The sequence below is a fragment of the Eucalyptus grandis genome, chromosome 11 (assembly GCF_016545825.1).
Source record: "Eucalyptus grandis isolate ANBG69807.140 chromosome 11, ASM1654582v1, whole genome shotgun sequence".
Taxonomy (NCBI): Eukaryota; Viridiplantae; Streptophyta; class Magnoliopsida; order Myrtales; family Myrtaceae; genus Eucalyptus; species Eucalyptus grandis.
The window spans coordinates 46,601,815-46,662,762 of record NC_052622.1 but is presented as its reverse complement, the minus strand read 5'-3'; the positions used below and the strand labels follow the sequence as shown (position 1 = coordinate 46,662,762).

The 60,948-nt window shown below is 40.8% G+C and overlaps 5 protein-coding genes across 5 annotated transcripts; 1 reads left to right on the top strand and 4 right to left on the bottom strand.

Annotated features, from left to right (window-relative positions):
- Positions 1–8,191: 8,191 nt before the first annotated feature.
- LOC104426374 (protein ZW2) lies at positions 8,192–8,932 on the bottom strand. The gene has a single exon (XM_010039394.3). The coding sequence runs from the start codon at positions 8,930–8,932 to the stop codon at positions 8,192–8,194; it is 741 nt and encodes a 246-aa protein (XP_010037696.1).
- Positions 8,933–10,016: 1,084 nt separating this feature from the next.
- On the bottom strand, positions 10,017–17,280 carry LOC104426372 (phosphoinositide phosphatase SAC8). Its single transcript, XM_039305452.1, has 20 exons — positions 16,857–17,280; positions 16,525–16,599; positions 16,015–16,142; positions 15,843–15,934; positions 15,660–15,717; positions 15,033–15,089; positions 14,850–14,883; positions 14,516–14,596; positions 14,328–14,434; positions 13,583–13,669; positions 13,364–13,441; positions 12,986–13,050; positions 11,954–12,052; positions 11,742–11,841; positions 11,396–11,504; positions 11,231–11,303; positions 11,062–11,155; positions 10,852–10,938; positions 10,368–10,434; positions 10,017–10,261 (listed from the first exon to the last, which is right to left on the bottom strand). The coding sequence occupies exons 1-20, from the start codon at positions 17,032–17,034 to the stop codon at positions 10,134–10,136; spliced, it is 1,797 nt and encodes a 598-aa protein (XP_039161386.1). The 5' UTR covers positions 17,035–17,280; the 3' UTR covers positions 10,017–10,133.
- A 5,866-nt stretch (positions 17,281–23,146) lies between these two features.
- LOC104426371 (bifunctional monothiol glutaredoxin-S16, chloroplastic) lies at positions 23,147–25,725 on the bottom strand. Its single transcript, XM_010039392.3, has 2 exons — positions 25,242–25,725; positions 23,147–23,907 (listed from the first exon to the last, which is right to left on the bottom strand). Exons 1-2 carry the CDS (start codon positions 25,635–25,637, stop codon positions 23,404–23,406), a joined length of 900 nt encoding a protein of 299 aa, XP_010037694.2. The 5' UTR covers positions 25,638–25,725; the 3' UTR covers positions 23,147–23,403.
- A 12,102-nt stretch (positions 25,726–37,827) lies between these two features.
- Positions 37,828–40,584, top strand: LOC104426370 (protein trichome birefringence-like 3). The gene is made up of 6 exons (XM_010039391.3): positions 37,828–38,143; positions 38,233–38,470; positions 38,553–38,724; positions 39,234–39,433; positions 39,557–39,715; positions 39,808–40,584. Exons 1-6 carry the CDS (start codon positions 37,948–37,950, stop codon positions 40,139–40,141), a joined length of 1,299 nt encoding a protein of 432 aa, XP_010037693.2. The 5' UTR covers positions 37,828–37,947; the 3' UTR covers positions 40,142–40,584.
- Positions 40,585–46,884: 6,300 nt separating this feature from the next.
- On the bottom strand, positions 46,885–50,128 carry LOC120289522. The gene is made up of 2 exons (XM_039304568.1): positions 49,712–50,128; positions 46,885–47,117 (listed from the first exon to the last, which is right to left on the bottom strand). Exons 1-2 carry the CDS (start codon positions 50,089–50,091, stop codon positions 47,099–47,101), a joined length of 399 nt encoding a protein of 132 aa, XP_039160502.1. The 5' UTR covers positions 50,092–50,128; the 3' UTR covers positions 46,885–47,098.
- Between the last annotated feature and the right edge of the window lie 10,820 nt (positions 50,129–60,948).

Genomic DNA, 60,948 nt, shown 5'->3' with positions numbered 1-60,948 from the left:
GGCCCCTCTCCCTCGCCTGCACGTCGCAGAAATTCGCCAGAAAGCTATACGCCAAATGCACCAACCTCCTCCAGCGCAGCGCATACCTCCACTACGCATACAATGCCTCCAACTCCTCCCTCTCCATTGTCACCCTCGAGCCACTACCGCCTCTTGTTTGTCCCTTCGATGCACTGAGGAGTTGTCTAACTTTGACACCATGTTCTTCGGCATTAGCCTATGATCCCTCTTGCTCGAAAAACCCACCGACGCCATCGGTAGAGTCGCGGGCATTGACAGACCCACTAGGTCTAGCCAAGCGACACCGATGATGGCCATTGACAAAAGTCGGCGTCACTTGCGAGCCACTCATCCAAATCTGGCCTTGCTCATCTCAGTCTCCAAATGCCGACCAAATCTAGTTGCTTGCAAGCCTGGCTCGTCCCATGGCCGGTTGACGCTTCTGTCCATTGTCGCAATCCATTCTCGCTCATGACCTCAAAAAACAAAAAGAAAGCCGAAGAAAAGAGGGAATATAGTGAGTAACGAAGGAGAGAGAGAAAAAAAAATTGAGCACATGACGATTCATGAGTGGAAGTGATGCATTACTTCAATGACAAGATAGTTTTACCCAATATTTTTTCAAGATCCTGTGGATGTTCACAGTGAGTTAGGCTGTATTGCACAAATTTACATGGATGGCCTGTCCTTTACTAGATCTTGAATATTTTAATTCGACTATAATCTTTATGATATTGCACGTTCAATATACTTAACTGTGTTATGTTGTGATGTTTGTCATAGTCTTTTGAAGCTAAAAACTTGAGCTCGTTGGAATTTAAAAAGCTCATATTACTCCAAAGGAAGCCAAAAACCTAGATATTATTTTTTAATTCCGCCAATCAGTCGGTGCATTTTTCTATTTTATTTTTTTGGTCAAAGCCAGTGCATGTTGTTTACTTGCCTCATAGTAGCAGGACACATGGACTACATAAAAAATATGGATTTAGGATTACGTCTTTGCTTACGATGTTGCTCCAACTAACAATATGTTCAACCTCTGCATTTGCCTTTTAGGTAAAAGATTTAGAATTTTGGGTTGTGTTTTTGCAGCATTGTTCACATGTGAAGATGCTTTTAGAGAGGTTTTCTTGTTAGGTGAACTTGTAGTCTTAAAAATGGTAAAAGAAAATGACATCTAGAAAATTGCTCCCTTCTTTTGTTTGATTTGCTTTCTGAGTCAAACAAAGAAAATGTTAAAGAGATTCTCCACAAAATGCAAGAGATACGCCCTATTCAATACTCTGATATATCGATAAGTTCAGCTCGGATTAGGCCTGGCCTAATGCGCCCACAAAAGCTGAAGCCAAGATGACTGCATCCGAGCATATAAACACACGCAAATTATAGGGTAAGGTTGCTAATTATTCCAAATTTATTGTACGGTACATAACTTGGTCCTATGATTTTACAAGTGATAACTTAGATCTCTGACCATTTTAAAATAACTAATTTTAATTTCACAAGTGTCTCGACTCATCTAAGTCTTATATAGCGATTCAATAAATTATTTAAACCCGTCACTAGAAGAATTTTATTGATAAATATACAATACAAACTAATTATGACCATTAGTACCACATGAACATCCATACTAGTGGTGAAGGCATTTTTCTATGTGCAGTTTGATCGATTTTTTATTAGTTCGATTGTCAGTCCAATTGGTTGAAACGGCTTGTCTTATGTGGGTTTAAAAACACCGTTCCACCTAGTCCCTCTCCTGCAGTGTTGCCACCTCTAGAGCAAAGGCCAGCCACCGCCATCATCAAAATGGCCAATACCCAATGCCCCTGGCAACCACGACCTTAAGCGACTATCCTCTCTCTCTCTCTCTCTCTCTCTCTCAAGCTGCTTTTTTTTTTTGGGTACATTAGAGACATGTGAGTGAGATTGAGTGAGAAATCGACCAATGAAAAGGGGCAGTCAATTCAGCAGCTACCTTTGATTTTTGTGATTTATGTTTCGGAATGACTTCACTTACGATCCGAATCCACAAGGGATGCTACTCCTTTATAAAGGTTTGCACCTACTGATTTTCCAAATTAATCCCGCGGATACATATAATTCAGAAGAATATGTGAGTGATTCATATACAGCATCTCTTTCTTTTATCAAAGGTTCCGAACTCAAACACAGATTGATATTTTGTTCGAAAAATTATCGATAAGCACGAAGCTAAACATATGCATGAGTCAATGAGGTTAGAGTCGGTTCAAGGGTTTTGACGTTCTTTCGTGCTAACTTTTGTCATCATACGACGGAATATTCCTAGTGATCCAAAAACTAGGCAGCCAGAAAGTGGTGGTCGATCCTATTTAAACAATGAGAACTTTATCAGCATGAGACATAGATCCAAAGTCCCTATGAAACACGTGGATATAGCGATTGGCCGATCTTTGTTGACAAAAGCGGCCGTCCTTCTAAGTGGAACCACCCAACAAACGAGAAGACCCTAGAGCTATATGTTCATATCTATGTCATCTATGATGCATTAGTAATGTTTATCATCTATCTCTGTTCTTTCCGAAGCTGCTTGCTTTTCGTTGGCGCATTGTTTATTGAGTGGTCGGGAGCTCGTAGACAAGTAGTACAAGTAACTTCCCACGAGAGTGGAGCCCTAAATTCATTATTGTTTTCTAAGCTATTATATTCAGAATGGCATGGATATTTTGCCTTTGGAGGTAGGCAGTAGCTAGCTGCTGCTTTGGAGTAATCCATGATGGATAAGATACACCCGACAGGGGATAGAAAGTTTATCGTCTACATTTGTGATGTGGGACCAACTGATTTTCAAGAGCGTGATTCGATATATTTCTTTTGTTATTGAGGTTTCTAAAATTCTAGGTTGCAAAGTCACTTACTTTTCATCGATACTTGTCTAAGTTGGTTTTCTAATTTCACATCTCTAGCTTGACGTGGTGATGTTTTAAAGGTTTTTCATGCATGTACATCTCGTTCTCTTTGTAATATAACTTTTGTCTTGGTTAGTCGACATCGAGAAATTTCTATTTGCCCATTCAAGTTTGGTATGTCATAATCCCAATTAGTCTTACGAGAATAGTGGAGTCATTGATTTGAAAGTAGTTATAAAAAAAAAAAAAAAAAAAACCAGGAAAAAACAAAAAACAGCCGCTAACTCATTGTTCCTCTCAACAATTGATAGGGAATTGATGTTTGAAGATCTGGTCCACTAGTTTTACCGAAAGCTCCTATAGATTTGAGCCAATGGAGATGAGATCAAGAAGATATATTATAGGGGAAAATTGTCCAAAAAATTCTAAATCTATTGCACTTTTGCCAATTCAATCTTAAATCTTTTAACTTTGCCAATTGAGTCATAAACATTTTTACTTCTTGCCGATTAAGTCCATCCGGCCAATTTTGGCCGAAAAATGCTGACGTGGACGCCGACGATGCCACGTAGGATTGCTTGCTAACGTGGATAATTTTTAATAATATTTTAATATATATATTTTTGAATTTTTATTATTTTTCTATCTTTTCTATTTTTCTTTTTCTCTTTTTGGCTTTTTCTTGGCCTTTTCCGGTGGCTGGCTACTCGGCCGACCATCGGCCATAGCCAACCGATTGGCCTTGCTCGCTACAGGCAAGGCCCGACCGAGCGAGGGGAGCCCTCGCCCAGGCACGGCCCAACTAGGGTTGCTTGGGTGAGGCCGACCCTCCCCCAGGCTAGGGCGGCCTCGCGAAGCATCGGCTAGGCAGCGATGACGCTAGGTGAGGTTGCCCCGGCCTCGGCGAGGGCCGGCCTTGCCAAATCTAGCGAGGCTTGCCCTCACCCAAGCGAGCATCATCCTCGCCCAGACTAGATCTGGCAAGGCCGGCCCCCTTGCCCCTGGCCGAGTGAGCATCGACCACTGGCCACAAGCCCACCCAGCCAGGGGCGAGGGCTGGCCTCGCCATATCTAGTTTGGGCGAGGGCGAGCCTTGCCGGATCTAGTGAGGTCGGCCCTCGCCGAGGCCAAGGCGGCCTCGCCCGGCGTCGCCGTTGCCCGACCGACACTTGGCAAGGCCACCTTGGCCTGGGGGAGGGTCGGCCTCACCCGGGCGACCTTGGCCGGGCCGCGCTTGGCGAGGGCTCCCCTCGCCGGGCTCCTCCTCGTTCGGGCCGGGCCTCGCTTGTGGCGGGCGAGGCCAGCTAGCTAGGCGGGGCCGATGGCTAGTGGCCGGCCACCGGAAAAGGCCAAGAAAAAGCCAGAAAGAAACAAAAACAAAAAAAAAAAAAAGAAGGAAAAAGGGAAAAAAATTGAAAAAATAAAAAATTCAATAAAATATTAAAATATTATTAAAAATTATCCACGTCAACATTTTCAGGCTAAAATTGGCTGGATGGATTGAATTGGCAAGAAGTAAAAATGTTTATGACTCAATTTATAAAATTAAAAGTTTAGGATTGAATTGGCAAAAGTGCAACAGGTTTATGACTTGTTAGACAATTTTCTCTATATTATAGAAGTTGATTTTGATAGAATATTTAAATATTAAATTTCATCTTCATGTAATAACTTTTAAGTCACAATGATCCCACTAAATTTTTCAGATTTAACAACCGAGGAGCTTATATCTAGATTAATTTAATTGGAAGTGACGAACCTCTTGGAGCTGGAAAGCAATTCTGCTTGCATGTGTTTATGTAACAGAGATAATCATGAGGAAAGTGTGAAGAAACTAGAGATAAACCAAGTGAGACAGAAAGCGTGAATATTAATAATGGAGGACTGGGGTAGCCACTAAGCCCACGCCACATATCCTCATTACCCCACAGGATGAATTACTCCCACGCGGTAGGTTTGACTAAGAAAGAACGACTCTCAAATGATTTCAGATTGACCTACCCAATGAATGGTGCACTGATAAAGCCTCCACTTAAACCTGGTAGTGGCACTGACAAAAAAAAAAAAAAAACCTAGTAGTGGCGGTCCCACATGTCTTCGGATCGGTTCGACCATCACTTGTTGTGACCCACTGTCACTTGTTTAGATCATGCCGCGATCCGTCGACAATCAATGGATAAGGATAAATTTGTAAGATTTTTGTTATAAAAATTTAAACTATTAGATGATCACGCGATTTACTATTTTAACATTTACATGAGGCTCAAGCTATACATAGTAAGCTCGGGAGAATTACCAAAAAAGTCCTAAACCTATTGCAATTGTGCCAATTCAGTCCTAAACTTTTTTTTTTGGCCAATTTAGTCCTAAACCTTTTACAATTGTGCTAATTAAGTCCATCCGGCCAAAATTGGCCGGCCGGCGTTGACGTGGACGTCGATCGTCCGGTGAATGCTGACGTGGAATTTTTTAATTATTTTTTTCGAATTTTTTTAATTTTTTTCGAATTTTTAAATGTTTTTTCAATTTTTAATTCTTTTCTTTTTTTTTCATCATCTTCTTCGCCTCCTGGCCGGCCGACGCCGGCCGGAGGCTAGGGCCGGCGAGGTCGGCCTTGCCGAGATCCGGCGAGGGCGAGGCCCCGCCAGATCCGGCGAGGGCGAGGCCTCGCCGGCCACTGGCGAGGACGAGGCCCCGCCAGATCCGGTAGGGCCTCGCCCGCCGTCCACAATGCGGCGCCGATCGGAAGCCCCGAGCTCGCTCGCACTCCGGAGGCGCACCGCAAGTCACGGATTGAGGCGGAGAGAGAGAACGGTTACGAGCGGCGGCGAGGCGACCTCCTCAACCGGCGAATCTTCGGGTGACTATCCCTCTCTCTCTCTCGTTTGAAGTGACCGAGCGGCGGCGACGTAGCGGACGGCGACGGGTCACGCGGCGCGGTTGCAGTAAGCGCGGAGTACGCTCGGCCAATCATGACCGAGACGTGGCGGCCGATAGGGTTTCGGGGGAAGACAACGGCGACGACGCGTCGGGCGGCGGCTTGTCACTGTTCGTAGCAAGGGTGCGGCACGGCGGCGTTGCTGGTCGGCGAGATGGCGTCGCCGCTGCTGCGGCAATGACAGGCAGCGAGGATTTGTCTCGGGACAGCGTCGGGGCTACGGCCGGAGGCGAGATGCTGGCGGGCGGCAGCGACAATGACGGCGGAGATCCGGTGCGCGATGGCGTTGGGGGGTTCGGGCAGCGTCGACGGCGCCTCCTTCATGCTCGGATCTGGCCCCCTTCTCTGGTTTCTCTTCCTCTCTCCGGCCCCTCTTCGCAGATCTGGAACTCCCTTGCCCAGAACTCCTCCCCTCCGGCCAGATCTGAGATCTCCGGCGGGGCCTCGCCCTCCCGGTGGCGGCGAGGTTGGCCGCGGGCGACCTCACCGATCGCGGGGCCTCGCCCTCGCCAGTCTCGCCGGCCCTCGCCGGCCCTCGCCTCCGGCCGGCCAGGAGGCGAAGAAGACGATGGAAAAAAAAAAAGAATTCAAAAAATCGAAAAAAATTAAAAAAATCGAAAAAAAATTAAAAAATTCCACGTCAGCATTCACCGGACGACCGACGTCCACGTCAACGCCGGCCGGCCAATTTTGGCCGGATGGACTTAATTAGCACAATTGTAAAAGGTTTAGGACTAAATTGGCACAATTGCAATAGGTTTAGGACTTTTTTGGTAATTCTCCCTAGTAAGCTCCATATTTAGGATTTAACATCTCTTTTTTCTTTCAGAAATTTATATCGCACACTCTCCGCTATGTATTAACTTAGAGAGTCATTCTTGATCGAAATCTCGAATGGCCCAACCCGTGTTCATGTGCAGGTCCATTTCTTAATGTAAGCTTTGATGCATTCCGAAGGACTAGACTGTGCACGGACAAATATCAAGCAAGCAGAATTGGGAACACTGATGCTGTGAATTCGAGCAATTTGCTTGATTATTCTTGCAACAATTATGACTGCAATTTTTTCTCAATCGAACAAATATGAATTTGATCTCGGAGTCGTGGTGGCGAAGTTCATTATTGTAACGAGGACAAAAGCTGACATACGTAAATATTCAGCACTTTAATGCTCGACGGTGAGTTGTTTCCAACTATGGAGGAATCTTCTTGTTCACACACTCCTCACAATCGTGTGCATGATGTAAAGTTGTTGCACGCATGAACGTGAATGCACTCAAAGAAACATTAAACGAGCTTATTCAAACTTAAAACATGTCATGTGATCCGACAAACCTTAATTGGTTGTTGAAATAAGTGGGAATCATTTGTCGAATGATTAGCTCGTCTAAACAAACACATCACGTGGTAAACAAGTTCTAGTGACATTTCCTCCTCAAGCATTATACTCTCTGTAACTATCGTCTATACATAGGCGTTACGATTTTGTTAATTCCGCCCTTGACAAAGGTTATATACTAGGAGCAAAGCATTTCTCAGTTGGTTTCCTTCTGGCGTGATGGTACATTTTTTTTCCCTATTTACCCGAGCAACATAATTAGACACGTCCGATCAGAAACTAACATACAGGACTGTTTGTGTAAAAGGAAGACATCCACTACCATGGGGAAAGATTAGAACCCATGTAGTATTTAAGTTAGCAATAACGCATCCGGCCTAGAAATGCATTCCTATGTTCTTTCTATTCTTTTGTTGCTTTTTTTTTTTTTTTCTTTGGGTCAGACTTTTGTTGCTGTTGAAGCAACGCACGCCGAAACAGTAGTGCTTGGGCCAAGTCCAGCTCGATCCCCAGGGTGCCCTGAGGTGGGGATGGAAGAGATGGGCAAAAGCCCAGATTCCATTATGAAAGGATGCCCATTGAATTGGTTGATGGGCTGCAATCATTTCAGAGCATCTTTATCTTTTTCATCTCGAGACGGCGTCATCACTTATCCATCACTGGAGCTCTCGTTATCTTTTATCGACCTATACTTCCACAGCACGTAGAAGGTTTGCACAGATTCGCCTTTTCCTAATTGCTATATAGACTGATACCCTCTTCATTGCCTATGCAGATTGACCAACTAAACCCGCGCAATTATTATGTGTAATCAGCGATTAACCATTCCCATTTTCTTAGATTTTAGTTAAGAAGTACTCCAGATTATTCGTTACAAAAATCCTTGCTAAATTATTCGACGAGAACAAACACCCGAACCAAACCATCTTTGAGAACCAAACATCCCCAAATCAAGAATTAGGAAAAAACAAAAAAGAAGAGAACGGTGATGCACAGCCAATCTCGCTTCCCATGCTCACGACGTCAATTCCCACCATTTTGCCCTTTCTCAGCATCTCTCTGCAATCCCAAGCCCCTGACCTTGAGCTGGAGCTGCGCGACCGCCGCCAAAACTTTGACCATCTGAGGAGGGGTCAATACTAACGCCACCTTCTCCCCCGTGGTCGCCCTCAGCATGTCCGCATTCGCCACCACCTTCTCCAACGCCTTCCTCAACCCGCCGAGTGCCGAGTCGTCACCGCTGCCGTCCGCCGTCTCGCCGTCCTGAGCCGTCCTTCCGTACCGCCTGATCGCATTGGCCAGAGGAGGAGCGCCCACTCTCTCCTGGATCTTTGCCAGCTCGTCGTTGAGCGCTTTCTCTTCCATTCTCGTCTCCGCGACCAGCCTATCCATTCTCCGACTCTGGTCCTCGGTCATGTCATTGACGGAGGACGAGACGAGGCGGAACAAGAGGTTTGGCCTGAAGCCCGCGATCCACAAGAGGGCGCGCTCGAGGTTGGTGAGCCAGGGGGGAGAGAACACGAGGAACACGTCCCAGTTCGCAACCCTCGACTTCTCCTCGTAATACTGCTGATAATGGTAGAGGACCCGGTGGATCAGCTCGAGATGATCGTCTTGGCGCACTTCGCAGGAGCTGTGTTGAGCCGAGAGGAGCTCTTCCAGGTAGCGTTTTTGACGGACCAACCAAGCTTCAAGAAAGGACTCGAAGGATAGAGATTTGGGGTCTCCATTGGTGTGGTTCCTTCTTGACCCAGAGGGGTACATAAACACTGAGAGAGAGACACACACACAGATAGAAAGATATTGAGAGAGATCTTTTCTTCTTTCTAGGTCTTGCCTAGTTCTTGAGACGGCCAAAGGAATGGTGTCGATCTGAGAAGAGGGGCGATGGGAGGATTTATAGAAGCGAGGTGGAGAAGAGGCTGAAGGGATCTTTCTTTTTCTTAGCGGGAAAGGAAGAGCTGAAATAGAAACCTTGCAAAGGAAGGTAGGTTTATCGCGTTAGAGGCTGCTCTCGCTCTGATCTGTCAGGTCACAGCGGAAAAAGAACAGATATTATAGACGGGAACCACACGACGGCTCACTTGCGAGCGAATTCTGAGAAAGCGGGCGGCGCGAGGTGACCGGTGGTGGTCTGTGGTGTTATTCGCCAAGTGGAAAGAGAGAATATGTGGCGGAGGGAGAGAATTGAAGATGAGAGAGGCTTCGGTGCAATTTGTCTTTCTCAAACTGTCGGCGTCCGATAATCTTTGTAATTCGGAGTACCATTCATTACTGTGATTTCGAGCACGTTAGGTAGAGGAATCCCTGCGTGGAGGGTGGCCGTGGTTGAAACCAAAAAAGGACGAGCAAAGGCAAAGGCTAGGTCGGATACTTTCTAGTCAAGTCCTAGGGACCGACACGTGGCCCACATGCAACATGGACAGATTGATGAAGGGCATGTGTCCCTATCCTGATAAAACGCCAAACTGACCGTCGAGCTGGTGCGTTGCTTTGTGTGCAACAGCGAAACCGACACTTTAACAAGGCCGACAAAAGTTTGGGAGATACTTAAAGAGGCAATAAGTGCTCTGTGCTTTTTCAAATGCTATCTTACAGAGTCGATACTCGACGGGTTTCCGACGAACAACACAGCCCAAGTTGTTCCTAACGGAGACGAGCGTGTTGAAACAGATGCATACTTGTAACTCGGTAGGCAGGGATCTTACGAGGCAACCTCATCTAGAGACCTCAAACGATTCAGCAGATGAAAGCAAGCACACTTGGTTTCTAAGGCCGCGCTGTCGACCGTTGCCGTTGCCGTTGCCGCAGCCGTACGAGGTAAAATAATCGTTCTAAGACTTCGATCTATGGGATGGTGGAATTGTCAATTTATATTGAGATGCAAGTATGATGATAATGAGCAAGCAAATCCTAAGTTACGGCGCTGTACAATTTTTCTAATCCGTGTGAGACAGCGTAGGACTTACAATAGCCCGCACAAGCGAGGTCTAGAACAGAATTCTCTCCCGTTTACTTTGACCATTGCCATTACTCCAGCAGCCACTCCGGCGCAGACAACGGAAGTCAAGAACTGCTGTGAGTTCCGTCCAGCTGTGCCAGAGAGACAAAATTTAAGAAAACGATAGAGAATAAAGTGATCAAGAAGTTGTCCGTGAGCTTCTCTTGAAATGAAAGCGATGACAAAAACCACAAGTACCTTGGCTCAATGTTAAGGTTGTCATCGTCAAACCCCCAACGAGCAAAGCTGAAGCTATAGGCAGATACTACACGATTCAATCGACACGGCAAAGATTCATTAGATCGTGATTGCAGGAGCCACTAGTTGATTATATTAATTAGTAATCGGGTTAGTGATTGACAGCAACGGAGTTGATATTGGAAATAATGGGCACTGCTTTTATTCCTGTTATTGTTTTTCACATTTTCCATATGAAGCTACAAAGCCTGCAGCAACCGACCATACCCTTTCATCCATATGAAGGAACCAGCATTTAGTCCGCCAAACGATGGGAAAAATATAGGCCGAAAGTTAAAATGCACTTTCTTAGAAATATCAATTTCTGCGAGCATCGTTTAATCAAATGCTATTTTGACTGTGAGACGCCCTCCTAGTCCGTATTTCAGCGGTTAACTTGTTAACAGCAAACAATATATCAAGAGGAAAAAATGCGATCACTTACCGATAATGAGTCGAATCCATTAAGCTGGAAAGGAGAAAGACCGTTCCTGTTAACTGTATAGTGCCCGCTCACAAGATCTATTGCGTCCTGTGAAGAAGACAATGAACTTCCTCAGGCAAAACCCCAGACGTATTCGAAATCCGAATTAATTTAAGACAAGGTATCAGTGTTAACTATATAAAGAATGGAGGGAAGGAAAAGAAGTCGTGCCTGCCGGATGCCATCATGGAAATTGTTCAAGTAGTATCTCGACAGAGCACTCATCCCATCCTTGATTGCTCCAGCTAGAGTCTGTCTTCCGTATCTGCATTTGCAGCATTGTAGAATCAGACTGCCCAGAAAAGAAATCTTCATAACTACAAAGTCTGTCATCAAATACCTAACCAAATCCCCTTTTAGCGCATGAGTCCCAGCGTACTCAAGACTTATGTCATCACCTTGCTCTGCCCACACTGACAAAGGCGATGGATCAGAACAATCAACCACATCATCAACTCGTAAGCTCATTGCAAAGGGGAAAAACAAAAAAAGAACTAAGTCCTACATGTTCTAAATTTCCTGTAGTCTTCGTCGAACATGGAAATGCACTCGCTTGAAGTGAGCACTCCAATCTGCCGCAGCTGGTGATCCAGAGACTTCTGGGCCAAAAAACTCTGTAGGGAACAGAATATGCAAGACACTTAGCACTACAGTGTTGTCACTTAGTTAAGCTACTGAGCAGACAGACAAATTATCTCACGTACAAAAGTATTCAAGAGGAAGAGATGCAGATGATCCTATTATATTGTCTTTTAAACTGTCAACTTTATTTCCCAGAAGCATAGTCATTGATTTATACAGATGCTGTCGGTACTATGATTTAGTGCACATTGCCAGACAAATGACCTAACCTGGGTTACGTTAGTTCGATCAAGGCAATCAATACAGTTGGATCTGATAATTCCTTTCTGCTCCTCTAGTATCTTTCCTCCCACATCAATGAGGAAGTATCTGCTCAGCTGGAACAATGATAATTAAAACCAGTAGTATATATAGCCAGCAAGCATACCCATGCTCTGCGAAATTAATCAGGAAGACTCTAGGTATGAAGATTTGCTTTTACCCTTGCTTTTCAAAGTCCTCAGAGATTTGTTCATATAGAATTTCCAGGTTCTCAAAGTTGGAGCTGCCACAGACCCGATGAAAGTCAAAAGATATGTATCTGCAATTGCACAGGAGGAAAAGCTTAGTTGACCAAATACAAAAAAGTTCCATCTTGCACCTCATCTTTCCCATGCAAAATATCAGGAAAAAGCTTAATAGAGTCCAAATAATGCTTTAGTCATTTGAGAAGTTCTTGGAAAAAGAAACGAATGTAGTGTTAAAACAAAGCACTTTAAGTTCTTCAGTGATGATTCTAAATGGAGCTTCACCAATAACTTGATGTATCAAAACAAACTTATTGTGAAAGATTACAAACAAAAGCTCATTCAATGCTGCTAAAAGATTCTTTCTAGATTCGATCTCCAAATCATAAGGAACAAATTTAAGCAGCATTTCAGGTATGGTAGGAGATACACTTCCAACCTTGCTACAGACCATCCATGAAAAATGAAACAGATAGAGAACGTGATGAGCTAAGCGCCATCTTCAGAATAAACAGGTATTCAACACTTCGTCTAAGAACTTGTGCTGTTCTTTTTCCATTTTCTTCAAAGAATAGTCATGGTGTTCTTTGTTCCATAATTGAACAGAATGTGATTATTAAAATAAAGACTTCGTTAAGTGCCCTAAGGGCACTTGTTAAGCAACTAATTAAGGATGCTTTATAGTTTCCAATGTACTAATTGTGCTGTGTTATACACAGTCAGTGACTTGAAAATAGAATTATTGCAAATAAAGTGTACCAAAAAGTGCCCCCCGGGGGCACTTACCCTTAAAATAGTGGTACTTCCAGGTGCAAGAAAAAAAGGTAAGGCAAGGTACGGGCATGAGTTTTCAGAACCAGCCAGAGGCATGGAAAGCACAGGATAACGTGCAGAGGAAGTATATATTAGGTACAAATACCTTCTGATAAAGCAGAATACATATGACTTAGCAGCTTGGCAGAAAAATAGGAATGACTGAGAGTACAAAGACATAAATAGAATGTCACCTCACGTTGGGCAGCTTCTGCATTTCAGCAGCATAAGCTGCACTCAGTTCACCTTCGCCACCATGCTACAGCAACAAGATAAACAGATTTATATTACAACTATATTACAAAGTGGTGGATAGCAGCCTGGCATGGAGATCAAAGCCTAGTGAAAATGAGTTGTGATAAAAAAATCCACTTATCATAAAGATCATCAAAACTAGCACTGGGGTCAGTGGAGTGAAATTTACTGGCTATGGCATTTACTGAAATTTTGACCACACCTCCTAAACCAAATAGCCAATTTAGTTGTATAGTCTCATTCCTTCTGTGACACTATTCATGAAATTAATTTATGCTTTGCAGAATTAAAGGAATTAAAGAGAACAAACTACTCACCATATCAGTCAAGTCAACTGCAATCGTCTCTCCATATCTTTGGAAAAGATCATTAAAATGGCGCTCCACAACTTTCGACTGTGTGATGTCATATAAAGACGTAAATAACTGTGTTTTATACTTGCAAATGCAGAAAATAACAGTACAGCATCGTGATCCTTTGTTCTTGTAGATATCACTCTCCTTTTTTAGGCGAAAACTTAATCCCTTTGAACGTACCGTTTGCTCATGATCTATGAGTCTAAGCTGTGGTTTATAGCTCAAATCCACAATCTGCTCCCAAAGAAGTGGAATTGATCCTCGAACCTGTGAACGGAAACAAATGGACATTAACTAACAACTGGATATAAAAGCTGAAACATGAAGTTGCTTTTCTCACTTCAACGTGACAACAGCTACCCTAGACATCCAATTTAATGGATCCATATATGATCCAATTATGAATTTCTGGAACCTCTTTGGCTAAATACCAAAGGAAAGACAAGTACCATGCAGGTCATATCATATTCAACAAGCAACAGCACAACCTTAAACCTGTCGACATAGTCATCCTAAGGAGTGAAGAATTCTTTTTGCCTCCTCTAGCACCATTATTATGTTCAGTTAAACAGAAAAGAACTTTGGTGATGTCCATGCTCAAGTTTTACTTCGAGGAGATTCTATTCAGAGGTTATGAAGTTCAGAGGATGTTCTATAGATGCATTAATCTCCATAAGGTGTATTCTGCAAGAAACCTACAGAAAGACATTCACCAATTTCTTTTTCTTTTTTTCTAAAATACTAGGAAGCTTTTGACAGATGTCTCCTAGTCACATCACAAAGTGGTACAGAGACAGACAGAACTGCACATGGAAAAGTTTGTCATTGATGGCCGAGCACAAATTGATAACTTCCAGATTCATGAAATATCAAGGTATTAGACTATTTTTTCCCATTTACAATCCAGCAGATCTAGAAGAATTACCTGCAATAAGGAAGATCTGAAACCCTCAACATCTAAAATTTGCTCAGTTTCAATAAAATTAGCAACATCTCCTTCTAGATTGGCACCTCTTCTCCACATTCTTGTTCCTGAAACACCATAATTCAGTCCCCAGTCATGCATCCCACCACACATGGAGATAGCAAATAATATAACCACGTCAGACTTACCTAATCGCCTGGTACACCTTCTTGAAATTAACGACATTGTGGCAGGTGAACTTTTGAGCGTTAACTGTGCAACTTGAAAGCTTAAATCTAGTCAAATGAAAACATGGTGTCTTTCAAAAATATACTAAAATGACTGAATTTCTCATTCCTATTTCTAGCAATCACCGTCGTTTCTAACTTCCAGATGAAGAGGTTTAAATCTCATTACCTATCAAACAAACAAGCAGTACAACTGGCTGCAAATTACAGCCAAAACACACGTAAACACACAAACCCTCATCCCAAAGCTCATAAATATGCAGGGGAGAAAGAAGCAACAGACTATTAAGGATATTTCCTTGAAGAAGAGGAAGAATGAACCGATCAAGCTGCACGTGGAAAATTTAACTTTATCAGACTGTTAAGTATAATTATAGAAACACATTAATAGATAATTTGGAATTACAATTTTCCTCACTTCTTAGGGCATGTGAAAAGTGCCTTAAATGGCACAACAAACACTCAATGTCCAGCTTACCTTGTGCTCAATAAGTTCCTCCAAAAGATTCTTGTTCCATACAAATCTGGGGTCAGCCTGAAATGCATCTTGAAATCAGAATCTCACACAAACCTAAATAATCTCCTATCTTTATGCATGAGTAAATCAAATTCAATGAGAACTGAAAAGGCTGGTCAACACATATGCAAAGTTCAACCTAAGGGAATTCAATAATAGGAAAGGGCTCATCACAGTAGATTCATGATAAAATTGAAGTTTGAGGACACCATGATCCAGCTAGCTTGCATGTTTCTTGAACCATGGATCGTACAGTGCTTGTGCCAGGAAATCAAGCTTGCTGAAATTGAAATGAAAGTTTTTTTTTTTTTTTCCTGAAGTTGACAAACTATCTAAAATGAAGTATCAAGAGTTACTTCTTCTCCTCTTTAAAATTTGCCTAAAGTATTTGAAAGCAAATGGATTTACAGACTTGACATCAATACAAAAGATTGGTCACAGCAAAATAAGGAGTGAAAAGTAGCTTAGTCCCGATAGACTGAAATTTATAATGCAAGTTGAAGTAACCATGCAAGTTACATCCTCATAGCATGATTTAACATGTTTTAAAAGCAAGTTATTGAAAATGAGGCCAATATGCAAACTAACCTGTTTCCAAATTGGTTTCTTCATCCAGCCATCTGCTAACTTAAATCTTCTTTGTAAGCTAATGAAAATAGCAATAGGTTACACAATGTCAGCTGAAGACATCAAATATCCAAAAATGCACTGTATTTCATTCCACGAAAGCAACAATCAAGTGCAAAGGATGATTGAGATTTGTAGACTTACTTCAATGTGATATCCGTTTCATATGAATAGTACAACCCTGGCGTTGATTCTACTAATTTCAGCAATGTCATGAAATAAGCCTCATCTTTTTTCTGCATGCAAATAGATTATGATTACGATAGGGCAAATATGGACTTTTAATTCACCAGGGTCCTAAGGTTGAAAACTTTACTTCTTGGAAAGATGAAAACTTCAAACCCTCATTGCAGTGAAGAAATCTCATTGACATCACCCTATAAACTGGGAAACCATAAAATCTTCCAACTTCCTTTCTGGAAGAGATGACAAGCATGTATGTCCCTGCAAAAAGAATATTAAATTGCTAAAAAGCAATGCAGACAAACAACTAGTGACCAAGCAGTTATGATTGAGAGCGATTACTTTAATCGTCTGAGCTAGAATTAAATCAGCTCTAAGTCTATGGTCCCAAAAAAAAAAAAAAAAAAAAAAAAAAAAAAAAACAAAAAGAAGAAGGAGAAGAAGCTCTAACACATAGATGCTTATCCTTTCAACTACTGTGCCATCAGAAACGACCTCCTGGACACAGATGCTCATCCTTTCAACTATGTGGAGGCTGATCAATTGATTGAAAGACAAACGCAGTCCGCTCGGAAGCATTCAAATGCACACATGTGAAGAACGCGAAAACAGAAAGACATTCTCGAGCCGAAAGCAAGAGCACCTGCAAGCAATCTGATCGTCCCCACCACGCCGAAGATCGTCGAAGCCTTCGAAGGGCCAGCAGCGCAATCATCTCCTGTTCCGCAGATCATCAGTAATAACTAAATCCATCGTAAACACAAGAGCATTCCTACTGGCTATCAGTCATTCCACTGAGCTCTAAACATGTCCAAAGGCATACAACAACAACAACACCAACAATAACAAACCAATGCATAGCAAGAATCACGTCCTTCACATCCAAATTCCATCCCAGCCACCGCGGGCGAGAGGCGAAAAACTCAAAACCGTCGACCAGAAGATCCGACAGGAAGAGAAGACTCGAGAACTCACCGTCGCCGAGCGACTCGACGGTCCCGTCGCGGCGATCGATGGAGAAGCCGTCGCCGGGGGACTCCTTGGACCTGATCACGAACCTGTCGCGGAACTCCCGCAGCTCCAGCTCCTCGTACAGCTTGAACCCGCCCGAACACGAAGACGAAGGCGAAGACGAAGATGATTCGCCTTCCATCGGACGAATGATCGAGGGATTTTGGATTTCTGGCGTCGTCCGCGTCGTGCGAGAAGAGGAGAGAGAGGGCGCGCCCCGGAACGATGGAGAACGGTCGCAACAACGAGTCGTCACGCCTTCGGCAGGTGTGGATGACCAGATGAAATTTCTTTGGCGTTTTCGGATAAGGGGACCCCCGCCCGTGCGCGAAAATGAACGACTCGCCACGGCAGACCGCCGTGTTCCGATTTGTCCCGAAAGGACGTTTCCCCACCCTAATTGAAACTCCCGAAACGGGAACCTTCGAAAGTTCCCGATCTACTTGACCGGATGAACCCTATATCACGCTAAGGAGATGCGAATGTGAAATTGCGACTCCAATTAGAGCAATTAGGGGACTTGACATTTCAAATTGAACTTTCGAGCGGGATCTCGAGCTAGATTGCAATGGGCTCAATGGTGAGATTGCGCATGGTTGGAACAAGAGATCCATATATTGTATTGTGCTATAATTGTATTGGTGAGTTTTCCAAGATTTTATCCATATTTGTATGAATTCATGCACAGAAAGTCTTATTTATGTAATTGCAAGTGGCATTCAACATGTCTGGGGCAGCCAGCAACTTAGACTCTAATGTCGCCACAAAGAGACAAATATACACTTAAATTTTGACCACAATTCCACCTTGTTATATTGAATATATATATAATATTTAAATTCGAATATATAAATATAAATAAAATAAATTTAGAAAACTAAATTCCTATTTTTTGTTATTTTGAATTTCTTATAATAGAGTTCAAATATTATTTATATTGAAATATAGTTTTAATTTGTTAATTTAAGAAATATGTTATTTGAGAAAAACTTTCATATTATGGATATTGGAAATTCTATCTGCCTTTATCCCCTATTTTTCATAAAATAATTTTATCCAGTTTATATTTTGTTTATATCCAATTTTATCTTTTTTGAGCAAATACCAAATGCAAGATATGATAAATTTTTATCATATTGTGAATTTCATCTTGACCACCAAACATAACCTTGAAAGATAAAGAATTTTTCTCTCACTTGAGGTTTTCTATCAAGTAAAAATTGTAAGAGGATTTTTTAAGAGAGTCAGATTACAACTGAATTTGCTAATTTGAGGCTTGTGAGTCTATTTTCACCACCCTTTTGGCTTAAAACACACTCTTCTAGTTTTAACTAATCCACCTACCCTCCAATTATAAAGATTTGGTTCAATATTCTAACATTATCCCTCTCTGAAGTTAATCACATCATCTCTCTCCTTCATAAACCATGTTTTTGCTAAGTTTCCAAAATAACGAAAGAGTTAGCTTATATTTTCCGTCCTTTTAAATCAGTACTAATAGATGAGGACTTTATAAGAAAAATTATGTTCAAAGGAAAAAAACATTTTCCTAATTTGCGATCATGAATTTGTTAATTTGTTGAATATATAATGTTCTTAATTTAAGTTTTGTAGGAGATCGTTCGTTTGTTTTTATATCTAAGTTTTAATTAATTTTGATCGGAGTGTTAATCCAGTTACATCTTTTTCATATTCAACTTATAGCATTTATAGAAAAATTTTGGGGGCATGGTTCAGTCACTCTACATAAATGTAATCATCCCAAAATATGGTATTACAAGCAGTATTAATAACTTTTTCTTCGTGGTTCAACATTGAAAAATAAGTAAAATCTTGATTTTTTTTTTCTTTCTTTTTCAATGTTTTTCCGTCTTTTTAAGACTAGAATGAACAGATGAATAAAAATTCCAAAAACAAGTTTGTAGCTTAATGTAAATACACCTTTGGAATGTTTTTTGCCATTTTGATGAAGTTGATCTCTTCAAGCTAGGTGTAAGGGAAGAAACGAAAGAAATTTTTAAATTTATATCAAGGTAGGAAAATAGAAACTCATGAATAACCAGTTAGCCTATAAAAGTGTTATTAAATGTTAATGCATGCTTAAGAAATTTAAAGGATAGTTTGGTCAATTAACATGTAAAGAGTGTGGAAATAGCCCCACCTTTGAGATTTGATGGAGGCATATGTCACGGGCCGATCGATTGGGATCGTGACCGCGCGGCAACTCGGGCACTCTAGGATCGGAATGGACCGCCAAAGCGCCTAAGCCAAGCCTTACACAGTCGAACGCTCACTTGCTCGCCTTACCCAGATCGTAGAGAGAAAGGACCTAGAGAGAAGAGCTCTGGATAGAAGACTTGCTTTATATTGCGGAAGTAGTGGATGCTTACAAATGAAGGAGGACACCCCTTTTATAGTTGAGGGCCTCGGATTACAACCTTTGATCTAGAATGCTATCGGCGGACAAGATTGCACCGCCTCAACTACCGACATAATGTCGTCTACCAACTACCGACATAAATAAAGGGAACAGACTCCCGTAATCTTAGCTTAATGACATATTCGCCCGCCCTTGCAATTCGGGAGAAGGCTTGGTGGGAATCCGAGTGACAGCAAGAAGTCCACGGGTGAGTTGGAGTCGACCTTGGGGAACCTCTCGGGTCGTCCATTTCTAGGCCCGTGACATTCTCCCCCACTCATTCGAGCGACGTCCTCGTTGCTCTCAGCTCGGCGAGCAGCCTTGCGGGCTTTGGCACGATCTTTCTTGTGCTTGTTTCTCTTCGCTCGGACGCTCATGAACGAAGGACCACATCCTTCCATGATGAAGTCGGATGTGTGTGGCGTGGTCTTTGGCTTGGACGGAGCACGCGGTGCACACTCAACCTCGGGGAAGAGTGCTTGGATAGGCATGGCGTGTGTTGGAGTCGGATCCAACTTGGTCGGCGGCTTCACCTCGGACAGCTTGTTGATGCGCATGACGGCCTTCAAGCTCTTGTCGAGGCGTCGGATTGACGCGATAGTCTTGGTGTCGACCACCCCTTTGATCATGGGGATCATCGATGGGCACTTTTTGTCGATGATCATCATACACTTCGTCCTCATGTCGATCATGGCTCCCACACTCTCGAAGAATTGCATGCCAAGTATGAGATCATAATCGTCGAGAGGGATTACCTCGAACGACGTTCGTCCCTTCCATCCGCCAATCTTGACGTCCACGTCGGGTGTTGCTCCAACGCCATGGAAGTCACCCGAGTTGATGGGCTTGTATGACTTCCCGGATGGCTCCACGTGTAGACCCAAGACCTTTGCGACCTCGGTCGACATGAACATGTTGGATGCGCCGGTGTCGACCAAAGCGTAAAGCGTTCGGCCGCCCACTTCGACCTCCACAAAGAACATGTCGGTGTTTGGAGCGATTCCTTCTTCTTTGGTCGGCGATCGGGCTTGGACCGAGTTGATCTTCTTCACAGCCCCAATCCGGATCTGCCGCTTGTCTTCTTTGGGCTCCTCCTTCTCTTCCTCGATGGCAAGGAGGGCGTTGACACGGCCCCTTTGTGGGCACTTTTGGGTCCAGTGCGGACCTTTGCAAATAAAGCAAGGAGAGGGCGGAGGTTGATCGAACTTACTCGCGTAGTCGATCGGTGGTCGACCTCTTTGGAAGGACGGCCTAGAGGTCCCTTCTCCCCATGGTTTGGCTCGAACGTTTTGATCGGGCGCGCCTCGGGGAGTGCCTCTCGTGTCGTCTTTGTGTCGATCCGACCTCCGCCCTCTTGCTCGATTGTTTCTCGGTTCAACTCGGTGAGGTCGACGAGTGACTCGGCCATGCTCGCGCACACGCGCAAGACTACTCACGTCCCGCCGCTTCAGCTCAAGTTGTGCCCATGGCTTGAGTCCATCCATGAACGCTCCGAAAGCCTCCTCTTCGCTCAGGTTGCGAATCTAGAGTTTGAGCTCCGTGAACTCCTTCACGTACTCTCGGACCGTACCTCTTTGCTCGAGGCGATGGAGCTTGCTTCGGGCTTCTTGTTGAGCGAACTCGGGGAAGAAGTAGTCTCGGAACTCTCGCACGAAGTCGTCCCATGTGCACACGGATCGGCGCCTCGTCGAATCTCATCGCACCTATTACGCCACCACAAAGATCGCCGTATCGACAGAACATGGAAGCGGTTCGTACCTTGATCGACTCATCGTTTATGTTGACGGCGCCGAAGTACTGCTCCATGCTCCACACGAAGTTGTCCATCTCTTGGGCGGACCGGTTGCCTTTGAACTCCTTTGGCTTTGGGACCTCAATCTTGGTCACCGTTTGAGCAGGCACCGCACCATTCGTGATGCTCAGCTTGCATAGGGCGAGCTCGGTCTTGAGCTCTCGGATTTCCGCCTTCATGGCTTCGACCTCGTCCCTACACGGGCTTACCTCCTCGATTATTTGGATGCGCTCGTTCAAACCATCGATCGATGCTTCGAGAGCTTCGTCCTTGTCAAATAGTGGAGCCGTGGCTTGGTTGATGCCGGTCGTGAAGTCTTCACGGAGCGAGCCCTCAACCTCCATGATCCGGTCCCGCACGTCGTCAAGACCTTCCATGAGTTCGAGCACGGCACTCCGAACCTTCCCGATCTTCTCATCGAACGTAGCCGCAGCATCCACCGAGTGATCTCTTTTCTTTGTCTTGCTGCGCGTGTCTATGCCAGGCACAATCTCTCCAACTATAGCCGCATCATGGCTCGACATTCTTTCAAACAGTTGGCGCTCTTCAATCTCTTGGAAGCGAATCTCTCTTTAGCTCTGATACCACTTGTCACGGGCCGATCGATTAGGATCGTGACCGCGCGGCGACTCGGGCACTCTAGGATCGGAATGGACCGCCAAAGCGCCTAAGCCAAGCCTTACACAGTCGAACGCTCACTCGCTCGCCTTACCCGGATCGTAGAGAGAAAGGATCTAGAGAGAAGAGCTCTGGATAGAAGACTTGCTTTGTATTGCGGAAGTAGTGGATGCTTACAAATGAAGGAGGACACCCCTTTTATAGTTGAGGGCCTCGGATTACAACCTTTGATCTAGAATGCTATCGGCGGACGAGATCGCACCGCCTCAACTACCGACATAATGTCGTCTACCAACTACCGACATAAATAAAGGGAACAGACTCCCGTAATCTTAGCTTAATGACATATTCGCCCGCCCTTGCAATTCGGGGAGAAGGCTTGGTGGGAATCCGAGTGACAGCAGGAAGTCCACGGGTGAGTTGGAGTCGACCTTGGGGAACCTCTCGGGTCGTCCATTTCTAGGCCCGTGACACATACATGACACTTTGCCGACACCCAAAGTTTTAAGAAATTCACGTTCACGCAAACGCTTTTCTTGTACTCCTTATCAACTTGCTTCAATGTGCTCATCTTAGAAATTCCATAAAATGCTCCTGATCGGTTCTCTGGTAGCTAAAATATTTAAGTGAATGATCCCATAAAAAGACAGTAATAAATTGCTTCACTTAGTAGCACGATTAATTTTTTTTACCTTAAATTAGCTAAAAGACGGAAGGGGCAAATAGGTGGCAACAAACCTCCTTGGTGTTAAGTTCCATGCCTATTCTGGATTATTCAACTTGAGCTATAGCTACTGCTTGTGAGGTCTACATCTCAGACGGACAGCCCTGCAGCCTATACCCCAAATGAGAGAGAGCCCCTCCCAGCAACCTCACCAAATGCTAGCGAAATAAAATCCTCTTCACCAACATCGGCACCTAGGTTCGCGAGAACTACTCCTGTAAAATGGGTCCAAACTCGAAACCGACAAAGACTAGAGGGGAGAGAGATCATTGATTTTTATCTACTAGGCTAACCACCACGGTTAAAAGATTCTATATGATTTACCAAAATGCAATAGCGGATGAACCCCGTGAAGTGTTATGTCCCAAAGGCAAGGTATGCTTTAGCTAATCCTCTGATCAATCATCAGGTATACAAATCAGATGAAGAATGGAGCCAACGTAAAAGGCAAAAAGCAAGATAGTCCGAGGGATTTAACTAGGTCTTCCTCCTTTGCTCGGAAGAGCTTTATGTAAACTGCAAAGCGCTACACTTCTATACAAACTGCACTCACAAGAACTGCACTTACAAGGTCATGGCGCTTGCAAAGATCAATCAAATATACATTCAATTCTCGTCAGGCAAAAACATTACCGCAAGATGAAACAGCATCCTGAGTGACCCTTCCAGCAGTGCAAAAAATAGCATCCATATTGTCAGAATTGACTCATAGGAATAGTAGCAATATGTAGGGAGAAACCTTAACAAGATCCAGCTGAAGTAGACGAGCAGAGAAAAATGAACCATACCCAGACAACTCATCGACAGAGAACTTCTTTTAAATCTGCTTCAGTAATGGTTACATTTGATCAACTGACATAAAAATTTGGGAAAACAATTTACTCAAGTTGACCCAGGATGAGCTCTCAGAGTATTCACTCTATATCTCAACATGAAAGCAGTCACAAAATCTTACGCTTTACTTTTTAGACAAGCCAGAGAGCTCACCCTTCTCATACATGGAGGTCAAGATGTCACAGCCCCCTACCAATTCGCCATCCACAAAGACCTGTGGAAATGTGGGCCAATTACTATATTTCTTAAGTGTCTCCCTCAAACCATAGTTATACTCTTCATCGAGCACATCGACACTCTCGTAATCCACCCCTTCGCTTTCTAGGATGCCAATAACCCTCTGTGAGAACCCACACATCGGAGCACTTCTTGATCCTTTGATAAAGGCCACCACCTTGTTCTCCTTGACCAACCGATCAATCAGTTCCTCCAGAGGGACGGTTAACTGCATGTGGCGGCCAGGTGTGAGGCGAAGATCGGGCTTCTTCTTGGGTGGCTGCTGGATCCATGTGGTATTTCCCGATTCATTTCCAGGTGGCACCTTCCCAGTGGCTGCCATGTGTTCCTCCATCCAAGATTTCCATGCTTGAGTGAGAGCCACTCTATCAGGTTCATCAACAACACCAACCTGAAAAGGTATATCAAAAGATTCGGAATTGACTAATATCATCCAATCAAAAGAAAGAAGCTCACAATTATATCCAAATATGGAGCCAAAAAAGTGGTATCCCAAAATAAAATCTTCATTGTTTATGAACTTTAGTTGACTAGGCTAAGTACTCTTGTTGCCAAGCTAAAGCAATTTTTATGCTTCTTATTCTCTGATTCTGCTCTATTGAGCTAGAATAATAGTGTCACCCCATAAGTTGTATTGAAGATCATTTAACAAATTCAGGGATAGGTGAGCCCATTATGTTGAAAAAGTTCATGTCCTCCCTCTCATCCCTCTGCATGGAGACAGTGAATATGGATTTAATCCTTTTTTCTAAAAAGTTGTAAGACTATTAATTATTGCCATGTCTCCATGCTAATCCCTGAAACCACATAAAATCTGGGATTTGTAAAGAAACAGAAGGAAGCCCCGACAAGAACACTAAGAATTGCAGGAGATCCACACCAATGCACCACGTGACATTTCACCACATGTCTAGAAGTAGGCATGCACTTCTCTTTATCTAATCATCAGAGTTATGTTAGGACTAGTTTCTTCTCACATCATGTTTTTGTATCTGATGCATATTCTCTGCTCCATACAGAGTATACCGACTTGGACTTGTTGCATTGTCTGTCTGATACTAATGAAAATTAACCATTTCCTTCCAATGCACGATTTACCAAGATCAATGTGCCCTACAAGACATACCACCTTTTTCCTCCTAATGTGTTCTAGCATCGAGATTAATTGTATCTCACAGCCCAAAATCCAAACAAAGTTTTTAAAGGACTAATGACTAAATGATTATATCATCCTGTTAGACTATGCCAAATCCATCTAAAGCAACATCACCACCCAAAAATTCTTTAACCATGTAACTCCATGACTTCGTCTTAGACCTCTGCTAGAATCAGTTCAAGTTGGTGTACTAAAGCACCATCTCACCGCAGAAAGTCTGGTTTCACACGATCCGAAGTTCTCAAGCTTTAACAACTTTCAGCCATTTGGACATGATGCAGTCCAGCCTCTTGGAATTTAACCAAAGGCGAAAGCTCTACTCCCAAAAAGGAAAGGTGTCAATCTTGCGTTTCAACACAACTTCAGAAGCAAGTAACCAAAAAGGTTCAGCTCCAATTCGTCCATTCGATTAAAGATCAACCTCCCATCACATTCATGCCCAAAGAAAATAGTCACTTTTCAGCAAACTTCATTGTTACGCGAGAAGCAGATTCACAAATGCGTTGCCCAATTGTATAATAATTTCAATCCACGCATTGCAATTTCATTATTCTCCGTTAAGACTATACCTTGACGGAGCAGCATAGCTCGGGGACGGACCTCCGGTGACCGGCGATGCTGGCCGCGATGTTCCGCGAGATCCCGACGAACTGAAGCTCGCCCGCCCCGTCGTAGACGGCGTAGACACCGGAAGCGGAGGGAAACCTCCCCGCGAGCTCCCCGGAATCGGCAGGCACCGACACGGGCTCGGTCTCGGAGATGCTCGTCAGCGCGGCGGAGACGCGGGAGCGGCGGGGGCCGGCGGGGCGGCGCGGCGCCGCGGGGAGCGGGGAGAGGGCGAGGCGGGGTTTGAGGCGGGAGGCGAAGGGGAGGGAAGGAGCGATTCGGGCTCGAGGAGGAAGCGACGGGCTTGAAGTGAGCGAACGAATAGGCGAGGGAGATAGGCCGACGGTGCTGGTGGCCATTGTCGCCGGAGGAAGTGGTTGCCGGAAGGAACTGCTGCTAACAGACAGTCTTGACTCTTGAGGGAGAAGAGGAAGTGCAGGAAATCCGAGCTTTCTCGGATTTGCAATCTGTTGTTGGGCCCAAGCCCAATTGGATTGGGCCGAGGATAAAAATGTGGCCCAAGATATGTGCTCCTGTCGGTCAGCTGGTGGTGTTGGATCGCACCAGTTAGATTATTAAGACCTAATGCGTGATTTTTTTGTAAGATTATTAAGAACTATATTGATGACGCAGAAATAAAGGAATTTTTACTCCTGAAAAACATGATGAGAGTGATATTTGTGGAGTGCCAAAAAGTCTAATATATAGTTGGTTCGGTTTAATACTAGCTCATAAAGGAATTGGTTCGGTTCTCAGTTCCAAAAATTGGGAATCTGTCTTGATCAGTTTCTTCTAGGTTCTATACTTTGTATTGGTGAGTTCTACCTCAGAAATTTGGAACTTAAAACTTGCAAGGCTAGTTCCTTGGTAAAATTCAGAACCGAATTTGTTGTGAATCGGCTTACTTGTAGCTTTAAATAAGTTCTTTTACTCTCTTTTCAAAATAGAAAATATTTGTTGAAATTGAATATGTTAAACATATTATCTTCTAGCATGTACTCTGCGTTGATGTTTGACATATACATGTACTATGTGTGTGTATAATAAAATGAAGAAAACGAAAAAGAAAAAAAAGTTCGGTTGGGAACACGGTCAGTTCCACATTCCCAAAATGAAAAACCCTAATAGAGTAGGTTTTGAGGGTAACGGCATAAATTATGTCAATGAAGTTTTTTTTTTTTTTAATCAACAAAGAGTAAAATTAAAATAATTGGTATTATTCACGTAAAGCGAAGTAAAATGGATAAAAAAAAGCAAACAAAATATCTTTAAAACAAAACATGGTAAGGATTTGGAAACCCATGCATCACATTGGCCGTTCTACTTTGAGTTTGACTTTGACTAAACTATGCTGATCTCCTCGAGTCCTCATTCAGATTTTTACCGAGGTTATGGGACCTCTCTTTTTCCTTATCAATCATTTTGGATAAAAGTAATTTTAGGTTATCGGACGTTATCTCTCTTTTACCTTATCAATCGTTTTGGATTAAAGTAACTTTAGGTTATCGGACCTCGCTTTTACCTTATTAATCGTTTTGGATAAAAGCAACTTTAGGTACTTGCAGATCAAGACGTGATCTTCTAATCAGGCAGCCGCCATCCACGACGAAGCACTTTAAGTGCTATGAATTTTATCAACTTCCTTCCAAGAAATATAGGAGAAATAGTTCAATAAGTTTTGCATTTATTATATGGATATCTATTCAATTATAATTTTTTTAATTTTGCAATTTAATCATAAAATTTTTGCATTAAATTCTAAGTAGTCATTTTGATAAGTTTTAATTGGAAATCACTGATATGGTAGTGTGCTACGTAGGAAAGCTAGTAATAATTGAACTATTATGTTAACAATTTTTAGCAAAATTGGCGAGAATGACTATATTTTAAAATTTGTACAAAAGTTAAGGACTAAATTGCAATTTTAAAAAATTAGGATTGAATTGGCATATGTATAATAATGTTTAGGACTAATCGGGTAATTTTCCCTAAAAAATATGTTTTGATAGCACTCATTTCTTGTGACAATTAAATGGATAGTCACGTGATATTTCAATAGCACTTAAAAACTTTTCTTGACTTGCTATGATAAACTCTTCAACTCTATGCACATTGAGTAAAGTAACAATAAGAATATAAAGGGATATGCTTTTAGAGACACAGACGAACGTAGGAATCAATTGGTTTGGAGTTAAATCTGGGTTAGGAATCTCATCTCTTAATTCTTCATCAATTGCACGGATTGTGCCTTGGTTTGGTCATTTAGAAGGCAAGATTCCGCGAATGCGTGACTTAAAACGTTTAGATCAAGGGAGAACATCTTGCGTGGGGAGTGGGGTCTAGAGAGCTGGAATAGCTTAGATAAAGCAAATGGTAAGCTAATAACCAATGATGATTCCAAAGATGTCGGGTGCGTTCGATTTAGTATTGCCAAAACCCTTGGTAAAAAATTAATGGTGTTTGCCAATTATTTTGAATAGTTTTGAAAAAATATAATTGCATTTCCAAAAAATTTTAGCCCCAAGCAATTCTGAAGGTGTTTTGGAATGCTGCATTTTCGAGATGCCAATAATTTTTTTTTCCCTTTCAACTTTGGCCTCACTCAACTTTCATAATTCTAATAATGTCACCACCTTAGCTACCTCATTGGCGAGGCTAGATTTGGCTGTCAGCAAACCAATTTGGTGTCGACCAGCCATGCCTGAGGTTGTGCGACCCCGAGTGACCTCAAGAGATGTTGGTTGTAAGCTAGATTTGGCTGGTGGTGGTTGGCCGGCAGCCAATTTGGCCCATCAATGGCTGAGTTCCCTCGGCAAATAATTTGAGATTTAAAAAGAAAAAAAAAAAAGATTGCTAAAGTTGATCTCTAATGTGCTTTTAAAATATACTTTATCAAACATTACTTGTATTTCAAAAAAATCCATTTAACCTTAAGGTTTTTGTATTTTTCCAAAAACTTTCCTCCAAAGTTGAACCAAATACCTTGTCGACTAGCTAAGCTAATTCCCGATAGCTTGCCTAGGAAAGATGAGTTACTAGCCAAAGATTGAAGTGTCTCCTTGTATGTTCTTGTGCGATTGTTGGGGATTTGATTGGTAAAGGAAGTCTTTTTCAACCCCAAAGTTATTCACCTTTGACGTATGCCTGCTTTGACTGAGATCTTTGAAGTGATTAGTTACTACGATTTAGTGGAGGGACTTTAGGGCACCCTTGAAAAAATGCACCAGGTGTTGTGGCTAATCTCTTGCTCTTGTGCAAATCAAAACATCTACGCGAGTATTGACTAATTCCATAATTGCATCGGCTTGAAAAGGAATGAGTATTTTTAATTTCAGGATTTGTTGATAATTTCAATTTACCATCTTGAAAAGATGACACACCAATGCAAGTAGGATTAGATGTCCCAAAATCATTCTTTTCTCTTCTTTTTTCTTTTTTACTTCTTTCCTATTTAGCCGTCTTCCCTGATCCCACCACTAGTCCATCATCTTGCTCAATTCGTCGATGCTCCAACCCTAACCTTGTCCAATGCATGAGAGAGAGAGAGAGAGAGAGAGAGAGAGAGAGAGAGAGAGAGAGGTGATGATGTTGAGAAGTGAGCAGCGGGGACCATTGACGCTAGTGCAACAAAGATGGATGACCGAGAGTGAGTGCTATGAATTTCATTAGTTTCCTTCCAAAAAATATATTTTTATATGAACTTACTAACTTATGATTATTAGGTAGATAGTCACGTGATGTTTCGATAGCACTTAAGATTTTCTCAGCGTTATATGATAAGATCTTATACTCTACGCATTTTAAGTAATAAGGAATATTTAAAATACAAAGGGATGTGCTTTTGGAGATGGTGGCGAACGTAGGAATTAATTAGTTTGGAGCTAAATCAAGTTTGGGAAGGGAATGGGATGGAAACCTGAGCTTTAGCATTAGAGATGTAAGACCAACATTCCCTTAAATTTCTTTTTCCATTGTTCAGTGGTGGCTTTCAACTTAGATTTACAACTGTCATTTCCGAATTTATTCAAATCTTTAATTACTTTCTCGACGTCAGCACATCCGATTTAATCGACCTTGAGCCGACATGGACCGAAGTTCAAATGTCTGGACACCACATTGAAGACTGCATTTGCAAGGCACGTCCCCACTTTGGGCTGACAATGATTCCGCAAGTGCGTGAGTTACCACGTTCAGATCAAGAGGAGAACGTAAGCCTTTTGTGGGGGTGGGGTCGAGAGATCTGGAATAGCTTGAAATGGCAAAATAGCAAACTGATGACGACCCTACATTTGCTGACCCCTTGGATGTGATTTTTCTGGGACGATGTTCCACGGTGCTTTCATCATAATGTCGACTAGCTAACGCTAATCCCTAACATCCTGGACATGAAAGATGGGTTACCAGCCAACCAATTTAAGTGCTTCTTGTAAATTCGTGTGTGATTGGTTTGGGACTCCATCGGTAAAGGATGTCTTTTATTTTTAACCAAATAACGTACTGATAAAAAAAATATGGGGTGCGTGGGGGTCAGAACATTTTCAACCTACCATCTCGAAAAGTTCACACGCCGATATAAGTGGAAATAAGATGTCCGAAATTTGTCCTTTCCTCCTTCTTTTTCCCTTTTCCTCTTTCCCTTTTAGCCGTACATCCCTGATGCCACTGGCGCACCGCCTCCTCCACGGCGAGATGTGGGCGGCAATGACTGCACTGCACGGTGCAGCGTGGCGGCGATGTGATCGCAACGAAGATGGAGGTGAAGGGAAGTGGGAGAGAGAGTAAGAGAGGAGAGATGCCACTGTTTAGGTTATTGCAATAATTTTCCCTAAAGTACGCAGGCAATTTAGACAATCTTAAGTAGCTCGAGCATTTCCAACTATTCTTTAGCGGACAGGATCCCTATCCATTAGTAAATTACTGCCGCTGACGACATGTTATTATTGCTAATTTGTACTTCTCTTAGCCTCCACATTGGTTTTCTCACGTGACGTTTTCATGGTATATGAATTAGTTTGAGTGTATTTCAATTAATCAACCTCTTCAAACAAGTCAAAAACAGATAGTCATCGCCTAAAGAATTCCCCATATTTCGAAAAGTATGACATTGAGAGATCGTGTGGTCTTGGTGGTGACTAAGGGTGTAAATGGTTCAATTCGATTTGATTTTTTTGGAAAACTGATCGAACATAACCGATAAGGAAATTTATTGAATCAAATCAAAATCCAATCCAAGCCGAAATCAAATCAAATAGAAATCTCGGTTAATTTCAGTTCGGTTTTTCGGTTTTTACTTTTACTTTTTTTTTTTCTACATGCACCCCTTTCAATAATTTTTTTATTTTTTTAAAAATCGATTTTTTAATTTTTTTTTTCCTTTTCTTCTCCTTCTTCATTGGCTGGTTGCTAGCCACAACGGCGAGTTGGCGATCGATCAAGGTGAGCTAGAGCCTCACCATAGGCGGTGAGGCTCTAACTCGCTAGATTCCAACGAGGTCGAGCTTCGTTGGCCTGTGGTGAGGCCGAGCTCGCCTAACGCCGGCGAGCGGCGAGTTCGACTTTGCCGATCCAATGAGTTGGGAGAGGCTTAAGAGATGGCTAGATCTGCCAGGGCTTGAACTCGCTGCATCGAGCAAGCTTGGCCTTGCACGACTAAGGGAGGAAGAGTCTCGCCACAAGGCGGCAAGGCTCGACTTCGCCGAATCGGCTTTGTGGTGAGACTATAGCTCGCCTTTGGCCGATTGCGGCCGCTACTATTGTCGGCGACGGCCAATGAAGAAGGAGAAGAAAAAGAAAGAAAAAGGAAAAGGAAAGAAAAAAAATGATTTTAAAAATAATAATAATAGAAAAAATAAAATAAATTTTTTTTATAGATTTTATTGGTTTGGTTCGGTCAACCAAATTAATAAAAACTGAACTAGTTAAAAAAGTTTCGGTCTTTAATGAAAAGTAAACTTTTCGGTTCGGTTTTTAACGCCTCTAGTGGTTACACAAGATGATCCTTGGTGAACTCTTGGAGGGACCTCTTGTGCTTCTCTTGGTTTGATATTTGCTAATTTGAAAGCTTCTTTCGATTATGGTGAAATGAAAGTACATGCATGGTCGAGAACGTTTTGTTTGCTTATCAACTCAATTAGTTGTAAATAAGACAGAATCTGCTCAAACTTTGTGTTCCATGAATTTCAAACCACAAAAGAGTTCGTGAGGAAAAAAAAGAAATCCACTATATGTATTAATTAAGGATGAATTAAGTATGCAGATTCTCTAATCTTATCATATGTTGCCAAGAAATTCCAACCACAAAATTTTCTAAACATGGTTATCAATTCATTCCTAATTTTTTTAATTTTATCAATGTAGTCCTAAATCTTATTCAAAATTTCAATATAGTCTTTTTGGCCATTGCTTCAAAAAATTACCAATGTGATGCTCAATACCGACCGCCATACATAAGATGTTGACATAGACAACTTATAAATCGTCTAATAAGCGATTTTCAACAACAATTAGCTAGAATAATGACAATGGAATTTTATGCAAAAATTTAAGTTTATATTGGTAAAATTGAAAAAGAATTGAATTTGTATCCCATTTAATTGGTCTAAGACTGTTGGAGTAACTTTTTTAATTAATTCACATTTGATTATATCCCAGTTAAGATTTCAAAGTCACAACATCTAATGAGAAAGAAATGGACATCGACGCTTGCTCTCATTTTGACCCTATTTTAACAAGTTCTGACTTTTTTCAGTTACGGTACGATGCTGACATTTTATAAGCCTTCAATTGCAAATTCAGACAAGTCTTGTACAGGTGGCGTTCATGATCATCGCTAACTAAACCAAAGGCGCTATTTTTTCTAATTGCCCATCATTCACGTGGCATTATTTTCCCTCCTTACTTCTCGACTCGTTGATCAGGTGCATTATATCTTGTACTTCTGTGGTTGTTGGGTCCGACCCGAATTAGGATTGAATTTCTTCTGAATGAGAAAAGTAATTGAAATTGTCCATGACTAGAATGAGGATGCACGTCCTTCAGGAGATCAACTCTATCATTCTTATTCGAATGAATGCTTGCGGGATTAAATTTCCCTTTGTTTGTTGGAGCGAGTGCATCGATACTTGGGCGGTAGTTGGAAAGAGGAGTGCAAATGTTAGTAGGTAGCATTAATTAAGAATGAGTTATAATACTCGGATGAATCCTTCAAGTGCTATATTGTTTGATTTGTGATAATGATTTACCAAGAGAATTTCTTCCTCAATAAGTGATGCATAATTGCAGATCAATAAGAGGCTGTCCGTGTTGGTACGATGCGCGGGGTTCCTTGGGTCATAAAAAAAAAAAAGAGGCGAGGTTTTGTCCCTTGTCGACAACAGATGTGACATGTGAATTAACCTCGCTTCAGATTGACCATGCGCATATATGAGGCAGAGTTGCACGAGTGCAAGCCTCGCATAGATCCATGTGCGTGCAAGGCTACGGGAACATGCTTGCAAGCGATGGCCAGGGTCTCTTTGTGCACGCATGTTATGCTTATCAAAGACAACGGAAATGGGCCATTACCTCCTATGAGATTACGTGAGATCAATGCCAACTATTCTAAAAGTTTAAATTGTTAGACGAGAGAATAATTTATTATTCAAATTCTAATATGCCTCTTCACGCTTAATATGGTTTTTGCCTAGTACTAAGCGTGGAAATTTAATTGATGAGGCAAATGGGATCCGGTAAGATTTTGAACTCAAGACTTCCAACTCTGATGTAACGTGATATTACATTGGACTACTGCTAATTGTTTTAAAAATTTAAGTTGTTAGATGAAGGCCTGATTTATTACTTAAATATTCTAACACCTCAATAGCCTTTGTCACCTCTCTCTCTCTCTCTCTCTCTCTCTCTCTCTCTCTCTCTCGGGTTTGTAATCTACATCAGCAATTGGCAAGCTAGGTCAGCAGTCATATGGCTCTAACCAATGTGGATTGCCATATCATTATTTGATGTCAAACAATTTGAAAACGTTCAAAGATCTCTAATAGATTTATTCCTGTTATTTATATGCTCCACATGGAACACCAATAGGCTAACCATCATCAATATAATTTGATGGAATAATGAAGTTTTAACGACTTCCTCCCTTTGACTTGATAAAAAGGAGGATTAAGGTTTATAATTGTCTTTCTAGAAATAAAATCAAAAAAGAAAACGAGATAATGTAGTATTTCATATATATTTTTAATGGAAGGAAATATCCTAAAATGCCATTCGATTTCCTAGATCTAAATGGTTCCTTCGTTGTATGATGCATGATTGACAATACTAAATGTTAATTTTATAAATGTGAAGACAGGTCATACAAGAACACATAAGTGCGTGCAAGACGGGCAATTATGCAGGATATTGGGAAAAGTACAAAAAAAAAAAAAAAAATCCTACACTCATCGTATTGGAACTGATTCAGTACTAAATATTTCAATTTGACCAATTTATTTCTAGACATTTTTATGTTGATACTAATTCTGTCTATCTGGCCAATTTAAATTGAAAATTGCCGACGTGGATACCAACCGTTTTACGTGGCACAACGATACTGACATTGACATTTTTAATAATTTTGTAGAGTTTTTTCTATAATTTTTTTTTCTTTATTCTTTTTTTTTCCTCCGGGCTGGCAAGGGTTGCCAATAGACCCTTGCTAGCCATAGGCAAGGGCAAGACACCCTCGTTAGATTTGGGTTTAAGAGAAAGAGGGGAGTTGGCGGCGGTGGCCGGGGGAAGAATTGGGTTTCTCTTCCTCAAAGCGTCTCTTCTTCTTGTGGGTCTTCTGGGTCTTCATTTCCTCAAGAGCCAAAGCAACATGTTTATCTCTGCAACAGGTGCAGAGCTGAGAGCTATCTTGGACACGAAAGCCAATCTAGATCCAGAAAGCAAGCCAGAAAGCAAGTACCTTTCGTCATGGATCCTCAATGGCGATCCTTGCGATTGGTCCTTGCAAGGTGTCAATTGTGACAACAAGGGCTGCGTCGCCAACATTTCCCTATAGGGGAGAGGGCTCGCTAGGAGGCTCTCTTTGTTGACAACAGTTATGTTCAACAGAGATGTTATCTTTGACGAATTTACTATGTTTAAAAAGAGGAGTGAGAAATCAATTATGAAGAAAGATCTCGACGATGTTCAGGAACAAGTGGAGCTCTAGGGAGAGCCTAAAGATGTTCAAAGTGTACTAGATGTGATGGCACCTACGGAGTCGTTAGATTCCAATTGTTCCACTATTACAATAGATGAAACTTCGGGGTGGTCAGCAGAGGTGGATAAGATCGAGAGACTATTGTATGTAGATATTGAAATATATAATTTCGTTGCAGTAGAGACAACTTCGAGTATGGAGATGTAGAGAGACTATTGGAATGTTGCAAGTCACTCAAAAGAGTTACGTTAGAAAAGCGTCAAGGTGCTTCAACATGAAGAAATTCTGTTACCCCACTCGCTACATAATATAAAGTGTCTAGTCTGTCACTCTATATTGATAGAGGAGGAGCACTTGTCTAATGTTTCACATGCTAGTATAGTAAATTGTCTGAGTTATACCATGGATTGTACCAATCTTTGATCTATCACTTGTAGTTAGGAAAATGCATACAATTAATCCAAGTCTACATTGTGATGCTATGAAATAAATCATCCTTACTTTAATGAGAATGACAAAGGTTGGGATATTTTTGAATGTTGTAGTTTAGGCAATGTGGCAGTAACTAGGTTTGTGAACCCGAGTCATGTAGGGAATTTGAAAGGTGGTCGATTATTAAGCAATTATGCCTTTACTTTTATTAGTTGTGCTATGAGTTGGAGGGTGTTGTTTGGATTCATTATGGTCTGTCTATGATTGAGAATGAAAAAATGGTGACTATGGTAGGAGCTGAAGAGGCGGTGTCATTTAATGACTCAAATAGTGATGTTAGCATAGGACATCTAGTTGATGTGATGTTCGGTAGAAGATAGAGATATTGCTAAAGAATCGAGTTTATTGATGACTGAAATTTTGTGTTAGAAATAGCATGTCGGAAGAGGATATGGCCATAAGGAAGCTTCTTGTGGTGGAGGATCTCATGGACATGTGGACCGACTTTATTCTTCTAAACAAGTTCAAGTTTTGCTTGAGCTTGATGAATGTTTGTGATGGTTGAGCGCCCATCGGGGCAATGGGAGAGTTAACGTGAACGGTGAACACTATGACTTGACTTGAACGTCAAGCCAAAACGGAGATTGTGGAGAATATGTCTCTAATTTGAGCAAGTTTCCTAGTTTGAGCATTTTCCCAAAAAGGTTTGCTATTTTGGATAGGAATAATACACATATATATTTATTCTATTCTAATATAAAAAACAGCAAAGCAAACAAGAGGATTATCAGATTTTATCTTTGTAAGTTTTAAGTGAGCTCTATGTGAGAGATTGTTGAATATGGGTTTACGTTAGGCTTAACCTAGTTGTGCCAAAAACTCTGATTACTAAGTAAATTATGTGTTATTGGCTCTCCTATGAAGTAGGTAATGACGCTTAAATCGAATCATGTAAATTTCTAGTAAAATTTAATGTTCATAATTTTTTCTCTAATATTTCGCATTAATTTAATTACAAGATCCATTAGCATTTTTGAGATATATTACAGCACAAGCTTGTCGTTTTCTGCCATGCCAAAAAAGGCACTTTGTACAAGGGCAAACCAGCGACTTCTAGACCGCGCTCCAACCTCTAGGCTCAAGGGTTGATCCCCTCATTGTTCTTACATCACAAGTGGGTCATTCGAACATGAACAATCACACTCACTTGAGAATCAATCCCACATATAAATCGACGATTGGACCAATGTATGAGCCAAACAAGCCCACACTCGAATTCACAAAACATAGAATAGCATTCTAGAGGATTTAAACGTGGATCAATTATCATGGGTCTCGATGAAATACCATCTCCAATCCGGCGAAAAAAACCAAGAAAATTGGGATGGATAATTGTAATAGTTTTGGGATTTTTACCTTTCCTCGAGCGACTGGAGCGAGGGTGATACGTAGAAGGCTTCAAGCACGGTGTAGGACTTCGAGTGCTCGACTTGGGGGGGCCCTCGGGACACGAATGATGATGGTTCGAAAGCACCTCTTTTATACCCGAATTGTACAAATAGCCAGCCAGTTCGCTGGTTGGGTAAAGCAGATTTCTGGTCCGACGTGTCTCCAATGCTTTGGGATTGATACCGACTCGAACAATGACCGAATAGACACCCTGGCGATTATCTTTAAGTCTAATTTCCAACAGCGCGTGCCCATTAATTGATAACAAGTACACACTCTAGCGCAACCCGATTTCTGCATCTGTGTTAGGCAAAATCTTCTGTTCCGTCCGGCAAACTGATCTGTTCTGTTTTTGCTCTCAAATCGATACTTCCTGATGTTCTTTTGATCTCTCCTTTTTGCACACTAAATTTTCTTTTCTTAACGTGCTTTGCTGCAATTATCGGATGAAAATTGCCATTTTCGCACGACTGCATAGTATCCTCTGTTCCACGATCTCTCTCTCTCTCTCTCTCTCTCTCTCTTTTCCCTCTTCCCCCTTGTTTTTTTTTTCTTTTTTTCCGAATTTTGTTTCTCTTAAGGCCATATATTTTCTCTGCAATCCTAGAGTCTCACAAAAGGTAGAAATCACCTTTTCTTTGCTGATCCACAGATCCAAAAATAAAAAATAAAATGTACAAACCCATGATTACATCTTGATCAAATAGAAAAACAGGTGTTGCCAAATTCTTTAGTGGATAGGGTTCCTATACACTATTAGATTACCGCCCTTAACGACATACCTGCGACAATTGCTAACATTTACTCTTCTTAGCTTCCGCATAGCTTTCTGTTATGTTCCAATTTTGATTGTATATATTGACTTAGTCCAAGCATACCGCGGCGGATCAACCTCTTCAGACAAGTCAAAATCATATGGCACATGCTCGACCTGCCAAATTCCCCTTGGACAAGTTTCAAACATTGAGAAAAGAACAGATCAAAGTGACATCACCCATACACATCTACCCCAAGAGGTATATGAGTTGTTAAAAAAGTAGACCTAGTATCATGCATGATTATGGTACATCAATCACGGAATGTACTTTGTAGACCTAGTATTGGACGGCAGAGAGAGAGAGAGCTTTAGTTGCAGAGAGAGAGAGAGAGAGAGAGAGGCGAGCTTCGGTTGCGTATCCTCTCTACGGAAAACTATCTCCCACCTATAGAAAATTCTCCAAAAGGATGGCCTTGATATCAGTGGCATTGCACAGTGGTTGGGATCATCATGTAGCTTCCTCCCTCCATTTGCGGGGAAAGAGAGAGATGGGGGGAAAAACATGGTGCAAATCCCCGGATGTAATCCTTTCAACCTACCTCTACTAACCACCGTTGCCCCCGATTTTCAATCCTCGACCCAACCTCACGTCGCTTTCGCTTTACTGCTACTCAATGACCCATTAAATGATGACGTCCCCCAAAAGAAAAAGACCCCATCGTGACTCGCCTGTCTTCTTGATCAGCTGATTAAAGTCCTCGTCATTCTGTTGTTTCTCTCATCATTCTCTGGTTTCTTCCTCGTCCTTGATTTCAGAGCCCCCCTCCCTCTCTCTGCCCCGGGTCCGATGGGCACCCCGACGACACTGCCTCCGCTGGCCATAGTGAAGCACTTGCACTACAGAGCGAAGCTCCCTCTTTCTATAACGACCGTCTTGATCTGCACTCTCGCGTTCATCGGTCTCATGTACTCCGAGACGATCGGCCCCTTCACTTCTAAGCTCAAGTCCTGCTCTAAAAAAGACTCTGCAATTTCGAGCACCGGTAAATCCCGTGAACATACTTTCTTCGGCTTGTGACGTCCATGAAAATAACTGGAGTTCTCTCGTGTCTTTTTTTGGGCAAATTTGCAGGTGACAGGGATGGAGTTGACAGCAGTATCGACCCGGAAATGGATGACAGGTTCGAGTTTGACCCTGAGGAGTGCAGCGTCATGAGCGGAAAGTGGGTGTTCAACAGCTCGTACGAGCCTCCCTACACGGACATGAGCTGCCCATATCTTGACCGGCAAGTCGAATGCGTCAAGAACGGCCGGCCCGATACCGATTATCAGCGCTGGCGATGGCAGCCCGATGACTGTCTGTTGCCACTGTAAGCAATTCATTGGTACATGCACGCGACCTTATCTTTGAAGCCAGAGTTTGCAGTCTGAGGTCTAATGTAATGTTCGCAGATTCGACCCAGAGAAAGCACTGAAGAAACTTCGTGGGAAGAGATTGATGTTCGTAGGAGATTCACTTCAAAGAGGGCAATGGCAATCCTTCGTGTGTTTGGTGGAGTCCATCATACCAGAAAAACAGAAGTCCATGAGGCGAGGTCGGGCGCATTCAGTCTTCAAGGCTAAGGTATTAGGTTGATGACTTACGTTAGGTAGAGTATATGATGACTGGTCCACCTGCTTGGTTTACGCTAAGAGACAGATTGTAAGTTGGCATTTTACTAAATCAATCCTGTTCGTTACAAGTTGGTAAGCTAATCTCAGCACACTTAGTATCGGGCTTACTTTGATACTCTATACTTCGCGGCTTAAATTTCAGACTCATTTGAAAGTTATGGCAAAAGGGAATTTTCAAGGACATTTTTCAAGCAAATCAATACAATCTATATATAAACTCACTTTTACCCAAGTCATGTCGAAAGTAATGTTGCTAAAAGAATAGACTAATTTGGCTCATTATTTGTGATTTGTGAGCATGCTTTGCTTGAAAGACAATGTTCCCTTCAACGTAAGTTAAGAAGAGTCTGGCACGGGATTTCTTGGATTATTATCTAAACTTTAGCGTAGCATTGCTGAGTATAATTCAAGAATAATGACATATGGATGACGATGGCATGCTCCAATCTCTTCCAATAGGAGTACAATGCTTCAATCGAGTTCTACTGGTCACCATTTCTGGTGGAGTCCAATTCCGATCTGCATATCGTAGGCGATCCAAGGAAGAGGATTCTGAAGGTGGACTCGATCATGAAGCACGCGAAGCACTGGACCGGGGTTGACATCCTCGTCTTCAACAGCTACGTTTGGTGGATGACCGGACTCAGGATCAAGTCTCTGTAATGAACTAATTCCTCTGTTTCGAACTGATCACCTTTCGAATCTGACTCTTTATCCTCTGTTCAAAGATAGGCAAAAGAAGGGCCTCACACGGTTCTTGTCCTTTTCATGAGCTGATGCAGATGGGGTTCATTCGCGAACGGCGAAGAAGGGTATGAAGAGCTGGACCTGCCGGTCGCTTACAGAATCGCTTTGAAAACATGGGCAAACTGGGTTGATTCCACCATCAATCCGAACGAAACCCGGGTCTTGTTCACCACCATGTCCCCAACACACATGAGGTCTCTCAGCCTCTCAAGCACGCGCATATTCATTTCCAAATTCGCTTGCGATTACATCGATAGCTAACAGCACATGTCATGGCTCGATACAGGAGCGTGGATTGGAATAACAAGGATGGCATCAAGTGCTTCAACGAAACAAAGCCGGTGATGAAGAAGAACCACTGGGGAACCGGCTCCGACAAGCGGATAATGAAGGTGGTGTCCAGCGTGGTGGAGAAGATGAAGGTTCCCGTCACTTTCATCAACGTCACGCAGCTCTCCGAGTACAGGATCGACGCGCACTCGTCGATCTACACCGAGACGGGAGGCAGCTTGTTGACGGACGAGCAAAAGGCCGACCCGCTCCATCACGCGGATTGCATACACTGGTGCTTGCCCGGCGTCCCGGACACTTGGAATCAAATATTGTACGCGCATTTGTAGGCAACAGCATGGGATCCATGGCCCAACGGGCATGTGCTCCTGTGACCAGATATTGTATGTGCTCGACCGCCATAGAAGGGGTTCGGAGATTGCAGGGCGGCGCCCGGTGGCAATGGGTGGTGGTGAGTGGAGGGAGTTGGGCTCTGTGGGTGTTGGGGGCCATTGGGAACAAGAGAGCAGAGGATTTGAGGGGTGCCAGGGTTTGAGTGCTTGATTTTTTTTTTTTTTTTTTAAAGAGGGCAATTTGGTGTCATTGTTTTGCAAATATGCATATTTTTTGATAAATTGTTTTACAAACATCTCTCTCCTCCGTGAGTAATTAATGAAGAGTGATGTTAAGGTGCGAAAGTTTCCTTACTAGATTTTGTTCAAACGACTAGACAAGTATACACCGAATTTTCATTATTTGTAAGACTTATATAAAGGTGATTGGCTTGTTTAAATTAGGGTTATCGGTTTCAAAAGTGGGACGGTTAAACGATATTTATATAATATTGTTCCCAGTTGCCTCCATCTGCTATAGGTTGGAACCTTCCATTTGCCCCCTTTTTATTTCTCCACTCATGTCTCATGCCTCTTTCTTGTAGTACCAACGTCTTAAATGAAATTGACAGTGCTTGTTTTTAATTTGGTGTCATTGTAAGGTTGTCTTATTCATCATCTTGGATGAGTTTATTCCATGTACTTGGGTTTTGGTCTGAAGGCAGGGCCATTAAAGAAACCACCTCTATTGTCGAATGTGTTGATACACTTGATATCATAGTGTTATTGCAGACCAATGAGTCATTAGTGTCTGCAACTAGGGGTGAGTATGGTCCGGGTTGGTCCGGGCCACCCCCAACCCTGGCCCACCTATCTGATGTCGGTCCTCAATTTTAGGACCGAGGACCGACCCTATTGAGCCTAGAACCAAGGACCAGACCGACCCAATGGGTTCGGTCCGGTTCTAGGGTCAACCCGGGACCGATCGATAATTTTTTTTCATCTTATTTTTTATATTCCCTAAAAAAGCAAACCTACAAATTCAAATTACACATTCATCGACAATGTGACATTGTGCAACTAAATTATAAATACTAATACATATTTAGCAAATTTAAGATGATACAATAATAGAAATTTTGTACCTACTAACTGCTCATCGAGATATGAGACAAGATGGAAAGTTATTGTAATCATCTATCTTTAATATTCATAACACCATATGTAAAAGCATTTTCCTGCATTTGATCATACAGAGTCCACTTAACCAAAAAATGAGCTACACACCACTTTTTTTTTTTTGGTTGAAAGCTTCACACCACTTGACTAGCATTTGATCATGTAGAGTCCACCCAACCAAAAAATGAGCTTCACACCGCTTGACTAGCAAATCACCGTAGCAATTGCAGTACTACTCTGCTCTTCAAAAACTTCTACCATTTGACACAAATTGAAAAGCAAAGTGTAGCTAAAATTCATTAATAAAATACAATTAAACCATAAAAAGTTCAAAATACTTAATATAAACTATGAATATATAACTTCACATCTTGTTAATTCACTTGAACTTCTAAACACCTGAAAAAAAAAACGACACATAATTAATACTCAACAAAAGTTTTAAATTGAAATTACTATTAGTGTTATTGTTAGAACATCTCAATATAATATAATATAATATAATAGCCATTTTACTTAGGTTTGAATATATAAAAGAATTATAAATAATATAATATAATATACGGGGTTGGTCCAGGTTGGACCGACCCAAAACTCTGGGGCCAGGGGCCAACTCGCGCAGTGTTGGTCCTGGAATTTCAGGACCAATGACCGACCCAGTCCCCTTGGGAACCGGACTAGGACCGGCAGGGTTGGGCCGGTCCAGGGTCGGTCCAGGGTCAATCTTAGACTGCTGCTCACCCCTATCTGCAACATAAATAGTTCAGTTGATGCCAAGGCAATCTTTTTTACAAACTAACAAGAAAGTCTTTTGTCAATGGACTAGGAGTAGACTCATTCTTACGTGTCTTTTTTTCAATTGATGCCAGAGCGCGTGAGCCATTGATGCTTAAAGAGTCTTTTTTCACTATTTGTGTCTCACCGTAGTGCACATGGCATGTACATGGGCAGTCTGCTCCTGTTTTAACATATTCAGGAAAACAAGCAAGACATTCAAATGGGTCATGGAATTGGACGGTGAAGTTAAGGAGCTATGAAATTGGATATAATCAGGAGTATTCTTTTCTACTGGTGCTTGGTGGGACTGGTTTCATTGACTTATCTGGGAATCGAACCATCTACCGATGGACGGTTCCTAATACTCATTTAGTAGAAACGGCCCTTGACGAGTGATTCCCAATTTTGGGGTGGGAACTGATCACCCTGAACCGGTGGTTTCGGCTTTGGAGCTAGAGCCGGAACTGGGAACCGAGCTGATCTTGGGCCGGTTCTAAATTTGTGAAATTCAGAACCGAGTTGTTTCTCCTTAGAAGCCCTAATCCGACATTATCGAGTGTCCAGTGCCTATAAGGATTATTGCCTAATGCGAATGGGCCAGCTAAAGTTCGAGTAACCCAAGCCCAATGGACGGCATCCTTTAATTTCAAAAGGCAAAAGAAAAATTGCAAAGAAAAAGGAGGAATCTGAGGCCGTCGCAGTCAAACCAGCAATAAAAAATCGGGACGGACTAGGAAATCAGCTCCCGCCACGTACACGTCGATGAACTGGTGCCACTCTTCGCTTTTTACCTCCCGAGTCCTCCGAACTTTTCCTATTTGCCACTGCGAGGACTCGGCCAGCCTCCTTTTTAAGGCCCCCGTTGCCTCCGTGATTCATCCGCCTCCGCCTCCGCCTCCTCCTGGTCTTCTTCCTGAAACCTCCTCCTCGTCCTTGCGCCATTTCCTGCTCCGTTCAGTTGTTTCGTGGTTTCTTTTGTTTGTCTATGATGCGATTGTTGTTGGGTTTTTGTTTTGGGCGTCGCGGCTTCGACTGTCTTGCCGTCAGGACCTGATGTTTTGTCGCAGTGCCTGATCGGTTCGTTACCAAGAAGCGACATGGACATCTCACGTCTTCCACCTTCTCCGCAGCGTGAAACGTTGTCGATGCGCTGTCTGGAGGGAAGATCGAGAGAAATTTTGCCCCCGTTTGGCCCCCGCCAACTCTTTTTCCTTCAAGAGTTTCACAAAGTCTTTAGCTTTTTCATCGATCTGTTCTGTCTTCACTTTTCTTTCATCTTTTTCTTGGTAAAATCGGGTTAACCCTGTCTTCTGTGGCACGACCGTGCGATCCGTTACTCCGAGAATGTCTAAACGGTGTCGACTGCGAGTGAGTGGCTGACGATCTGGTATCGAAAGCAGTGTACTTGCAGGCGTGTTCTTGGTGAAAACTACATGCGATGATGCGAAAAGCGAGCGAGAGAGCGAGCCTGGTTTTTCTTCTTTTTTTCCCAAATTTTTGCTCCTATTTTTTTTTTTTTTTTTTTTTTTTTTTTGTGGTTTATGTTATCCAGTCTGATACTTTATTTTGTATTTTCCTGACATTATAATTTGTGAAGTTCCTGGTCTTTTATTTATTTTTATTTATTTTCTGGTGGTCAGAAATTCCTGGATGTTGAAATGATATGATTTGATGGAGGAAATCCAGGCTCCTCTCCAGCGATTACCGATTCTCCACGAAATCGACGCTAATTGTTAGGACTTTCAAGTAAACAGGCACAAACATGAGGGTTACATGAACAAACGATGGAAATGAATTCAAGATTCGGGACCAAAATGAAATGGACTTAGGCTAAATGATATTTTATTTTGTATTTCCTGGATTTTTTTCCTGGATTTTTATTTTTTTTTGGTCAGAAGTTTCTGGATCTTAGAGCCGTGCTTGGTTTCTTTTTGTTGGTAGTGCTTCCTGTCTGTTTTGGTTTAGACTTGCTAGTACCTTCTTCCACTCACTTTGACTTGTTGTCTTCGTGAGTGTAAATTTTTGGGACCGAGTTCTTACTATAGCTATATATAGCTCTTTTGGCTAAAGTCAATATAATTCTTACCTTTCATTGAAAAAATAGAACATGAGGGGAACATGAACAAGCAATGGAAATGAATTCAAGATTCGGGACCAAAATGAAAGGGACTCAGGCTAAACGGAGAAGGTACGCAACAACGGGCAGGCGGGGCTGCTATTTCTAGGCCCGATTGGCGAGGTGGCCGGGCTTTTGTGAGAGGGTTTGGGGCCGGCTCGTCAATAGATTTTTGGCAATTTTTTTAGTACGTACACACATATAAGAGACTATATATAACCTATTTTCTATTATCTCCTTAATCTTAATAAATTTAAAGTATTGCATAACATAGGCTATTGCCAAATACCCTTTTATAAAAAAAAAAAAAAATTGCATTTTAAAATTAATTTTATATAATTCGACCATAATGATAAATTTGTTTAATAGAAATAGGTTTCAAGAATACTATTAAAGATAGAGTTCCCGAGTTTTAATATGTTGCACTACAATGAATAACATCTACATCACAAAAGAAAAAAAAAAAACCTTAACTAATGATCAAGATACGTAACGTCGACTTTTAAATATCTGTAAATAATGGATAAAGAGATATGCTTTCGATTTCTAAATAACTTTAATAGATATGGACTATTTTAAACAGAGTTTCTTACAAAATTATCTACCAAAAAAAAAAACAATATAATTTTTTTTTACAATTCCCCCTTAATGAAAATTTTTCCATGAGAAAATTTGAACCAATTTCATTTGAGTAATTAATATATTGTCCCTATTTTATTACCTAATAAAACGTGAAGTAACTTTATGGGAGGAAATAACAAGAATCAAGTATCTAAGAACTTTTCATTCTAAGATTAGCAAGCCAATGGAGCAATCTCCTCCTCGAAAATTATGTTGCACTTTGAACTCAAAGTGAGGCTGCAATAGTTTTCTAATGTTTTTAAGCAAAGCAGGCCAGTATTATCAATAAAATAAATTCTAAACTAACAAGATCAGTGATGGCTTTAGAGTCAATTTCAATAATGATATTAAGAAACTAAGTTGGACTTCCCAACCACAACGCCCAAAACTCTGTCTATGTCGACGAACATATTCCTGTGAATGTGGCAAAACTACCAAGCTAATCACTCCATATGTTTTTGAATAAACCCTTGCACCAACAAGTCTTGAATTGCCTTTGAGGTCCTATTAGTATTTAGTTCAATCCACTCGAAAGGCGAAGGAAGGATCCTATCTGACCAAAATTGAAGAGGTGTATGATCTATTTAACGTCGAGTTATTCACATATGAAGCTTTAGCAATTCCTTTGTGTATGACCAAATTACTTGCATTGGATTCGAAGGGAAAACAAAGTTGTCTTGGAAAAGTGATTTATTTCGCCATTGCTCTAAAAACCATACACCTACTCCTAAAATCATGTTTTAATCATGATGAAAATTCGATTGCTCTTTACAAGCAAGAATTGAATTCAACCATTGAGACAAATTCACAAAGAAGAATTCTCCTAACTATTATTACGGGACAAACTCAAGTCATTTCCTATGAACAATTGGACAATCCCTTACAACATGTAAAGTTGTTTCCCACATGAGACTCCCATCTCTCGTAATACGGATTTTCTCCCAAGTTGCGAAACGTCTTCAATTCATTTGAGCAATTTTAATTCAGCAAATTAAGATGATTTTCGTTAAATGAATGACTTTAATTAATTAAAACCTAAACAAAAATAAGTAAAGGCGAAAAATATTTAGACAATTGATGAAGAGATATAGTCTCTATTTATAACCCAGTTAAGATACTCTATTTAAATCGAATAATGGACGAAGATAGATTTTTGGAATAAGTGCACTAAAAATTCTAAAACTTATTATTTAAGTGCAATTGAGTACTAAACTTTTTTAAACAGTGCAATCAAGTTCTAAAATTTATTGAATTGATGCAATCGAATCATTTCATTAAATCCGTCTAACTTGGCTAATGAAAAATGCTGATGTAACTTTATTTATTATTTTCTCTATCATATGTGGTAATGATTTGACTAAAATGATGTCGTTTTGGTTCAAATCTAATTTTTAATATAATATTTTTTATTAGATTAAATTCAAGAGAAAGAGAGGTGAGAAACCAGGCGGCGAAGCCCTTGTTATTGCTGCCCCAATATCGTCTGGAAGGGCTAGCAAGGGTGAGGAATGGCCAACGAGGGTTACTGGGCCTAGGCTAGTGGCTAGTGGGGGTCGACGAGCCCCGGTTAGTAGCGGGGGGCAACCTTTGCTGACCATTGGTGAGTGTCGATGTCCCTCATCTAATTTTGGCGAGAGATCACGGGCTCTTGTCTATGGTTGACGAGGGTCGCTGACCTTCCACCACGGTTCTCAGCCCTTCTCACCGATGGTGGGCGGCGACAACAAGGGCTTAGTGTCACCGCCTAGTTTGTTAACTCTTTTTAAAAATAATTTTTCTCTCATACCATGCTAGCATTTTTCTGTTATTCAAGTTAGATGGAGTTAAGGGGAGGACATGATTGCATTAATTTGACAGTTTTAAAACTTGATTACACTTTTTATAAGTTTTAAGACTTAATTGCATTTTTGTGATAAGTTTTAAAATTTTCACTGCACTTATTCCTAGATTTTTTTTAATAAACTACAATACATTGATGGATGGGAAAATTATGCCATTACACAAGCGCTATTCCTATTAATTTTTCTCAGAGGGCAATGCAAAGAAACACCGAATTAACGAGGTGAACTTTACTCCTTTGTTTGTCGAAATTTCATACGTTGCAACATGTTACTGGAGAGAATAGCAGTTGTTTTGACAGGAAACATTGACTGCTGTAAAACGTTGTTGTTACTACTTTTACCGCAGTGCTTATTGTAGTACACTTTCTTGAGGAACGGCATACCAAATCACTAACCACGAGAGGAAGATTGACTTGCGTCCTTACCATGTGAAGATGAAGACTACAGCAAATTTGGCACCCTGGAGGAGAAGAGACTAAAGTAACTCAGAAAAAAAAAACTAGGCCTTGCAGAACACGTGGAAGAAAATACGAATCAACATTCATGAATGAGGAAAGAAAGCTGCACTGGAAATTTTTCTATTTTTTGCATTTATTAAATTGCTGTTATAGCTGCATTTTATCATATGTTAATATTATCTGTACTAGAAACATGTTTTGGAATGTAATAATATGGCTTTTCTGCCCTATGTCTAAATGGACAAAACATTTTTTTTTCACTAAATTAGATATATAATCATACAAAATCTCGCCTTCTCTTTGATACCACATCTGATGCAATGAACATTATTAATGACTCAAAGCTACGAATATGAATATGCTACAGAAAGCGTTGGCTAAGAAACTAGTTCCTATTGCTACGAGCAAAGAATAGAGAAAGCAAACTCTCTAAAAAGCTAATAATTACGCAGTATATATTCGCTTTTGGATTGATAATAACTATACAGCATGTGTACTTTTCTTTTTTTAACAAATCTCATATTCATTACTGATGGTATTCATAGTTTTATTATTACCAAGTACTGGCTACCCCAATTGAGGGTGATAGACGTGAGATATGTAGGAAAAAAGGTTATACAGGATGAGTACCCAATATTTTCCTTGAAATTTCAATACATGCTTATAGGTACGATATATTATAGAGAAACTATCGTTAGACTCCTTTAAAATTGTGTTATGTGGCAATTCTATCAAATAAGTAAAGAAAATCTCTCCTTTCCCCCTGCATTGCCTAGTCTCGCCTCTGCTCACAAGTTGCGCTAATTGTTGCAGAAAACAAAAGATTGAACAATAACATAGATATGACAAGAAAATAAATCAACTATCATATTTATGTACTTAGTCGATGTTACCTACTCCGTGGAAAAGCTAACATAGAACTTCGCTATAAATCAAGCGATACAACATAAATTACAACTACTATTGACTCGTTGCACCCCACATAGAACTTCACTATAAATAAAGTGATATAATATAAATTACAATCACAATCAACTTGTTACACCCCTTTAAAATTGTGTTACGTGGCAATTCTATCAAATAAGTAAAAAAAACATCTCTCCTCTCCCTCTGCATTGCCTAATCTTGCCTTTGTCCACAAGTTGTGCCAATTGTTGTGAAAAGTAAGAGATCGAACAATAAAATAGATAGAATGAGAAAATAAATTGAGTATCATTTAGTCGGTGTGAACTATTCCATGCGAAAAGTAACATAAAACTCCACCATAAATCAAGTGATACAACATAAATTACAATCACAATCAATTTTCTCTCTCCTCACCCGTGTGTCCATCCTCAAGCCCTCACAACCTCAGGTCAAGCTTGATTTGAGGACGTAGTGGCACATTATTGAGGCTAGAAGCAATAAGGAGTAGTAACAGATGGTGAAAGGGGTAAAACGATCGAGGATGGAGAGATAAATGCTTAGATTTGATCCAAGCAAGGGAGAGGAGAGAGTTGATGAAGGTGAATGATAGGGTTGCAACAAGTGAGATAGCCGTGTCGTGCAAAATTGGGGTTGGCAGCGGTCTGCAATGGCATCAAGCGGTAAGCACCGGGTTCGCTTCAACTAAGAAACCGGACCGAACTACTTTGGACAGTTCAATCCATGGCAAGTTCTAAAGAGAACCAATTCTTAGTTTTGCAAGACTAGAATTGGCTTAGGTTCAGTTTGGTTCCCTATTCTAAGGATGAAATCATTGATTTTTATCAAAAATTGGTTCAATTAGTTTGGTTACGAAGTTGAATTGACTCTAAACCAATTTTGAAACCTCTTTTAGAAAAAAAAAAAAAAAAAAAAAACTTCAGCACCCATAAAAATTGAATCATAGTATTCAACATCAACAAGCAACAATCTAAGCGCTTAACTAACCAGTGGTTCTCTATTGAATTGGCACAATTTTTATATTTTTTTATTATAAAAATAAGCTACCTAGGGTAAATCTGACTCTAACTACTATGTTATAATGTTTAACTTAAAAATTTAAATTTATAAATGGAAGGAAAACGCATGTATAAAAGAGAGTATAAATTCTCTTGACAAGCGTTATGGAAGACTTTAACATACATGAATCATTTAATCCATGTGCAACGAGAGAGATTCCATCTGATAGATAGAGCCTAATGTTACTCTTAAGGGAAAAATATTGTGATTCACAAACACAGATTCTCTCATCGTATCCGAATCGAACGCTTAAATGCTTATGATCATTGATATGAAAATTCAATCATTGAAGGATTTGGGAACATACTTGGTAGCCTAGTGGGCAAGAGATGAATTTACAGTAAAATATCGATAATAGACCGCTCCTTCAACAAATTAGAAATCTTGGCAAATTTGGGTTCTGGAGCATCTACATGGATATGGATTCTTGACACAGCTTTTATTTTTTCTTTTTACAGTTTATAGCATGACTTTACCTACAGGAACCAGAAATCATTGTGATGTGGTGTAGCCCATAACTATTAGACCTTCCGATACATATACTAGAATCATTAGATCAAGCACCGTAAAAACCTAAAGATAATCAAATTGATTGATCCAACTTAATTCTCACTCGGGTGAAAAGTCCGACATCGCCATGGCTTCAGAGAAAGCGTGGAGCTTAGAATTCTTGATGGGTATACCCTCGACACGATCTGAGCTTTTCGGCTTCCCCACCCTGTGGTCAATTTCGTGGGCGTCCACGATAGGCGGCGACGACATGGTGCGCCTCAGCTCCTTGAGCTTGCGGCGGCCGTTGCTTCTACGCCTCTTCGGCCGCGCCGGCAAGCCTGTCTCCGAGCCAGCAACCTCCTTGTACTTCTCTCTCCCCACGGTGTTGATGAAGCCCAGGAACTCGATCACCGTCTTCTGGTGCATGTAATAGGTCGAGACGGCCACGACCGATGCGCCCGCCAGGGCTGCCATGGCCAGATGAAGTCTGTATGTAGCCATGTGGGGAGTTGTACTATGTCTAGGTATGTGTGTCTAAATAGCGCTCTATTTTAACTGGACAACATGGGCTTGCTTCGGTATTTAAAGCCACAAAAGCTGGGGGAAGAATGGATTCCTCTCTTGTTGTACGGGAACTTATTCTTTCGCACGCTTGAACGCACCGATACTTATGCAGCTACACGTGCGTAATTTGTGAATCTCTGTTTATTATTTACTTTGATTATTTATCGATTCTTACGTGATTATAGTATAAATTTGCGTCACTTTTAGCCGTTAGACTACTCGGGAGTTCATCCCATGAAATTGGTTTAGTGGGTAAGGCATGAACTTTATGGACGTAATCAGGCATACGTCACATATTCAATTTCCCAAGTCACCAAGTACAAAAGATTTCATATTTGAGTCACTCTTCTGATTTTAGCTAGCGTCTTCCCCAGTTCATCGAATCAGTAGCGTAGTTGATGGCCTGAGGATTTACATACAAAAAATGGTGTACTTACCATAAGAGAGAGAGAGAAAAAAATCACTCAAGAAGTTGGAATTTTTTACGTTGTAAATGCTATAACCCAAACATGCTTTATGTCAAGTGAATCACAGAATATAAAGTAAGATGTGCCCACTCGAAATATAGAATAGTGATTCCCCACGTCAGCTATAAGAGTGAGTATGCAAAAGAATGCTTTTCTTCGAATTTACCGTTTATGATGCTGGCAAGTCGCTAATGTAAGTTTATAACTGGGAGCAAAATCAATACAATCTACAATCTTCGGGTAATATCTCATTGTCCTTTCCAGGATACAATTAGAGTGCCCACTAAGGATTTTGATAAGATCACATGAATCTACTGTTTGGCTAATCGGAGGCAGTTATAGATGCTAACTTTGAGGAGAAGATAGCTAGAAAAACTAAGAAAATCGAATTAGATCTCCACGAAAAAGAAATAGATGTTCTACTATCAACCGTAATTTTACTTCTTTAAGTAATCTTTAGCATAGAATCTAGATATGACATAACCAACACCCATCATAGTCTGTGCTTAAACTCAAACTTCACCAGAGACAGCTTGTCAAGCAAGAGTCCATCTAGTAATCTGGTGGACATTGAGGCCAACGTGCAACTATTTTGAATGGCGGAAAGCATCTAATTCTCTCGAAGCATGTGGGAATATAACCATCACGAAAGCATGGAAGTTGTGAAAGAACTAGTGAACAAATGGCGAAGATACACAGAATATTTCATCAATTAGTGGACGGCGCATCTGTACTTGCCAAGGTTCCTCTTTACTTGGATGGTGCCTTATTGTATCTGGGGTAGAGTTAATTTTAAGAAAATTCAACATAGAATCGGCATAAAGGTTGTCGTCATGTCAGCAATCAACTTTTCCTTTCTGTAGGCCAACCATGTCAATAGAACTGAAACTGAAAGAGCTCGGCGTCTACATGCTGATTAAAGGTTTTTTTGCCGTGTTTCGCTGGAATTCGACTCGATGCCGAAACACCTTTTATCCAAAGTCGCTTTTCAATTTTTTTATAAGAGGAGATAGATGTGATGACTCCAAATAGAAAATATCAATCAAATTTAATCAACGTTAAAGAACACAAAACTTTATCGGAATTTAATCGATGACATAATATGAATTAATAAAAATATGATGACAGAATTTAAATGACGATGATGGTCCGAGAAAGAGTTATAGCTATGATATATGCCACAATTTAGATACAGGAATTGAAAAGGATTTTGAAAGATAATGAGATTTGTTTGTTTATGCGTCAGGAAGGAAGTTTTTTGGAGGGGGGAGGGTTCTACAGTGCATAAGCACTAGTATTTATAGTTTTTACAATGTGATAGCCCATGAATAGTTCTTCAGTAGTTTTAGCCACGCCTTCAAATCTTCAAAGTATTCGGTACTGTGCCTTCATTTCGCCACGATATCTTATCTCCAAGCAGTTTCTCCCATAAAATTGTGCCTCAATCTTCCACGCTTATTCGTTGCCACTTTGGATCTCATCTGAATCAATTATATTTTCAAATTCACTCTCTATCCACGATTTGCTTTTAACTCCATTGTCTTATCCACAAGTAGTTTTAGGCTCAAATAACAATACGCTTGGATTTCATACCCACACTTGCCAAGCGGTTAACCTTAAAATGTTTCTTCATTTGATTATACATTCCTTTCAATTGATGTCTTCCTCAACCGATTTTGTCAATCGTCAACCAACCTTTATCGTATGTCAATAGCTGATCATGGTCATATAAACATACCCATCGACAAGAATCCTTGTAGTTGGTGTGGCCATTGACAAGGGCCCATGTAATCGGTCTCTTTCCAATGGACACACCTCATCCAAATCACATGCTTACTTCCATCTAAGGTAGGGGATAGAGGATATCAACGGGATAATCAAAGGTAATTAAAAATCAACAATTGAGCTTATCTTGGCTTGCAGCAAGTAATGTTGACAATTTTCGACATGACCTTTTTATACCGTACGTAATTTATCACATTCATATCAAGCTTAAACAGTCAGGGTCGATTTCTACTACTCATGAGTTTGCAATCGCAGGTTGTCTCTTTGTGAATGCATTTCAGGTGAATGCATTTTTTAGTTAACTTGGATTGGGTGGTGTCAGTTTTTTCAGGGGGATTGGGCCAAATCCTCTAATCAGGTCTGACATTGCATTCAAAATTATGGATCATATACCTACCAAGTTAACTGTGATAGATGGGATGATTAATAATGTGCTTCATTTCCATTGTGCGCGCCAACAAATCGCATCTTGACCCCTCCAATAATGCATATTACATTGCTCTTTCGATTGCCAAAATTTAAACAAATAATGTCTTCTAAGCCGAAATGCGATGGTTATTCGACTAGTACATTATAATATTCTTTGATTGCTATTGAATAATCCAACAGATCAAGTTATTGGGTTGGCGATACAACAATATGAGCAGAGGAGCAAACTTAATAAGACACATTATGCTAATGTTAGGTTGAATCTAGGGGAATATGCTGATAACATGTAGTTAGAATGAAAATTTCGAAGATTCGATCGCTATAATAAAGACCAGATCACCCACTTTGATCATTCTTTATTTTGATTCCCTTCTGGAAGATCAAACGGAGAAAAGGTGCTAGGCCAAGGTTAATGAAGAATATAACTTGGAGATACTTTTGTGGGAAATACCGATAGTGATACGCTACTAATATTCTCTCAGGCATATTATATAGCTTAGGTAAAGCATTCGACGACATTAATATTACAGGTGGGATGATGGTATTTATGCTTTGGTGGCAATTTTGGTTCTCCATCACTGTCACTAAAAGATCTACTTCTAAAAAGTAATTCCCGATGTTGCGACTTTTTTTCATTACAAAATTTAGATAATGTAATCCGCTTCCGGCAAGCTTCATTTACAATGTTTCATAGTTCAATGTTTGCAGAGGTTTTCTTTTTTTAATCAAAGAACTCATTCTCATTTCATTATTCAGCTCTTTTAGAACAAAATTAATGGGCTTCCGAATATAAAATATTCCATTGAGACTAAGGGCTAAGGTGTGGGGTCTTAATGATCTAGCAAGAAGAGAAGTGATCGTCCCTCAGGTTAGGTGGGTAGTGGGGAATGGACAAAGAATTCCTATTAGGGAGGATAAATGGTTGAATAGGGGACCAATCGGAGGACCAGCAAGAAGGAATGAACCTTGCAAAGTGGCGGAGTCGATGGATTTTGAAGCTGTTGAGTGGAAAGAAGATCTCTTGCGGTCAATGTTTGATCATCGGACAGTATCAGAAATTCTCGCTATCCCTATCGGCCTCCCTACTTCAGAAGATAGACTGGGCTGGATGAACAATAAGTCTGGAAATTACACTGTGAAGAGTGGATACTTGCTTAACAGAAAACATACAATGCCTTCAAAAAATCACACGCCAACAACATCCCATCAGTTTAACCCAAATCTTTGGAAACAAATCTGGAATGCAGCCATACAATCGAAAATAAAATTCTTCCTATGGAGTGCATGTCAGAATGCCTTACCTACATTGGATAACCTATACAAAAGGAATGTTGTACTTGCTCATGTGTGTCCAATATGCAATATTGAAGCGAAGACTATCGAGCATACACTCCTCCTTTGCCCATGGACAACACAACTTTGGAATGACCCATTCCTGCAAGTTGAAGTGAACCGAGTGGGTTTAACCCGTTTTGATAAATGGTTATATAAAGCTCACACAAGTTCAAGAAACTCATAGTGCTTTGACTTGATTGCGACTGTACTATGGTGCATATAGAAGGATAGAAATCATTTTATATTCAAGAAGAGCCCCCTTAATACTCATCACACCCTGTTTAGAGCCAAAACATTACAAGAAAGCTATGCTACATGGAATCCTAAACCAAGAAGACAGAAGCATGGCGACAACTTACAGAGCAAATGGCAACCCCCGAGCCCTGGCGTACTCAAAATCAACATAGATGCATCGTTTAGACAAGCCTCCACAGCATACATAACAACAAACTCAAACCAAGAAAACCCATTGCCAAGTACTGGACATCATTTAGGGTTACCTCAGGCACCAATCAGGCCTAGTAACCCCTCAACCACCATTCCTACAATTCCTTATTTAACCTGGGCAGCAGTTCAAATTAGTTTAGAAGCTATGTGAGGTCCACAGAAGATTGCAGAAAAGGTCAGCCACGCCTCAGGTACAAACAACGACTCCCAAATCTCGAGTACTAGTGAGAAAATGGTTCGACCTGAACCAAATCATAAAACATAAAGAGCACGAACCTGTGAGTGGCATCCCCTGCACCCAACCGGCGGATCAGACCGAACCACCCTCATCAAACATGGCTTAAATCATCCTCCATTAACATCCAGATCGGCCATTGATGACAGGGGATCAACGGATCTGGTGAGCGAATCGGATGTTGCCACACTTCAACTACCCATACACCACGTGATTACTCGTGAGATGGATATGAATCGAGAAGTTGGTGTTGATTGCTTTGAACCAACCAGCAATACCCTTGATTCTAGACAACTCCCTTGTTTACTTAGTAACTTAGACGTAGATCACAAGGGAAAGAAAGTTCTGAGAAGAATATAGAGTGTTGACAGCAGTAGCCTTCACATGAGCCCAGATCTGATGGGGAAAGAAAATGGTGGAATCTCCGACAAAAAGTAGCAAAATCCCCTCTCCAATGCTAGACCCATTTTCAGCAGCCAAGCTGTAGCCATCCTGTCCTTATCCATCATTGTGGACAACGAATGAAGACGCAGAACAGATTTGGGGAAAGCAGTAGTTGACGGTGGTACTCAAATCATCCGTGGGTCGGGCAAGAGGTTCGAGAGTGGAGAATGCTGCAGTTCCAACGCTAGCTTCAGGACAGGGATGGATCTGCGCATATTCGAGGTTGCAGCTGAGTGTGAGCACCCCACAAGCTCAGATTTGGATATTGATAAAGACGGCAGTGCTTTAGACTCCCAACAGCGACTCCCCCTCGTCGTAGTTGTGGCTTGTATTTGCAGGGACGCCCTTGGGAGGATCATTGATGGGTTTTCTAAATCCATAAAGGCGAAATCAGCTGAAATAGTAGAGGCACAAGCATTGGTTGAAACCCTAGACTTTATCTCCTCAAAGATTGCCTCGAATAGACCAAAACGAGATATACTCATATCTTCTGGTGGTTGTGGTTCTCTCTTCAGACACCCTAAGTTGGGAGGTATAGCATTTACTGGACAGGGCCAAGCGCAAATTGAAAAAAAACTCTTTGGGTATTATTTTAGCCCATTGCAATCGAGATACGAACAATGTGGCTAACTGGCTAGCCAAAGCCCAATGAATGTGATGCCTTATTAGGAATTGAGTTAACAGTCCCTCGTCTGCTCTTTTGAATTTATTGTGTGCTGATGCTAGAGATGTTTATACTAAAAACTTTTTTTACTAATGCACTTTAGTATGTTTGTTCAAAGAAAAAAAAACCAGGCCAGGTTCCATTTGCTCTATACGTAAAATAAACTCAAAGAGTGAAAAATTGTCATTTTCAATCATTATCTTCAACTCACTTTATGTTCTCAGTTATGGCTCCTAGTTCCAAAGTAATCACAAATCAGAACCGGTCCTGTTCTTAGAATTGAGACTATGCATAGATGTCCACGTTTAATTCTCTAAATGGTTTAATAGTAAGAAGGTAGGATGCTTTTTTCCTTATAGATCAATGTGAGACACCTTTTTAGGATGACTAAAAGTGAAAAAATAAAATAATAAAGCCCAAGTGTAAAATTCCACATCATACACAAGGAAGTATACAAATTGCCTTTTTACTTTTTTGAAAAAATAGAACCCAAGTGGGAGACCCCACATTATTAGTGGGAGTTTCTTATAGTTTATGGATTATTATTACAGAATAAAGTCTTTTTAATAAATAAAAAATAAAAACAAATGTTTTGATCTGATTCCACCCTAAATCTAGGAGTTGGACCAAATGTTGTCAATTCTAAAAAAATTGCAATCAAGAACTGTTCCAAATCAGCCAGCTCAATCTGATTTTTGGGCTAGAACTAGGCTAGTGCTTATCCCTAGTTTCCATAATAGCAATAGTGGAAGCTCACACAATTCTTGCAAATCCATATGCTAGATTTCCTTCATGATCCCGACAAACTCCTACTATTGCACCTTTTGGTGATTCCTTGGTCATAGATCCATTAATATTCCACTTTAACAAACCTCCTTCTAGTGGTCTACACAAATAGGCTAGTCTATTCTCTACTTGCCTTAATTATCAATTGCCGAGCTCCATCTCATGGTGTTTTTATGTGTGACAAGTAGGGGTGATCGGTCTCAAGGTGGGCAGTCCTTACCTCGGAATCAAGAATTGCCACTAAGGATTGATTTCGAAAAATTAGAATCGGTACTTGGTCATTGGTTGTATGGATCCACCTTGGAACTAAACCACCTGATCTGGCTCTTGGGTGGGTCTATGAAATTAGTTGTAATATTCATAATGAATTCATTCTTGGGTATTCTAAATATTTAACGGGTGCAGTTCCAACCTAGCCTAGAGTCATTAGCTTCCGAAAGTCATTATCACTCACTTCACTACAATTGCTTCGAAACGCGAACCAATCCTCCTCAACACCTATGGTGAACAAATCCTTAGGGCCATCATCTCATTTCGGGTTTGAAGAATGTTGGACCAGAGGTGCCTTTAGCCTCTAGGTTATTTGCCTAGTCATGGGAAACACCCATAAGAGGTTCTATTGTTTTTCATCTAGCCCATAGAATCAAACTTGCTAAAAGAGTCCTTAAAGCTGGAATTGAACTCATTTTGATCATCTCCAAACGCAAATACGTCAAACTTAAGAGCACATAGATACTTTGCATAAAAATTAATATATGTATATGCATATGTATCAGTTTGAGTGGTTGGGCATGCAGTTTCACATCTTGAACCAAGAACTAAACCGGTATTCATTGATTTCGGAAAATTGGAAACAGTGACTAGATCTATCCGATCCGGTTCCAAGTAGTCCAAAGGTGCCTCTAGCCCCTAGGTTATTTGCCTAGTTATGGGAAACACCCATAAGATGTTCTCTTGTTTTTCATCTAACCCATATAATCAAACGTGCTAAAATAGTCCTTAAAGTTGGAATTGAACTCATTTTGATCATCTCCAAACTCAAATATGTCAAACTTAAGAGCACATAGATACTTTGTATAAAAATTAATATATGTATATGTATATGTATCAGTTTGAGTGATTGGGCAGGCGGTTTCACATCTTGAACCAAGAACTAGACTGGTATTCAATGGTTTCGGAAAATTGGAACTGGGGACTAGACCTATCCGATCCGGTTCCAAGTAGTCCAAAGGTGCCTGTAGCCCCTAGGTTATTTGCCTAGTCATGGGAAACACCCATTAGAGGTTCCATTGTTTTTCATCTAGTCCATAGAATCAAACTTGCTAAAAGAGTCCTTAAAGCTGGAATTGAACTCATTTTGATCATCTCCAAACTCAAATATGTCAAACTTAATAGCACATAAATACTTTGCATAAAAATTAATATATGTATATGTATATGTATATGTATCAGTTTGAGTGATTGGGCAGGCGGTTTCACATCTTGAACCAAGAACTAGACTGGTATTCATTGGTTTCGGAAAATTGGGAATCGAGGACTAGACCTAACCAATCCGGTTCCAAGTGGTCCAGTAGGTTCTTAATTCTTTTGCACACCCCTCATGGCGAGGGCAGTCTCGATGACTAAGCTTAAACCATGTTGCTTGAGGGAATTTATGGTTTTCCACAATTGCCACAAAGCTCTTGCTAGCTCTACCTAAGATGGTGAAGTAACCTTTAAATTGAGAAATTGCATTAACAATTTATCCGTTCCAATAACTTTTTGGCTCAAGACTTGAAGATTTAGGTTCAAATCTGACCATATCTCCTTTGTCCAACTACATAAAAGGAAGAGATGCTTTGTGGCTTATGGGTTTTTACGACATAATGTATTAAGTGGTCCAATAAGGCCTTTCTTTAAACAAATTTTCTCACATTGAAAGCGCATTTTGACCTAAACTCCACATGAATTGTCAGACTTTTGTTTGAGAGCTTAATTTCCATATCTTCATCCATAAAGTCTTAGGTGTCTAAAAGGATGATGATGATTTACATTTTGCTAGTGATCTTTTTCTCACATCCAATTATACCCGCTCTTCATTAGGTATGCTGGTTTGTCGCCTGTCCACACTACCTTATCTTTCCTAGAGTTAGGGCTAAAGGGAATAGTCAAAATTCATTCACAATTTGCTCATCAAATAAACCATTCAACCTTTGTTCATTCCAAACCTTGTCCTCATAATTAATAAGCTCCACTACTTTCTAATGATCTTCTTGGTTCACAAAACCTCTGATCAAATCATTTTCAAGCCACGTATCCTCCTGGATATTGAAGTGTTTCCATAACCCATAGATCATTTAACTTCTTGAGAGATAGCATCTCTAATCATAATCAAGTTTTGCCATCCCCAAGAGGAGTGAGACCATTTTCCTGCCTGCAAAAATCAACCCTAGGATAATATATTCTTTTTGGCAATTTACTCCAAAGAGTTGATGGTAATTGTGATAATCTTCACGCCTACTTTTCCCACTTGGCCTTGTTGAAGGTATAATATCTCTAAAGCCACGTCCTCCATTGTCTTTTATAGTTTTTAGTATATCTAATATATTCCAATGTGTTCTTGATTTGGATTACTTTGTTTCCACCAAAAAGAAGTGATTCTTTGTTCAATGGTTTTGTAGATCGAGACTCGAATATTAAAAATTGACATTGCATATTAGGGTAGGGCATGCACAAAAGGTTTTTATAAGGATCTCATTTCCTTCTTTAGATATAAACTTTTTCTTCTAGTTTCATATTGATCATTGCAAGTTGGTGTTTTTAGAGTTTACTGAAATGAATAATCTAAAGGATGGTACACGCGGTTGATGTTACAATCATGCAAATGGATGCGAGTCCATTTATTGATGGGAATGGAGATGAGATGGGTTTGAGATAGTTAACCTCATCCCAAAGCAGTCCAAATTCGTCCTGCTACTTTTTTGTCATTTTTCATACCCGTTAAGTGTTTTGACAAAAGATATTAAATCCCTATTAAGTGTTTTGATAGAAGATATTAAATCCATCTCATTAAAATGATCTCTGCATATTACTATTCTAGTAAACATATATCTCACGTTAAACACATAGTAAAGCAAACCATAAAGTAAACCATATCAAATTCGCAGGCACCAAAATTTATCCAAGACTCATGCGTTGCAACTCCAATTAGAAAACATATTGAATAAAAAAAATCATAAGAGTTTAAAATACTTCAAGACTGAAAATCACAAAATGCTAAAATTTAACAATCCTAAAATGGGAAATCAAGCTTTTGAAAATCAACAAATCAAATGTATCCACACTAGTGAATGAGGCATCCATGTCATTAAGGAAGCTATATCTTTTTCCAAAAAATTGATGGGACATTGATCAAGAATGGGGCCATTTACCAATCCATTAAGAAGTGAGAAAAAAGTGGAATTGATAGGAATGACTTGCCCAACTCTTCCTTCTCCCAATTATAGCCTAAAATGTGTTGAAACATGTAAAAGTCATATTGACAAGAAATTATCTACATAATACGATAAAAATGTAATACAAACACAATGGCTATAGCTTCGTTAAATAGAACATCTCGTTTCCATGTGCACCAATGTTTTTAGAGGAATCCATCACATCATGTAATCCAAAGAACTTTTTCTATTAAGAAATCCATGTCTTACTCCATAAGGTTTAGGAAACAAAACAAGAGAACAACAACTTAACCAAAGGTTTTGGTTCTTGATCTAGTTTTAGAGACTATTAGGAAAAAGGAATTTCCTTGTTCCAAGATATTTTATCTTTGCTTTAAATCATTGAGTTTAGACATTACTTCCATAATTTAAAATTGTTTCAAAATGGCAGCATATGAGAGAATATGACTTCTTTTGATAGAGAAAGAGGCTATGCCATATTATATTTCTACATCTATGATCTAACTTGTATCATTGATACTAATTGGAATCGAACCATTATGGTAAGGAAAAATTTGATTTAGAGGGACATGAAGAGAAAGAACTAAAATAAAAATATCATTTGACTCATCGATTTTCAAAAAGAGGAATAAGCAAAGTTTTGCCATTGAGTGAGAAATGGAAAATTCATGAAAAGTTACAATTGTTACCACATAATAGGCACCTATACATCTTCATTGAGGTGGTTTCTTGACTAGAAGACCAAAAATTAACACTATCGAGATGGCT

What these genes read in the sequence shown, in the direction of transcription:
- LOC104426374 (XM_010039394.3), bottom strand. Translation starts at nt 8,932, where the DNA reads ATGTACCCCTCTGGGTCAAGAAGGAACCACACCAATGGAGACCCCAAA.
- LOC104426372 (XM_039305452.1), bottom strand. Translation starts at nt 17,034, where the DNA reads ATGGAAGGCGAATCATCTTCGTCTTCGCCTTCGTCTTCGTGTTCGGGC. An exon ending in ATGGATTCGACTCATTATCG is followed by an intron (nt 10,435 to 10,851) that starts GTAAGTGATCGC and finishes TGAATCGTGTAG; the next exon opens with TATCTGCCTATAGCTTCAGC. An exon ending in AACCTTAACATTGAGCCAAG is followed by an intron (nt 10,262 to 10,367) that starts GTACTTGTGGTT and finishes TCTCTGGCACAG; the next exon opens with CTGGACGGAACTCACAGCAG.
- LOC104426371 (XM_010039392.3), bottom strand. Translation starts at nt 25,637, where the DNA reads ATGGCCACCAGCACCGTCGGCCTATCTCCCTCGCCTATTCGTTCGCTC. An exon ending in AGCTATGCTGCTCCGTCAAG is followed by an intron (nt 23,908 to 25,241) that starts GTATAGTCTTAA and finishes ATACCTTTTCAG; the next exon opens with GTTGGTGTTGTTGATGAACC.
- LOC104426370 (XM_010039391.3), top strand. Translation starts at nt 37,948, where the DNA reads ATGGGCACCCCGACGACACTGCCTCCGCTGGCCATAGTGAAGCACTTG. An exon ending in GATGACTGTCTGTTGCCACT is followed by an intron (nt 38,471 to 38,552) that starts GTAAGCAATTCA and finishes TAATGTTCGCAG; the next exon opens with ATTCGACCCAGAGAAAGCAC. An exon ending in ATGTCCCCAACACACATGAG is followed by an intron (nt 39,716 to 39,807) that starts GTCTCTCAGCCT and finishes GGCTCGATACAG; the next exon opens with GAGCGTGGATTGGAATAACA.
- LOC120289522 (XM_039304568.1), bottom strand. Translation starts at nt 50,091, where the DNA reads ATGGCTACATACAGACTTCATCTGGCCATGGCAGCCCTGGCGGGCGCA.